This window comes from Uloborus diversus, chromosome 6 (genome assembly GCF_026930045.1).
Source record: "Uloborus diversus isolate 005 chromosome 6, Udiv.v.3.1, whole genome shotgun sequence".
In the NCBI taxonomy this organism is placed as follows: domain Eukaryota; kingdom Metazoa; phylum Arthropoda; class Arachnida; order Araneae; family Uloboridae; genus Uloborus; species Uloborus diversus.
The window spans coordinates 17,144,698-17,216,786 of record NC_072736.1 but is presented as its reverse complement, the minus strand read 5'-3'; the positions used below and the strand labels follow the sequence as shown (position 1 = coordinate 17,216,786).

General features: G+C 32.5%; 1 protein-coding gene across 1 annotated transcript; it reads left to right on the top strand.

Annotated features, from left to right (window-relative positions):
* Positions 1–55,612: 55,612 nt before the first annotated feature.
* On the top strand, positions 55,613–61,405 carry LOC129224244 (uncharacterized). Its single transcript, XM_054858670.1, has 2 exons — positions 55,613–56,315; positions 61,392–61,405. Exons 1-2 carry the CDS (start codon positions 55,613–55,615, stop codon positions 61,403–61,405), a joined length of 717 nt encoding a protein of 238 aa, XP_054714645.1.
* Positions 61,406–72,089: the final 10,684 nt, after the last annotated feature.

Sequence of the window (72,089 nt, the reverse complement as noted above, 5' to 3'; positions counted from 1 at the left end):
TGTGTAGGTGAGTGTGTGTAGGCGTAAGAGTTTGTAGGTGTGTGTGTGTGTGAGTTTGTAGGTGTGTGTATGTATGCGTGTGTGTGTAGGATATGGACGCAACCTAGAGACGGTTTTCGCAAAAGGAGCAGAATCATGAGGCGACCGGGTCGACGGTGATGCTGGCGCAATGTTGATTTGCCCATGCAGAGGGTGCTATTGCGAAAATAAAATCATTGTAACGCCAAAAACAGTCAAATGAGAACAATAAGCAATCGTGATTGCTCAAAAAAAGTTGTGCAGGAAAAAAGGAGTTTTTTTCCATCCCCCCCCACACACACAAAGCAATGTGTAACAACGACAGAGTGTCATCATTTCTATCGGCGAAACATATTTGTGATAAACGGTATCAAGCATCTATACTATTTTCAATGAAACTACAAAATAGTTTTTAAAAACGTGTCAACGTGTCATCATTTTTGTTGATTAACATTATACAAAAATGTGATTTAAATCTTGACTAAAAAAAATATAACACGAGGTTTTTCTCCAAAAATCCCATTTCAATTCAGAAATATAGAAGTCAGCCTTTTTATTCTTTTCAAATCTTATCAAAATCTTCTTTTTTAACTTCAAAATACTGATTTTTTTTTTCTTGTTAAAGTAGAGAAATCAAAGCTTTAAGGAGATTTTGTTTTAAAAAATGATTTCTCTTTCATAATGCGATTTTAATGAATGTCTAAAGGGATTTCTTAACTACAGATGAATAATGCCTTTTACTTGGAAAAGGATAATCTTGGGTTACTTTTGATCAGTCTAAAGAAATAAATGAAAATGCTGCTTTTGCTCATCATAAAGATTACTCATCAGAGTATAAACGTTATATTTTTTTAAAGTTTTTTTTTAACAATAAGTTTTCAGCTAGAAGGTTTGTAGAGCTTTTTTTAGGGAGAGTTAAATGTTTTAAAGCTTTTAAAGTAATTTTTGAAGAGGGAAGCGATAGTATCCCTCTTTCAGATAAAGCAAAACTTTGTAGCCACGTTATAATTTTTATGTAAATACTTGATTTAAATTGAAATTTGAGAAGTATTGTTTATATAAAAACATTTAATATTAGTTTTCACTTGCTCATATTAATAAATCTTCAAACAATCATTGCAGATCTTCACACATTTTTTAAACACGTTTTGAACACTTTTTAAAAGCTGACATTTGCCCCTCTTTTACAGTACTTTGAAGCCCTTTCTGGAATACATAATTGTCCAAACACTTTCAAACATTTTCAAAACACTCATTTTTAAACGCTTTTGTGAACATTATTTGAACCCTGGAACCTTGGGCAGCGGTCCCTTTATTTAGAGCACTTTGCAGCACACTTCAAAAAAAAAAGTTATTTTAAATTCTTTTATTATTTTATTTTTATTTTTATTTTATTTATTGATTGAGTTTTCTCCTCACATTTATGTAAATATCTTATTTTTATGTATATACTTTTTTTTTTCTTATTGAACAACACACTTTTCTTCTGTATATACCAACATTGAGTGCTTACCCAAATGGGTTGTTTGAAAAATTTCTTTTTTTAAAATTTAAATTTCAATACTAATGAGTAATTCAAGCACTCCAGTCCGAATACAATGACATTTTATAAAAGTAATCCTTCGAAGTCGTTAATCATTATTTTAAGCACTGCCATCTCAACGTAATGAATAATAAAAAAAATAATAATGCTTCAAGTTTTTTTGAATCATTACATCAATCATTTCTACCTCTAGCAAATGGATGTTTAATGCATCGAGTCCTGGCCAATAACTAGCCCTGCCAGATTTTACGTTCAGAGGAGGGCGGGTGGGTTGTCCTAACATATTCCTTATCTTTATAAACCTAACCTGTCCTTACTGTCCCACTGAAATTTTTCACAAAAGTGTTTAAATCAAGAACTCTGCCCCGCCATCGTCTTCCTTGAGTGCCTTTACTCTATAACGCCATGGGTAGAAAAGGGGCAGTAAATGCAAATTTTTCATTTTTCTTTTTTCTCGAATTTTTTTTTTTATCTGTTGTACGTTAGCTTTTTCTGAACTATTTTGCTTGTTCGGTTTCCGCTGGAAAAAAAAGACGTGAAAAAAACGTCCAATGGGGTGGTTTCCTTCAGTCAAAAGTACTACTTTTATTCATTGAAATGGATAGAATGAGCAAAAAAATATCATGGGCCTAGAAAATACTTTCATTTTCCCAGCAGTTTTTTTTTAAATAATTTTTTCAAATGTCCGATTTTTCAAACAAGGCGTGATCTTTATGACGTTAAAAATGAAGCTTTTTGGCGCTTCTTTCTACTACGTTAAACGTTATGATAATCAAGCAGCGAATTAAAATTGCACTCTACGCTTGCTATCAACCATATCGTTGCCAATGCACCTGAGTAAAGATGCGAATTAAATATTTAGCTCTGTGAGTGGCAACACAGAATGACATTTCCTCATTTGTGATGTCATCGCCACGAAATGTAAACAATAAAAACTCAGCGATTTAAGTAATTTTTTAAAAATATTAATCTTAAACAAATTATCTAAAAATGGTCAGATCCTATGTTTTTAAGCATGCTCTTTCAGAAAAAATTACTTTTGAAATTTTGGAAACGACCCCATTCCAATATTTCCCTATTGTTAGTAGTGAATCCAAAATGCGTTTTTTCAAATATCTCGAAAACTCATTTCTGTAGATACTGCCTTTTACCTGCACACGGCAGTGTAGCCAATCATTATGTCAGGTTTTTCTACTTTGATGTATGGGATGTTTAAAAGAATACTTCTTTCAGTCCTAAATAATCATAATTTCAAGTACTCCTACCTCAGTTTAACGAATATTTGAAAAAATAATGTTCCGATTACCTATCTAAGTAATATGCCATACGCCATTTTCACTTCAAATAGTTAAAAGTTGGGGCACGTTTTACAAATCCCTTCTTCAAACTTGGCGATTCTGCTTTCTGGCTTTCGCCTTCTTTTTTCTTTTCTAGCTATAACGTTTCGTTGACACAAAGATAAATGTTTGTTTCAAATTGCTCTTCATTCAGTAAATCATGTTTTGAATTATTAAAAGGTGTGTTATATGTTTTCAGTACGTTTTACTGGATGTAAAAATGCCTGGTATTGTACAAGCAAATAAATTGCTTTTCCAATTCTGCGAACTTATTTGCATTATTGCCAAAAAATCTCTCTGAAGAAGTTACATCTTCTATTATGATGAGTGCAAGCCGTGCACCTTAGCTTGATCTTAGAAGCTTGTTTCCTTTCTAAGATTTACGAAATCAATGAGGAAAGATAATTTTGTCCATTGTATCCTTTCACAACTTATAAACGTTGCAACAAGCTGCAGCTGTCGTACTCTTTTTTAAACGAACTCGTACACAGAGGGTGGCCTAATTATGGGGAAATTTCGATAATTGGGTAGGCGATCTTTCTTCATTGGCGTCAATTTTTGGCTTCAGCCCCTGCGCGAGAGGTATTTTTCGTCGCAAATCTAAACAAAGAGAATGGAAACATCTATTCACGTAGGGTTACTATAAATCAGCAGGGTTACCAAAATAAAATTATTTACGCTAAAAATGAGACGACCGTGCTAGATTCCCAATCATCGAAATATTCCCCAAACTAATTTACTCAAACGATCTTTTCTGCATTTTTATTGTTTTTGTTTTATTGTTGTAACATAGTTTTATTATTTGAATACATTTTAAAGTTTATTTAAAATATTAATTAAGCATTTTAAACGTAAAGTACCTTCTGATCGATACTATAAATACTGAGGTAAATCAATAATTATTTAGTATTTAGTAACTCCAGATTTTTCCGCTATCACAGCTTGGACGCGGAGTGGCATGCTTTCAATGCATGATATAGCTACTTGAGTTAATTAGTATTATTTATAAAATCGTTATTTTTTTCCAAAAATCACACTCACAAGAAGACGCTTGCAACTTGAAATTTTAACGGACACTGATTCAGACGTCTATCACACTTAAAATATTTTTTAAAAAAAGTGAAGTGTTGCTAGAATAAAATTTAAACTTTTAAATAAACTGTAAAATGTATTCAAATAACAAAACTATGTAACATCAATAAACGAGCTGATGTGTGCATCACATGACTTCCTTTTACTCCAATTTAATGTCATTTCCCCATTATTGGCAATTTTAATGTGATTCAATTGTTTACTTTCTAAATATCACCAACAGTGGGCAAACTAAAACCAAATTTTAAAAAAAATCGCCAAATTTGTCGCCAAGTTGGCGACAAAACTTGGCGACCAAAACACTGGTGATATATCGCCAAGTGTCCGACAAGTTATAACACAACTTGAGTTTGCATCGAAATTAACAATGATTTCCCCCCAAAAGGGACAAAAGACCCCTTTAGGAACATCAGAATGCAACCAAAATGGAAGGTGCACAACTAGACCCCACTAGGAGTCTACGTACTAAATTTCAACTTTCTAGGACATACCGTTTTTGAGTTATGCGAGATACATACACACATACACACATACGCACATACGCATACATACGTACATACAAACGTCACGAGAAAATTCATTGTAATTAACTCGGGAATCGTTATTATGGATATTTTGCGTGTCTATACTTATCCATGCACTTATCCATGTGTGGTCGAGTCGAAAAAAAAAAAACTCAATATTCATTCGGGGGTGAGAAAAATGGAAATTAAGGCCGTTTTTTGAGTCAAAATTTTTTTCGCGAATACAATACTTCCTTTTTTGTAAAAGGAAGTAAAAACAATGAAAATACAGAAAAATTTGTTTGAGCATAATAATACATAATGTCTATGCTGCGTCTCGCTTTCCATGATACACTTTTGGCGGATTTATTTATTTTTCTGTTTGGGAGGATTAACTTTGGGAGACACGATTCTTTTATATATGAGGCATCCACATGTTTGATTCGCCAACGATTTAGGTCATTACAATGTTACCAGTGACTATGCTAAGATTGCAAATTACGTCACACATACTTTTCAGCTTGCTTTCAAGTCAAAATCAAATCAAAGAGAAAAAAGCTTGAAAAAAGGCTTAACGTATCTTTAAAATATCGCTAAAAGCAAATAAAAAAGTCCAAAAAATAATAAATATAATAAAATAATATTAAAAATATTGACAAATTAAAAGTTAGAAAGTATGGTTTTGAGGTGAGGAAAATTCGTGTTAGTCTTTCTGTCTGAAGGAATGTGTGACCGATTCGAACGAGCTAAAAATCTTTTGTTCGTAAGGTGTCGGCGAGGACCATAAATTTCACCACAAGCTCTAATTTTAAGTTTTTTGAACTGTACAAAATGGAACTAAAAAATGTTCAAATCAAAAAGTGAAACACGGAATAGAGGTGTCTTTGCCGAGATTTTTCGAACAAACTTGTTCCGTTTATGCTATTTACCCATTTTTTTTTTATTTTACTTTTACGGGAAAGTTGGCTAAAAATGGTTAGATCTTTCGCATTCGCTCATTACTTTGAGTAAAACACAAAAATAACATGTTCTATAACTTTTAACAATTCAAAGAATGATGCATAAAATGAAGAACAATTAGAAACAAACATTTACGTGTATAAAACAATATAGCTCTTGTAACTATAGCGTCTAAAATTATACAAGTAAATAGTTTCGACATGCAGATTCACTCTTCTTTCAAGTTTGCCAAATTATTTGTGTTGTCGCCAAAAGATTTCTCTGATGGTTAAAAACGCTTAGATTCGTCATAAACGTTTAGCAAAGTTTAAAACTGATGATGCTATGCCTTGTTTTATTTAACAATCACCATTTGACTCAATTTATTTATTTTTTCTTTCTAATGGGGCTGCGGTAGAGGCATTGCCTTTTGAAGACCTATTGCAATCCCCCTCCCCGACATAGCAACCACTCTTTTACGTGACACCACCAGTGATGTTTCCATCAATTCTTCTCAGTGTATACTCCCAATACACTGCTAAAAATTCAGGAAGATTTTCTGGTAATTGTTACTGTAAAATGGCGGAATTACAGCATTGCTGATTTTTACGGTAATTCATACCGAAGAAATAAGCGATTCCATCAGCTCCAATTGGTTGCTGTGGCCTACCGAGGAAACCGTATAATTTTACAGTAACATTTGATTTTACGGTAATAGTTACTGGCAACATAGACGCCAGTAACAATTACCATAAATTTTCCGGAAAATGTTTAACAGTGTAATACACTTTGCACTATACGTGTGTGCGATCATATACATTATCTGTGCAGAAATTTTTGAGAGTCGATTAAGCCAAGGGTTATAGATGAAATACACCACCAGCTCAGTCATTCCAGCCAAGGACTGCAGTTTCGTGCTTATTAGCACTCATCAGCCTGGCATAGGAAGTAACTAAGCTGGAGATGTGAAACCTCTTAAGGAAGTGCCAAGAAAACTGGTAGCTAATATGGAATCAGTACTGACCAGACGAGTGACCGAAACAATGGTTCGGTTCAACTCGAAGACTGAAGGCAAATCATGGTAATTTCGGTTCGGTGTATTTCATGTATTTCTGCCTTAGCCCTGGCTATAGCGCAGTGATTCACTGAAAACAAGGGTGATAGAGTTCCGGGTTTTCCATCAAGAAGAAAAAAACTGGTAAAATTAAAGTTCCACATTATCTCATTAACTTTCGAAAATTAAGGTTAATTAACTATCACTATAACGATTAATAACTACTCCTTATGTGCAGCTATAAGGGTCTCTTAGTAAAAATTGTAATCGTAAGCTAAAACATTTCATCTGAGAAACGACAGGAAATAAATTCTTACCAGTCATTTAGTTTATACTTCCCACTATCACCAGTGGGAAAACCACTACAGGAAATGTTTCAGGAATAACTAGAAGGTTTCTAGAATTTCTTTATTTTTTCTATCAAAAAAACGAGATGAAAAAACCCGGTTACATACAATATTTAAACATAAATACAAAAATAGCTGCTGATAGTCATTGTCTTCATTTTCTTTTCCTGACCATTTTTGCCACGTAGTGTTGACATTGCCGACCGATAGTTCTGCAGCTAAATAATTACGTAAGGTGGGCGCATTGAAATATGCAACCGAAGGCACCTTTACTGATACAAACATCAAATCTGATGCCTTTTTTACGGTTAAGCGACCCCTCAAATCTATTATGGTGATATTCATGTCCGAAACCACCGTTCACATTCATCTGTTGATGCTGGTAGAATGTTCAACGTTCTGAAAAAAGCAGAAGAAGTATTCCATGTGCGGAAATCAACTATGCTTTCAAATTCAGGCGACCCAAATCGTCTTGCTACTCTTTTACCCTCATCTTCCCCTTTGAAGTCATTGTATTTTTGAAATACTTCGGCCATCACCTGAGAAATAAAATTATAATAAATTGTGTGTGTGTGTGTGTATAAGGGAGAGTGGTTAAACATGAGAGTGTATACTAACAAACAGAATCTTCGTACTGCAGTCGTACTCCCTAATTCCTTTGATTGAGTAAAGGTAAGCAAATGATATTGTACTCCTTGCGTATTTTTAAAAGGCGTTGATTTATTACGTGTTGACAAATATAAAAAATCTTCGTACTGCTGTCGTACTCCCTAATTCTTTTGATTGAGTAAAGGTAAGCAAATGATATTGTATTCCTTGCGTATTTTTAAAAGGCGCTGATTTATTAGGTGTTGACAAATATAAAGAAATATGGTAACTTGTGGCAAAATATGGTTAACGTAAATAAATTATTTTTGCTTAAGGAAAACTTTTCGTCGACACATTTTAAACTTCCTTCCTATTTCAATATATCAAGACTCAAGAGGTATGATTAAAACTGAAAAACAATAGGGCAAAATTAAATGTTGGTGAAACTGGGAAGACACCAAATTTAACAATGGGATAATAAAATCTGAATTATAAATGAAGATTTTTGAAACTTGAGGGTACATGTAATATGTGTAAAAAATGTTTGAAGGTATACGGCGTATATGGAGTATATATACCCTATGGGAACACCCCTGGGCACCATATTCGGTGGGAAGCCATTGCCACGAAAATTTTGATGCTAAGTTTTTCCCTTAGATATAGGCACCAGGGCTGTATATGATTCGAAACAGCACAAGGAATTAAATTTTGCCAAGAGATACTCCTTGCCAAACGAGTACTCGAGGGATCTTTTACATGTCGAATCATCATACGACATAAACACTGTCAATTTTTCTGCTTCTTGAAATTCCGCCGACTAGAGCCAGGACCGAATCTGGCATTTTTTTTTTAAATAAAAAACAATGTTTACATAATTTCTTTTTATTATGTTTTAAAATAAGGAAGCTATATGGCTGGATCTTATCTATCCAAAATCGTATTGCAAATTTGTGACCAATCATTTACAAAATAATTCATTTGACTGATTTTTTTTTTTAAAGCCGAAATATCAAGATTCGACTTTATGCCATAGTCTACATTGTCATTGCGAAATATCGTGCATTAAACGGTCATTTATTCGGAATTGCCTGTGTAAGGCACTAAGTTTGATAGTTGTGAATTCAACACTAGAAATGAGATGCGTTAGGGGTGCCTACAGGGGGGGGCCGAGATTATGGCGTAAGTCTCGTCATAAAAAGAGGGGGGGATTTAATCTATTAAAAATGTATTTAAATTTATTTATTGATTGATTTATTTTTAATTTCAACTGCATTTATTTTATTTTATTTCAACTTCATTTAATTTATTAATTATGTTGGCTGTATGTGTGTATGTTATTGGTGTAGCACAAAACTTTTCTTACAAAATAATAAAAACTATTATTGAAAACACATAATAAAATAATTAATAAAAAATATTTCAAAAAAAAAAAAAAGAAACAATCGAACTAAAAGAAAGAAGGCTAAAACTGAAAAATGAAAAGGGTAAAGAGTGCTAAGATTTTTTTTTTGGGGGGGGGGAGGGATTTGCACCATTGAACTGAACCCCTGCGTTACGTTAATATTTTTAATAGAATATGAATAGTTATAATCGGTTCAGCCGTAAGGTGTAACGTCATCCCGATGGGGGGTGACGGATTTCACTGTTAGCTCCCAAAACATTTACCCATTCTGCAAATTTTGCATACAATTCGGCAAAATTGAAGTCAATAAATTTCAAAACTGAATTAATTTTTGTAATTTTTAAAACTTACTTTTTAATGATATGTAATGCTCCATTTCATTAGATGTTATGCATGTATGATGTGTGTGCCTGTTCGTAGTTGGAAAAATTGGAATATTAGGGAGTAAATTGAAAACTTCCCCCCAGCCCAAAAATTTTACTTCGATGTTCTCTTAGGTACAGCAAATATTACCCTCAAATCTCTTGTTTCTTGGTTGAAATATACTACTAGCAAACCGCTCAATGTTTCAGTGAAGTTACAACACATTTGTACACATTATGTGTGCCTGCAATAATTAGCTCTATATCACTGATAGTAAACGTGGTTTAATCGAATCGGAGTAATAGGCAATGACGTTTATCTCATATGTTCCCCGGATGTTGATGGCTACAATGATTGATGTAAATGCTAATCAAATACAGACGAATAGTTTCTCATTAGTAATGTTATAGTTTGAGAACCATGTCGTATTCCTGAAAAGACATAACCAACAGGCATTTAATTTTCTTTAATTTTCGAATGAAAGTGAATGTAAGTCTATTCAATTATTTCGTATAACTTTGTTTAATGCTGTTTGAGTTGTTATGAAAGTTTTATCCCACACAAACAAAGACTCATAAACTTCTGCTGAAATAATTTAACTGAGAAACTTTTTTATTTAATTCAAATATTCTTTGTTATAAAGGGTGTAATTCAACAAAAAATATTATTAATTCTGTAGCATCTTTCCATTAAATTGTTTACAGTTTTTTATAAGTTTAATGAGACTTCGTTCGATTTGACCTTTTCCAAACCTCATGTGATCTCCGAATATGGGATTCAGTACACATTTTCATGCAAACTGATGTTGTAAAATTCTTGATAGTCTTTACAGATGTGCTATGTACTGTAAAAAAAATTCCGAAACGTTACTGAGTATTTCCGTGTAATGTTTCGGGTTTTAAATGGTTTTTATTCACTTCCTGGAAAAATCAAGTATTATTTTCAAAAAGTTTCCTGAATTCCTACAAAATGTCTGAATGCAGACTACTCTCTGTTGTAAAAAATAGCTTTAGTTCCCAGTTTAAAAATTAACTGAGCGTATTTATAAAGTGTACTCGCTTTAGTATGATTGCGGCCCGTCCAGACTGATAAGGCATCCAAAGGGTGTAAACCAGTCTATGGACAACGTAACTTTACACTTCGATAGTTCTGCAAGAATTGCAGGCGAGTAACATTCTTGATACTTACTTGTGCAATTCTGACTTCGCTTTGGCCATGTTTGCAATACTGCTTTTGAAGCTCTCCTGGAAACGCAGGAAGGTGCCGAACTAGTATAGTATGCCCACCTAAGTTTACTCTAAAATTCCAGTGATACGAATGACTTTAAAAGGGAAGTTTCCTGAATTTTTCAGTAAGCTTCCATGATAATTTCAGGAAGATTACTGAAGTCTAGCGGAAAACGTTCCTGCTTTTTGTAAAATATGTTACTGGAAGAAATTGGGCATATCAGCTGCCCATTATTTTCCTGGAACTTTTCTGAATCGTTTTTACAGTGTGTAGTCAGGTACAAAATGACGCCAGAGGCGTTTACTTGCCTTGCTTAAGCTCATAGGATCCGTTTCTTCTTTAATCTTTTAAACCTCTTAGAGTTTAATGTGACCCTGTGTTCCAATGTAATTATTGAAAGCCTGGGTGGGTACTATCACCCCCTATTATAAAGCTCAGCGGATATGATTACTGGCTAAAAACATGTGACGCATTAAAATAGAAATAGATAGATGGATAGATAGATAGATATCCTTACAAAAAATTGCAGAATAAATTTTTGAAACAATTCATATTTTGCCATGTTCCCATGAGGGAACATTATTGTGTTGCATGAAGGTTTTACACGAAAGCAATAATTGTGTTACACTTAATGCTTTTGGCTATAGTTTTGTACTTATACAAATATAGTTGATATCATGGATATTATTCGTCACATTCACTTGAATTTCAAATGGTAGAACGTTTAATGCAAACAAAAAAAGGAAAAATGACATTATTTATTTACTTATTCAAAACAAGCAATATGAAATCACAAATAACTAAATGAAAAAAACATTTCTAAACTAACAGTTTGTAACTAAACAATAAATAGCATTTTTTTTTAGTTTATCTCAATTACTGCGATAAGAAAGGAAACTATTTATGTCTACATTTTGATCTTTAAAAGACTTTTTTTTGTGTGTGGGTTTTTTCATGCGACAAGGAGAGAAGTTTATTTCTAACAGGTTTCATCCTAAGCGAGGTACTTGAGAAGATTAAAATCAATTTAGTACCAAAACTCGATACTTGGAGGGGGGAGGGGGCGATAATACAGTAGATTTGAATAAGATGAATATTGAAATGTTATCGACAGGTTTTTATGTACACCAATAGTGGTTTAAACAAGTTACGGGACTCTTACTTTGCACATTAAAGAACTAATAAAGCAACAAAAATTACCCAATTTGGTACCTTAAAATGGTCCAACTATGGGCCATTTTTCGATGATTTCAATGAAAATTCCGGTTTTCTAAACCAAAAACATCTTTGGTTTAGAAATTTGTAGGACTTAAGCAATGGTAGCTATATATTTGGTCTTTCAAATGAAATGTTTAAAAAAAAAATAATTTGTAAAGAAGAGGAAGGGGATTTTTTCCGCGTGGCCCATAGTTGTACCACCACGGGGTACAAGAATGGTCCATCTCATTTTAACCTAGGAAACGCATTGAAAACTTGATCTGGCCTATTGTTGTCTGAGGCTACAAGTTGCCTTCTGCTTGAAACTGTCTAAAGAATTTTTTTAGTCCATTATCTACCTTTTTTTCTTCAATTTTTTAAGGTTTAATCATCACTTGTCATCTTGAGTGATTAATAAAAATCAACATGGTAAATGAAGATAACGTTCTTTATCTTCTGCCTAGGTTTTGACACAGAAGCATATGAACACTATGAAAATCTCACCAACTAAAAACTAGGTACCAACTTTAGGTCTCAGAAAATACGTAGGTGTGAGAAGTTTTAAACGATATCAACAAAAATTTTGAAAACTGAAATGGAAAATCACATTTCACATTCCAAATCTCATCAAAACAAATATTATTTTCAAATTATCTCTGTTTGTATTTGGTCCGGAATTCAGTCAACACATTTTGCCAAAACTCCTATGAATACGGACTTTCTCCGAAGGGTGACCCCCAAGCATAATATTATCTTTTTTTTTGTTTGTTTGCCATTAGTTACAAAAAATAACACAAAATATGACGAAAGCATCCATACAGAGACTACTATGAAGCTCCAAGCCACTAAAAACCGTGAAAAATAAGTGGCCCATTGTTATACCCCAACGTTCCCCATTTTCGATAAATGCTGAGAGCTTGTGAAAACTATGAAACATTTTAAGTCAACGTGTGAATTAATTTATTGACAAATTAGTAAAGCAAATCTGAACTTACCAGATCTTGGAAAACAGTATAAGTGGTCAGCGCAATCTTCCTAGAGTGAGTCGAATCACGTGCTAAGAACGAATAAGTTATCAAAGGTATACAAAAACAATGGCAATATCTGATAAAGCGTTTTTAACTACCTAACTGGTTACACTACCTGCTGATTTTTTTTTTTTTTTTTGGAGATCGTAAGTTCGAAAAAGAGACCACTAGAGAGTAAAATCGTTACCATGGCAACAGTAGCCCATTGTTGCCCAATTGGCATAAAGTTGTACCTTTTTTACAGTACTCGATTGGGAGCACAAAAGCTTGATAGCGAAGAAAAAACACATTTTTATGCATATTTTTTCAATCATGTTTTTTTTATCAACGTGTTCCTTATTTTTTATTACTCAGAAATTTCTTTAGCATTAGTCCTTTTTATTAAAAGTTATATTAATCTTCTTAAAAATCGACAAAAATGGATGTTTTTGTCATTTTTTGTTGGCTGCAGTTACAGTAAAACCTCTGAAGTTGGCCACCCTCGTAAGTTGCCCACCTGTCTAAGTTGACCACTAAAGTAGTGCACCGCAAGTGGTCAACTTACACTGGTTTCACTGTACTATAAAGGTTAAATAATATTCCTTTCAAAAATTTAAGTTTACTTTCACTAATGAAAAGAATTGTTTTTTTAAATCCTCAAAAGCGAAACCTCTTTTGTTTATATATATTTTTTTAATTTGATAATTTTTTAAATTTGAACATTGGTGCTTTTTTTAGCTAGAGCACGTATTAACTGAGATATATTTAAAAATATGGCTATTCCTTTGTTAAACTTGTCGAATCATTTGGAATGAATGTTCATAGACTTCAGTTTCAAATCACGGAACATGTCAGTGTAACATGCATAGCCAAATGCTATTCCATTTAGTACACAATCACCTTGAGAGGAAGCTTTCACGAATACATGCATATGTGATAGCATTCTGAGCACAATCTGTGTTCGCATTGCATTAAGATCGTCTGTATGGTCTTCTAAACTATTCCGCGAACTAGGAGCTCTCTTGCAGATGCCATGTTAAAATATCGCTTGTACTCCTTTGCTTATTTTTAAGGCTACAGTGAACACAAACTTTTTTTTTTAATAATTGATCTCGATGACTAAAATGAATACTTTTTAAGAAATTTAAAATTAAAAAAAAAATTTAACGAAAAATTCACAAGTTTCAAGTTGCTCCCCCCATGCTCTCCAACCTTTTTTCAAACTTTGAATTTCCACTTGGTTTTCAATCATTAGGCATAATTTCATTAATGTACGCATTACATGCAAGGTTTTATGACACAATTTATAAAAAATGGCTGCAAATGAAAATTTATGAGAAATTTTCAACAAATATGGTAATTTAACAACAAAAAAGTTGAATTTCTAATATTACATAACCGTCATTACTGAAACTCATGTGTAAATCTATAACTAGATATTATTCGAATGTATTTCGAAAGTTTAATTACAATCGGATAAATATTGAGGTGTATGGAGCATTTTAAAGTTATGGTTTTATGTAAATAGTGACAGCAGTGTATACGTGGTGCAAAATGTAAAACTAAGGGGCGTGATCACAGATGCACAAAATATAACTAACCCATAATTCATCAAGTACTCGTAATGCATGGGATGAAAAACATCTTTTTGCTTTGAATACAGTAGCTGATATACAGTGAAACCTGTCTATAACAATAGTGTTTATTACAATAAACCTGTTAATAAAAATATTTTCCTTGGTCCCAGCAAAATGTCAGCATAAAAAATCAAACTGTCTATAACAATACTGTCTATTACAATAAATCTGTTAATAAAAATATTTTCCTTGGCCCCAGCAAAATGTCCACCTAAAGAAAAATTCGATTTTTTGCTCAATTTTCAGCATTTTTAGTGTCCACTGTAGCCTTAAACCAACTCCTCACAATAGTTTTATTTGACGCACTTGAGTAAGTCAGTATTGAGAATAAGAAAAATTCTTGTAATTTTAATGATACGTTGCATTCTATTGCAAAATAATAATGATATCTAAATTGCATGCATGTAAAAATAGCTAATAAGCTTTCTTCTCTCTTACTTTAGTTCACTAACACACTTGATACAGTTTAAACAATTTCATTAATTCAAAGATTATTTGATATTTAGTAACCAGTATTAACTGCTATTTTTTTTAAATGTTGTCAGTTTATATTTTTCATATCTCCAATGGTGAGGCATATAAACGATCAGAAAAATAGACAAAGAAGAATTCAAAACACAAAAGAAAGAGGCAGACTGAAAATACTAATATTTTTATATATAGAAACTTACAGAAACATAGGCCAGGCCAGAGCATTTCCGTTAGAACAGCTTGGTATTCTTACGAGCCAGATAATTGGCCTTCTCAGAGCCGTAAATATCGTAGCGGCTTGGTTTCAACTGGAGAACTACATTTTGTTCTTAACACACTTTTATTAGCTTCACTTGTATGTTTGTGAGTAACTCTCCTCTGGACTAAAATCTAGCGGCTTATTAGTGTTAGTATATTCCACCACTTTATGAGTGTTCGTGGCCGAGTGGTCTAAGGCACGTCCACCTCCGAGAATCATTGGGTGCGCGTTCTAATCCCGTCTACACCGAAATTAAGTTTATAATCTTGCAACTCAATTTTCGCCCCCTTTTTGTGATCGGATTCTTTTAAAATTTGGAATGCAACCTCAGACCCGATGACAGTGCAATATTTAATAGCCAAATTAATTTATTAACGATAAGTTATTAGTTTATTCTAATTAACACGCTTTTATTAGCTTAACTTGTATGTTTGCGGGTAAAACTTTAATTTGGACAAATAGCCAGTGGCTTTTTAGAAGTACTTGCAACGTACAAATCAGAGCTGCGAAGTGTTACACTATTTGCACATGAATTTACCAAAAAGCATCCAAATTTTCTGATGCAAATAATGCAATAGAATACTAAGATGCATTCCATTATAAAAATCGAGCACACGCACAAAGATTTCATTTAAGAGTTACAAATGTTAGCAATATCTAGTATCTAAATTTTATTTGAAAACAAAAAAATACAGTAATAAGGACTTTATATTTTTCAGAAATAAAAAATGCAAACAATTAATTTTTGATTATTTGAGTACAAAAACTAGAATTGTAAATCCACAATCTTGGAGGTGTCCATCCCTCTAAGAGTCTCTCCCCCTCCGAATCAGAATCATCCAAAAAAGACCACTTTAAAATACTCTCTCTCCTAAAAATGTCTAAGGCGTAGTCCGCGTAACCCCCCCCCCCCCCCTCGTGAATCATTAATGATAATTCGTACAAATAAAATAATAGTTTAAAAAACTTAAAAAAAAAACGCTTTAATAGCAAAATGAACTAAAAAGTTAAAAATATTCTTTGTAATTTTAAAATTGAATTTTTTAACTTACGAACCTCAAAAAATTTTAAGTGTTTAAGTATGAACATTTTTAATTTAATTAAAATTGCTTCAAATAATGATATTGTTATCTCTCTTTTTTATTAATACGACATTCGACAGTAGGGAATTACCCTTAAGAGCGAAGCGTAAAGATTTTAAAATTACAGAAGGGCCACTCCATCTGATAAAGATTAAGATCTCTAATGAAAATATCTAATATTGCTTTTGGTTTTAATTTATTTTTCCCTCCTGTAAATTGGTTAATTTTTTCCTGGAGTCTCCTGGTATCATCTTGCCTTGCCTCTCGTGACTTTTTTAATCGTAGTCTCAACTTGCCCCTATTTATTTGCTGCCATCTATAGAATGTTCTACTTATATATTTGGAGCCATCTGTAGAATCTTGCTTACTTATTTATTTGCAGTCATATGTAGAATCTTGTTTATTTATTTATTTACAGCTATCTGTAGAATCTTGCTTACTTATTTATTTGCAGTCATATATAGACTCTTGCTTACTTATTTATTTGCAGCCATATGTCGAAGCTTGCTTACATATATATTTGCAGTCATATGTAGAATCAAGTTGATTTAATATGGTTTGACATGTTAGTTTTTTGATCGTATTTTTAGGTTCTTGTAGATATGTTGCAAATATTAAGGACTTTCCCATTTGCAACCTAGAAAGAGCCTTGTGGAGTCTGGTTTTCTCCTTGAAGATGCACTAGTAACTTGTTCGCGTGTATTCTTTTTTCCTAGTTCGTATTTTTTTTATTTGCTTCAATATTGATAGTTTTTTATTTTCACATTAGTTCATTATTTTGATATTTGTTTGTTTTTACTAAATATTTTGGTGTAGTTTTTGTTTCTAGCAGTTTTCCCATTGAGTACCTTTTAGATAATGTTTTTATTTAGTTAATGTTTTAAAACCGGTATTTGCTTTTGAGAAAGTTTTTAAATTGTATTTTTTTAAATACTATTTGCATATTTTATATAATCAAATAGCTGCGTGCTCGGCGTTGCACGGGCTACTTAAAAAAATAAAAGAGATGTCCAATTGATGTTTTTGTAATACTTTGACATCAGTTTCTAAAGCGCTAAGGAGTAAATAAATACGCGTAATTGCAAGGTTTGCAAAACACCAATAGAGCGTATTTTTGGCAAAAATATCTTTAACGTTAATCATAGTTATCAATGATACAAGTTATGAGTTTTTTTCAATTAGCACAAAAGATGAAAATATATGCATTATTAACTATAATCTGTGCTCACGTTAAAATGAATTACATCTGATAGACTATATCTGAACTATTTATGTACAATTACAATCAGCTTTTTACATAGAATGACAAATACTTTTTGGTTGATTACGTGAAACTAAAGCACCAAGACTAAATAACTACCAATAAACATTAATTTAATACCAAGTCATCAGATTCCAATTTAGCTTTAGTTAAAATCCTTAAAAGCAATATTTTTTGTTCAACTCTGTTTCACAAAGAAATTCAAACAATCTTAATTTAACATGTTCTTTTAACGATATAAACTGTATTTAAAAAATAGAAACAGGAAGGAAAAGGAGAGTTATTACAATTCGAAAACTCACCCATGTGACGGGAAAAAGTCCAACAAAATAAACATAATTAGTCGCACATCCTAAGTGTACCAAAATATGAGGCCGGTGAATGATAAACTTACACTACAATCAATAAACAAAGCTAAAGAAGCAACTTTCATATGCTGAAAAGAGTCAAGAACGTTGAATGTAAAAATTAAAAAAAGGACAGTCGATAAAATAAAGGCTATGTCCGAATAGGGCAACCAATCTTAAACTAATTTAAAATGAAATTCTAGATGGAAACGTTGTTTTAAGATTTGGACAGCAGCCAAGAAAATCTCTTTTAAAACAATTTTTAGAATGTACTTGCTCACGCATATGCAAAATCCCGAAAGAAAAGAAATAAAAATTAATGAATAACGTTATGTTAATTAACGTTTTAATTGATATCTCCGCTAATTAAAGTCGCACAACTACGAGATCGGTCCTATTGTTTTCTTTGGAAAATTTCGAATTGATCGGTATCTCGTTTGACTTTCGATTCACAGTGGTTCTCGAGAAGATGGATCTTCAGACAGACAGACAGACAGACGCAAACAGATTTTAATATTATAGTGGATGGATGGTGACACATTTTTTATTTTTCGTTTTAATAAGCACTAAACTAAATGTTATGAGCTCTAGCTAAAAACAGTTTGAACGTACTGAAACAAGGATATTTTACTTTTTAAATCATCGAATACGGAAGTTGTATAATTTTGAATCCATAGCCACATTCAATGGCCTTTTATTGAAACGTTAAACTTAGTCTTCTCTTAACCTTTAGTTTACCATTGCCTCAATTTATAACGTATTTGTTAAGTTTTGTATAAATAATTTTTGCAGAGAAAATGCCTAACCAGAATTTTATACAGAAGACAAACAATGACAAACACGAAATTGAACAAGTTTTTTCTGCTTATTTCACATGCAACATTTATTCCGAATAGTATTGAAAAGCACATAAGCAGTTTTGTTTCCCAAAAGAAAAACTTAACTTTTCACACTTAAAATACCTGACTAAAGTGAAACATTCTTGAAAGCACAGCTAAAAGCATTAACATTATTGTCACCTTTTGTGTTTAGGACTCCCGGTTTTGTTATTCGGCGAACATAATGGAACCTCTTGAAAAATGTTCTTTTATCGAATCTAATTGCTTTCGGAACAATCAAATTAGAAAAGTTACCTCACAAAAGAATCAGCTTAAATTCCATTAAAATCCCTTTTAAGAACAAGACTTTCTTGATAGGAGTGGAAACGATGTTCTCAAGTGCCTAAAAATACCCACTTTGCACCGAAACTATGCATTAAACTTTAGAACCATCACTGGCGAAAATTTTTCTTCTAAACCCCTGTTAGTGTTCTTGATTTCACATCCTTACGTTTTTCATGTCACAAAAATCTGTAAAGGTTTTGTACTTGTTTCAAAACTTTATTGTGGTAAAAAGAAAAAAAAAACTGTCACGTTAACAACATTTTACTACATCAATCAGATATCATCAAATATATCGCGCCATCTGAAGTTGCGTTACATCTGTAGGTCACACGGCGTTACATCACTGAGCGCGTGTATTAAGTTAAATTCAACAAGCTTTTAACAGTTCTTGGGGAAATGTAAAAAAAAAAAAAAACCACTATATATATATATATATATATATATATATATATATATATATATATATATATATATATATATATATATATATATATATATATATATATATATATATATATATATATATATATATATATATATATATATATATATATATATATATATATATATTAGGGTGGTCCTTATTTATATGGGAAATTTTTTTTTCGGAATTAAACAAGTGACGCCCCCTAGTTCTGTGACACTTTAATAAAAAGTAATCGGTGCAAAATTTGAACTCGATCGGTCAATAATAACACGTGCCCCTAGGACGTTAAACTTTAACACTTTTGATAATTTTTAAAAAATCTTTAAGTTTTACTTCAGACCCCGTACAACGTTTTTCCTATGTTTGCAAAAAATTTTTACAGCGAGGTAGCACTAAAATAAATCTTTTTAATTACTTCATATCGTCTTAAGTTGTTACATTGAATAAGAATGAAATATTGCTTTAGAAATTTTACCTTAATCGTACGCTTTTCTCAATGTATCCCAATCGTGTGCATTTTTTTCCCGATAGTCTTGGAGTGTCTGTAAAATACTAAATTGCTTTTGTGACTCATATTTGGTAAATTGATTGTGAAATTCTTCGATTAATTGTGCTCCTCTGTCAGTTGTATCATTCACAACTTTCAGTATTTTAGAGATATCTCTTCCCTTTAAATAGCTTCCTTCATTTTGCCATGAATCAGGATCAAATAGGAAAACATCTTTTGGTGTTTGTAACTTATCAAACAGTTTTATTGACTTGTAATTGGTTCTATAAAGAGGAAGATCTGCACTAAGAAAGTATTCCAAATCATCTACTGTTATTTTAAATTTTTTATACAGTCATCAGACACGTCTTCCTATTCAGCAAGCATTTTTTTGAAGTAGTCTTTTCCTATCTTCAAAGTTAATTCCTTCATCCAATACGGACAAAATTACTAGTTCATCCCCTAAGTACCATAAGTGATTTATGAATTTTACAATCACTGTTTCTGCTGCATGTTTGTCATCATTTTGTACGCTGCAGGTTTTTTAGACACAAGACTTTATATTAATTTAAAAGGCCTAGAATGGGTTGCTGCGAAAAACTTATATCTTAAAATACAACATTTAACTGTAAAACAGCATTTACGGGCAATCTCTTCATGTAAGGTCAATTTAAATTGCTTCTCAATATATAAATATTCAAACAATAAATTTCTTTTGCCACCCATCTGGCTGACAGATAAGCTCCAGGTTGCCGAAAACATATCCCTGTAGGAGGGAGGACTTCGCCAAGAAATATTATTACACGTTATGAGAATTCTCTGTAATATTCCTCATTCCGCTTTCTATGAACAATAATATGTCATCAAATTCTTCTTTTAGAATTTAAGTGGTATGCGTAATTTTTGAATTTTGAAGCGCTTAAACAATGGAATATTAAATCTAGAACTAAGAAAGGCAAGAACTTCTTTAAAGACACTCTACAGTACGATTTCAAGTGCATGATGATAGCAATACAAATGCAATATATCACCGTTGAACTTTTGCTCTAAAAGCCGCTGTATAAAACACTGTAAGCCGCTGTATAAAACACTACAGCTTGAACAGTTAGCGATAAAGAGCAACCATCTAAGATATCATATACAACTGAAGAAATATCTCAGAAATTCTGAGTAGCTGTTCAACATTGGAACCTGAAGCTATCATGGTAAGCCTACCGGCGTTTTTTTCCATTTACATCTGGATGTAGCTTTGTATCTCAGGAAATAACTTAAAAATCTAAATTTAAATTTATGAAATCTGATTTTATTTCTCGAAGATTTTCTCCTGCTCTCTTAAGGTATGTACGATTTTATCATAAGGTTATTTGGATTTAAATTTACTGCATCTACATAGGCTGCTAATAAATGAGCAGCATCTTTGTCCCTAATATGGCATTTGTCTAACATTGATGAAATGCGAGCAAATCTCAATAGTTGTCAAGTTTTTTGCGTTGTGGTAGACTAGATATAGAAAAAAGGTTCAGCAGGTTAGGATAGATACTTATTTTGGTTTCTAAATCTTGTGAATTGCAAGAGGAATTTAATGATAATAAAGGACTATGTACTGAAATAGAAGACAGTTTAAAGTATAGATTTTTACATTATTCCGATCTGGATTTTTTTTAAATTTATATTTTAGATATGGAAAATAGAGTTTATTTTTATGGTAGGGTAATCGAGGATTTTTCAAAATTCAAATTATAATAATGCACAAACATTTAAGTATATAACTAAGGAACAGTAAATTAAAACTAAATTGTCATTACTTATATTTATAGCATGAAAACCTGGTGACCCTATTTGCCACACCTATTACATACACAGAAAATTTTCTAAATCAACATCCCCAAAGCCTGGAGGAGGCAATTTGTTGTTGTCAAAAATCATTCATCAATGACCTAGGCCATTCGTTAATGGCCTTTAAAATCCCTTGTGTCCTTCTTGGTGGAAAGAAATGTTCCCCTGCCGCTTGGTTTGAAACAAGCGCGAATAGCGGTATGCCTGTCCCAAGGCCATTGGTGTACATGTACCCTTTGTAATATGTAAAATTTTACAGAATGAATGTGAGATAATGGTTAGTCTTGAAGTAGCCACATCTATTGAGGTTCAAAATGACTTTAAATATGAAACCTAGGAATATTTTTACATAAAAATGAGAAAATCCGCAATTTTTTCTTCAAAACTCAAAAAAAGGGGGCCCTAGGGGCCCGTGTTAATATTCATGGATTGACTTAAAATTTTGCATGGATCATTTATTTGTATAATGGAGTAAATTGAGGGGGCGTCGTGTAAAATATCTACAACTTCGAAAATAAGGACCACCCTTAAATATATATATATATATATATATATATATATATATATATATATATATAAATGAATGTTTGTCTGTATGTCATCCATGAACTCAGAAAAAACTACCCGGCAGATTTGGCTGAAACTTTCACCGTTTGTTATTTTTGGTACTGGGAATGTTTTTAGACCAGTTCGAAAAAAATCCGATCGATAGTTCCTTTTTTATTCCAATTTAAGTCACAATCCATTGGATAAATACGAATAAAATTATCAGCTGCAGAAATTAATTCGCGTGAAAGATCTCATTGGTAAGAAGTTAGCTGTTGCCATTTTTCTTGAGTTTGAACAAATAAATTCTTTCTTTATTGTTTTATGGCTTTTCATGCATCGGGGGGATTTAAAACTTTTTCTATTTGATATTTTTAGCGATTAATTGATCTTGCAAACTGCATGAGTACAAAATTTGAGTATAGTCACGGCTTCACTTGATACCTGGACCGATTATTATGAAAATTGCTATATATATGTATTTTTCTACGGAGAAGGTGCATAATATGCTCATTGAAGCCACTCACCACCAGGTGGCACTGCAGAGTAGCAACTTCTGCCCCGTTCAACCGATTGTCATGAAAATCAGTATAATGATGTATTTTTTTGTTGGCGTAGCAACGCGCGTCGGGTACAGCTAGTATATATATATATATATATATATATATATATATATATATATATATATATATATATATATATATATATATATATATATATATATATATATATATATATATATATATATATATATATATATATATATATATATATATATATATATATATATATATATATATCGTATACGTTATGATAATTTACTCGGTAAAATGTTCTTAAAATTGGAATAGAAGAAGAGCAAAACCGAATTTTCGAAAAATCGCTTTTAGGAGCTCACCCCTACGATACGAACAAATTTTGTGCCTAATTTCACGAAAACTGGCCGAACGGTTTAGGCGCTATGCGCGTAACAGCTATCCAGAGATCCAGACAGACAGACTTTCAGTTTTATTATTAGTAAAGATAAAGATAAAGATAAAGCGTTCGATGACTGCTTTTTCAACCAACACGTGTTTGAACCAGAACATAGTGAACCGATGCTATAAGAAGAATTGCTGTACAAAAGTGTTTTGATATTTTTTAATGCCTCGCAGACAACTCCATGAAATAAGAACTAAATAACTACCTCCGTGCAGAGAAGTGATAAGAAATCAACAACGTTTTGGGAATACATTTTAGGAGATTACTGCATACACATGTTTCGGGGTTTCAGGGAACCTCTCTTTCAATGCAAAATACAGTCGAAACTCGATATAAGGTCACTCCACGGGACTTCACAAAACTAACCTTATAAGCAGGGTGACCTTATAACCGATTCATATATATATATTTATCGATAATTGAGGATGTATTTACAAGGATGTATGCATTAATTCTTTTCAAAATTTAATACGTTCAAAAACATCAGTTATCTAAATTATAATAGCTGAATCGGTTTGAACCAGTTGAAATTTTTGGAATTAATAAGAAATTTTGAAATGCTTTTTTAAAACTTCCATTTATAATAAAACTGCATTCAAATATGCCCAAGCAAAGAACTGATATGCAACTTACCTTACTTAAAATTACTTTAATACAGGACTGACGCGTTTTTTCTTTAGTTTAAGCACAATGGTTTCTAAGTATCTTCTGAAAATTTTCTTCGATTGCTAATGTCTGGTAAAAAAATTGCGATATGTACATACTGAGTTCCCATGTTACTGCTTCATATTTTCGTATCACTGTCGTAACACTCACTTTCTACTGTTAATTTACTACGTTAATAGGAAAAATGACTTTTCACTTTTTAAGGATCGTATATCGCGGAATATTCTTGGAAGTGAATCTATTATGCAATGAAATCATTTAAGGAAATCAGACAAAAGTGACCTTATAAGCGATTAATGTATTATGAACTGAATATATATCCGATAACACATAACATAGAATTCCTATTCAGCGAGCCGGGACTTCAGAAAATTGACCTTATGTGCGGGGTGACCTTCTAAGCGGGTGACCATATATCGAGGTCTGACTGTAGTTAATTTTTGGATGCAAAGGCATCTGATATGTTTCTACAGGTTAAAAACAAAGCCATCCAAAATCACTGTTTTGCATTGAAAAAAGGGGGTTCCCTAAAACCACGAAACACGTGTATGCAGTAATCTGCTAAGTTGTGTGAAAAAACGTTGTGGATTTCTTTTCACTTCTATGTTTTTGTCACAAAATGTGGTGCTTTGTCGTAATGAACGGTATGTGCACTTATTTAAAGATTTGCTTTGCTTATTACCTATACTACCTTTAATTTCTGGAATTTCGATTATCTGCATGGTGATTTTTCCTAGATAGATCGGATAAATGTGTGTTAGCAGATTACTGCATACACGAAACACGTGTATGCAGTAATCTGCTAAGTTGTGCGAAAAAACGTTGTGGATTTTTTTTCTATGTTTTTGTCACAAAATGTGGTTTTTTGTCGTAATGAACGGTAAGTCCACTTATTTAAAGATTTGCTTTGCTTATTACCCATATTATCTCTAATTTCCGGAATATCGATTATCTGCAAGGTGATTTTTCCTAGTTAGCTCGGATACACGTGGTTGTACTGTAGTTGAATCAAAAAAAAAATAAGAAGAAGAAGAAGAAAAGAATAATATCGCATTGATTTGAATCCTCAGAGAGCTAGTAGCTAAAATATGCATACGATTGTTTTGTTCATCATAAAACTAAGTGTACGTAAAAATTCTTTAAGCGTAAGTATATTCAATACAAATCCTCGTTTTTAGTCGCTTAGACACTATTTCAGAACTGCTTCTTTTCAATGGAAGACGTCTTCAGCTTATATCGGAAAACAATATCATGTCACACTAAATGATTTGTAAAGCAAAACGTATATTTATTTTAGAGCGGGTTCATTGAACAAAATGTAATATTGAATATTTTATGTGTTTAAGCATACGTAAAGAAATTCTAAACTGTTCACACAACATTGATTTTAAATTTAAATGCAAACATGGTATACATTTAGGAGCAGAGCAAGAAATGTACGAATTGTAAAAATTCTTCCGCTCTGTTTAGTTTGCAAATTCAAGCATTGCAAACTTGGAGTATTTCGTGCAGAGGAGATGTCATGCATTTAATAGACTGTAGTTGATGGGTAAGAGGTAGTTAAATGCTTCGTCGAGTAAAGAGTATTCAGTGGAGAAAATATTTAGAATTGTTTTTGGAGAAAGATCATTTTTTTTTTCGTATTGAAGAACACGTCTTTTGATTTGATCAGAAACAACATGTTTGAAATTTATGAAGAAAATTGGAAATGCCATATGTGGGCTCTTCATTTTAATGTTTGAGTGTTTGATTTTAATTCATGTTTGACTTACTTCATGCTATAAATAATTAGGATAAAATTAAAAGTTTGTTTAATAAGGCAACTTGTAGGACTCTTCATTTTCATTTTTGACTGCCCGTTGATTTTGACCTGCCGATTTTGAAGCCCGTTTTCATCTGTTGATGAAACAGTAAAAAAAATTGCTGGATTAAGATTAGTTAAAGAAAATAAAGAAATGTGCGAATGTATGTCGCATAACTCCAGAACGGTATGTCCTAGAATATTGAAATTTGGTACGTAGACACCTAGCGGGGCCTAGTTGTGCACCTCCCCTTTTGGTTGCATTCGGGTGTTTCTAAAGGGGGGTTTTGCCCCTTTTGGGGGGAAATCATTGTTAATTTCGATGTAAACTCAAGTGGTGTTCTAATTTGGCGGACACTTGGCGATATATCGCCAGTCTTTAGGTCACCAAGTTTTGTCACCAACTTGGCGACAAATTTGGCGGATTTTTTTATTTTTGTTTTTTCAAATTTGGTTTCAATTTATCCATTGTTGGTGATGTTTAGAGAGTAAACTTATGAATCACATTAAAATTGCCAATAATGGGGAAATGACATTAAATTGGAGTAAAAGGAAGTCATGTGATGCACACATCAGCTCGTTTTTAGAGAGAGATGGGAAGTATTTTTTTCTGTTCCTACCTTGTCTAAGCTTTACAAAGTATTAACCAAATGAAAGGTGGTCAAATTATTTGCTATGGATTTTAAACTTAGCTTGATTTTGCGTGTCTATTTTAACCCACTGCCTTATCAAGGGTTAAAAATATAAAAGCAGAAAGCAATCTCACCAACAAATTGAATGAACAAAAGTTTTGTTTTTTTATTTGAGAAAATAACATACCATGAAATTGAACTGCATTTAACTAAAATAAATAAAAATCTGTCCTTTATCTGTGTTTCCTTCCTATTACCGGTGTCCCCCCAGTTTCACAGACGCGAAACTTCCTCCCCCTTGTTTTCATCTACAATCATGCTTTTTAATATATGTAAGGGGGGGGGGGTAAATGTCAGTTAAACTGGGGGTAAACTTTACTACTATTTTTTATTTGATTTACGTAAGTACTCATTAGATATTTAAAAATAAATTAGTAAGAAACTAGTAAGTCAGCTTGAGTTAACCACTAATTTAAATTATGGAAACCTGATCTAGTAACATTGCGCTACATAAGTAATTTATAAGTGCGTGCAAGAGAAACATTACAGTTAGAACTACTGCAAGAGCACAGAAAAAAGGAAAAATATATGTCAAATTTTGATGTAGACTACAGTAAATTTACACAATTGCTTAACGATTTTATGTATTAAACAAAAATTAAAATAAAAAGCAAGGTAAAACGGAAATTTAAGAAGATTTATTTAATGGGCTAATTTAACACAGAACAGAAAACGCTGATGCTTTTTCGATTCGTAAACGAATTTCATTTTCTCGTTTCTGTCACATTTACGATTGTTCCCAGAACTTCGGTGCTGTGCTTGATTAAGAGCATAAATTTCCACTAAAAATACTGCAACTTGATTAAATTTAGGTTGAACGTTAATTAAACATTTATCTTTTTTTTTGCTGAAAGCATTCGGAAGGAGGCTAAAATCAATATTCATTTCCGCTGTTTCGCGACTTTAATTAGAATTTTTCCGGTGGCAACGCTGCCGAACGAAAACGGCAAAACTTTTCGCAGATAATCAAATCGCCATCCTTTGAAAATAGTTCTTGTTTTTGTAAGCTTTCACTTCTTAGAAGAATGTGAGGAATTTCCATAAATATTTTATTACTTCTTGTTGATTGGTTGGGAGTTCTGCAGTAATTTATCAGAAGTTTTGAAACTTTTATGAATGTTTATTAGGATTCTAGGTGAAGAATATGAAAAGATTGTATGTAACTATTCAAAAATAAACATAAGAGATATCGTTTAACATTTATCAGCGATTAGAGAATGTTTGAAGCCAAAGATATGCAAGAATGAAAAATAAGTTAATAAAATGATAAAAAGACTTGAAAGTAATGTAAGCAATAAGTTCAGTGAATATATTATAAAATTGAATTATAAGTACAGAAACTCATTATTGATTAAACTTATTATTATTTTATTTTTTTTAATCGCATAAGAAATTGATTAGAATTTTTGTTTTTGTAACTGTCGTTTTAAAAAAAGTGTATTTTATTTATTTCTTTTTTTCTTCACACTGCAGAAAATCCTTTCAAATCGTGTCTCTTATTTGAACTTGATTGTTAAAAAAATCAATATTAATAGCATTCCAAAACCCTCCGTGCAATAATATAAACTTTTACACCGTCAGATATATTCACTGTAAAAAAAAATTCCGAAACGTTACTGAGTATTTCAGCGTAACGTGTCGGGATTTCAATGGTTTTTACCCACTTCCTGGAAAAATCAAGTATCATTGCTAAAAAGTTTCCTGAATAGCTACAAGTTGCACGAATGCACACTTCTCACTGGTGTAAAAAACATTTTTAGCTCACAGTTTAAAGATTAAATTTGCGTATTTATAAAGGCTTTAGGTTACTTACGGCTCGTCCTTGCTGATTAGAAGCTTACGGAGGGAGTGAATAAGTATGGACTACGCTGCTTTGCAAGAATTGCAGGCGGGTAAAATTCTCGTTACCTGCTTGCAATTCTGGCTTAGCTGTGGTCATGTTTGCAGTACTGCTTATGGAACTTCCTTAATAAATCAGGAAGGAACCAAGCTATTACATTATACCTACCAAAATTTGTTCTAAAGTTCCAGAGACACGACTGGCTTCAAACGGGAAGATTTCTGAATTTTTAAGGAAGGTTCCGAGATAATTTCAGGAAGGTTACTGAATATTTGCGGAAAAAGTTCCTGGTTTTTGGAAGATACGTTGCTGGCAGAAATTGGTCGCATCAGCTGCCCGTTATTTTCCAGGAACGTTTCTGAATCGTTTTTACAGTGTTTTTAATTTGCACCGTGACCATTTCCATACATTCTACTTTTATCCGATGACTAGAAAATTGCCCGTCAAGGTATAATGGGTGAATATTGCTTCTACTTTTCAACGAAGCAATTGCCAGTTTGATCATATTCTGATAGTTGAAATTTCAACCCTTAACTGCAGTAGATAGCGTTCATTGTTGACCACATTTTTCGTTTCTTCATTCTTTTCAAATGACAGTTTTACCAGTAAGATAGTTAAGTTAACAGGTCCAGTTCAGGCTTGTTAAAATAAAGCATTTCCCTGCATGCCAAACATTATCAAAAAATATTATCAAATTATCGTGCCGTAGTGCGAGTTTCATTGTTGGTGACGTCAGGAGCGTTACACGATCAGTGAATTCGCTATTATATAAATGAAGATTTCCGAATATCTTGGAGAAACTTGACCATCTGATTTACTCTGTTTTGAAACGTTCGAGTTTAAACATTACACTGCTTCACTAATTTTAAAATCCGCCTTTGGTGGGGAATCTACAAGAAACGAGCTGATGTGTGCATCACATGACTTCCTTTTACACCAATTTAATGTTATTTCCCTATTATTGCGATTTTAATGTGATTCTCTCTCTAACTCTCTAAATATCACCAACAATGGTCACATTGAAAGTAGATTTAAAATAAATAAATAAATAAATCGCCAAATTTGTCGCCAAGTTGGCGACCAAAAGAGTGGCGATATATCGCCAATTGTCCGCCAAATTATAACACCACCTGATTTTGCATCGCCATTAGCAATGAATTCCCCCCAAAAGACCCCTTAGAAACACCTGAACGCATCCAAAAAAAAGAGGTGCACAACTACACCCCACTAGGAGTCTACGTATCAAATTTCAACTTTCTAGGACATACCGTTCTTGAGTTATGCGACATACATAGTCGAACATACGCATACTGTAAAAACGATTCCGAAACGTTCCCGGAAAATAACAGGCAGCTGATGTGCCAAATTTCAACCAGTAATATATCTTACAAAAACCAGGAACGTTTTCCGATAAAAGTTAGTAACCTTCCTGAAACATTGGGAAATCTCTCCTGTTAAAGCCAGTCGTGAACCCTTCTAGAAAAATTTAATATATTTAATATATTTGATTATAACTTTCCTGGTTTACTAAGAAAGCTCCAGAAGCATTAGAGCAACCATGGCCAAAGCTACACGAACATTGCAAGCAAGAACCAAGCACATTCCATGCCTCGCAAAACTGCAGCTATCCACTGATATATTAGCTACCATTGAAATCTTGGTCATTCTGGACGGGCCGTAATCTAGCTAAAGCCGATACACTTAATAAACACGCTCAGTCAATCTTTAAACTGGTAGCAAAAAATATCTTTCACACCAGGGGAAAGTCTGCATTCGTGCATCTTTTAGCAATTCAGGAAACTTTTTTGCGATGATAAATGATTTTACAGGGAAATAGGTAAAAACCTCTGGAATCCCGAAACGTTCCACGGAAATTTGGGGGTAAACAAAATGGAAATGAAGGCCGATTTTGGAGTGAAATTTTTTTCGCGAACAGAATACTTCCTTTTTTGTAAAAGGAAGTAAAAACAAAATATGCAAAGGATCCATCGAGCTAAACAAATTTGTGAACATCAAATCTGGTCTTTCTCATATACAAAACTCCTATTTTCTGCGGAATGTCTCTTAAATTTTCTAAGGAATTTATTTAGTTTTTATGTAAAAAAAAAAAATTGTTTTTTTACTGTTTTTGGTATAGTTTTTGTTAACATTCTCAGAGTGGAACTTCGATTTCTTCTCTAAGGTTTTCTTTTCTCCTCTTTCTCTATCCTCTAGAGTTTTCTTTCGTCACAATTTCTTGCCCTATTTTGATAAATGATATATTTTATGGAAAAGCCATCAGACACTGTCCCAGTTTTGACTAATGGTGTACTGTTAAAATATTCCGTTTAGGTATAAAAAGGCATTTTCACCATAAGATTTTTTCGTTCATAGGAAAATGGAGGAGGACCATTTTTACCCAAAGTACGATTCCAAATTTCCAGAAACTTTTTCCTTCTCTTTTTTTGTTCCACGTGTTTAATATTAGAAAACTAACTTTTGAGTGGAATATAGTCTAATTTTTTTTTGCTGCCGGATTCACTAATGAAGATTTTCCGTTACATTCAAAATGTTGCCAGATTTCTGTTTTCCAGTTGTAAAGATTGCACACCATTTTCTTCCAAAACTGGTTGCTAGAACTAAGGGGACCGTAGACATTCCAAATAGCTCATATCGGTCAAAAATATGATTTTTTTATTCCGTGAGTGTAACAATATATGAAGTGTACTGAATCGTATGAAAAAAAACCTCTTGTTGATCTGATGTTTTTTGCGAAGTTATATGCGTTAAAAAGAAAAAGTAAACAGAGTGTGTTTTCGATTAAAATGACTGTAAAGCATATAAACAAAGTCGGAAAACTAAGTAAAACTAAGTGTCAAGCATGTAAGCTAAGTTTCAATAAATTCTTACAATGGTATTAATATCAAATATTTAGTAATCGTGAAAATATCTTTCGGGAGGTATTAAAATGCGAAGATCATGAAATGTTGGGTGAAATCAGATTTTAACGTCATTTATCGCGAACTGGAATCTTCAATGCTGACATAAATTGAAAAAAGTTCCATGCGACTTAATTTTTTTTCGATATGCTTCAAATTTCAGAATATGCTACTTTGGTAGTAGTTTGATAACACTGAGTATGCATTAAGGTTTAAGAGAATTTTTTGTTGCTAAAAAATATTAAAGTTGTGATTTTTATGTAATATTCGCAATAAAAACTATTGCTTTACGCGAAAAAAAAAACCACTGTGCAGTTAATAATGGACCAATCCTTAAATGGATACCCAAAGTTCTTGGCAATGTCTTGTTCTCTGATAAAATGCAAATTGTTTGAGAAAAAAGCAAAAATTGAGACACATGGAGCATTTTAAAATTTTTATTTTTGATTTTAATTACATTTTTATTTTGTTGCATTCTTTTGCTTGATTTTTTGCTTAATATTTTGCATGCTAAAAAACTTACTAACTTTTATGCCCAGTTTCATATTTCAAAATTAATAAATAAAAGAAAAAGCTTTCAAGGTCTACCGTCCCCTTAACTTGACAACTGTTAATAGAAAGAGTACCTGGCTAAAAATTACGCAAACTAAGCTTAATCACATTTTTAAACATTTAAAAAACATTTTAGTTCAAAAGAGAAGTGTAAAACGATTTTTTTTTTCTCAGAGTGAGCGTTCCAATCTGAGACACATACATTTACATTACTGAGACATTATACATTTCATTTTATAACTTAACACAAAATAGCACTATGAATGTAACATTTAAAGAAAAATTTTTGTTAAAAAATATATATAAAAACAAATTTTTAATTTTCCAACGGGTGTGCGTATTTAAAAGATACAACATAATTATGCTTTATATGTTTACACCACATAGCATTACAAACGCAAGAATTTAGGAATATTTCAAAACTTTTCTTAAAAAAATAATATATTATCTAAAATTAATGTATATATATGCATATATATATATATATATATATATATATAAATTCAAAAAAGAAAGAGAAAAACTATTTTTTTATCTTCTAGCAGGAGTGCATATCTGGAAAATTCAATATATTATCGTTTTATAGCTTTACACTAAATAGCACTACGGACGTCTGAATTTAGCTATTCTTTACTCTCCTCTTGACGTACGTTTGGTCATTGTTTGATATTTTTCTAGTCTCAGTAGCAGTCTGAAGATCTCATGTTTGTATCTGAGGGATACAAGCGACTGTTTACTTTAATTTAGTTTCATGCAATTTTAACTAGCTTTTAAAAAAAAACTTTTCATATTACCTTCAGTTATTTATATGCCATATGAGGCAGTGAGAAGCAAGGTATGTAAGTGACAAAATAACAATTTGAAGATAGCCAGTACAAATGATATTAGAACCTCTCCTCCGCTATGGCGAAATAACTAGTACTTGTAGTCCAAGCAGGTGATGCTGTACAGCATGATTTAGATTTTTTTAAACGAAAGCCTGCGTAGGATCTGAACTTTTAAACACGAAATATTCGAAACTCTAAATAGTCCAATTGCATCCCTTTGCTTCTCACTACCTCACATGAAAACAGTTGAATCAAAATATTCTTTTTTTTTTTTTTTGAGCAATCACGATTGCTTATTGCTTTTATTTGCATGTTTTCATGTGCTATCATTTCATTCTCCCGCCAACACCCTCTGCAGCATCACCGTCGACCGGCTCCTCACGATGCTGCTCCTCTAGCGAAAACCGCCTCCAGGTTGCATCCATATTCTACACACACTCGCATACATACACAACTACAGAAACACACGCACAAACACACACACAGACACATACACACACAAACACATACACACACAAACACACACGCGTACATACAGACATCATCTACACATACACACGCACCACATACACACAACTACCCACACATTCATGCCAGCACACAGACACAAACACATATGCCTAAACGCACATACACATACCCGCCCCCACGCACACAAACACTCATACACACAACTACCAACACTCATGCCTGCACACAGACACAAACACACCTGCCTACACACACATACCCCTACACACAAACACACATACCCCCCACATTTACAAGCACACACGCCTACATACACACACACACACTCTCATGATTGCGAAAAATATAATTTGAATTCAAGATGACAAAATTCAAATTATTATTTTTTAAATTTTATTTTAATGTAGATTTTAATTACTCTTCGGTCATTTACCATTGTTTTTTTAGCAAATTACCGTCCTCAAGCCAGAGCTAAGTCAGAACTGCATGCAATAAACTGTCGGTATATTGTGGTTACTTACTGCTTAATACTCGAGATGAACCTTCAACTGATGAATTGACTCATGCCATTGCTTGGAATTCCTTCTGGTGTGCTACACTTACTTAATCAATCAGGTTGTCGGCGCTCTCAGCTTCAATGAGTTGACATCTGCCTCCAGTTTACTTATTGTTTATTCCAGTTTGAAGGGTCTATAACAAAGACGAAATTACAGTATCTGGATCGAATAACTATGTTGTCCGTGTATTGTATGTACATTATTTTTCTGTTTTAAGACTGGTTGTTTCTATGATTTAGAATGGAAATTTAAAAAATAAATTACTTATTAAAACTTAGCCAACAACTACATACTTTTAATGTTTAATCTCTTGAAAATATATATTTTACATTTGTGTATGTGATAAATACGCGCGACCATTCATCTTGGCATAAAGTCTGCACCCACTGGAAGGTTAATATAATTTAAGAAACTTTCAGTTTTTCGTGTCTTGACATTGATGTTGATGTTTGTCATTTTCTCCCAATGTATTTCTGAATTTATTTGTATTTAAATCAAATGTAGCTTCAGTATATTGCTTTATTTCGGAAATTTTTATTGCCAGTGTATGAAATCCATGACACTGTTCATTTCCCAAAATGACATTCTCAGTGCAGAACATTGTAATTTAAGCCCACTATTCGTCACCATTAAATCATATGCAACGTTAAACGGGACCATAAATGTTTCATATGAAATATGCGGAGATTTAAAAGATATATAGTGCATATAGTTGCATAAACACTGCTTACTTGTATCACTTATAAAAAGAAAGGCAATATTTTTAATCGAGACAGTGATCCTGATTCTATCCTGAAATGAATGTGAATTTTCTACAGATAGAGTAAGTCCGGCGATCTTGCCCCACCTAAGCAGAAACTTAAAAAAAAAAAAAAATGTTAACCAAAATTAAAAGATAATACCTCCAGCCTCTCTTAATGTAGGTCCAGATGCTGTGTAAAATTTATCGCAGCCAAAAACTGCGAATAAAAGTTTTTATTGCAAAAAACAAAACTGCAGCTTTGGGGCATATTGCCTTGACAGTCAGATAATTCGCCCCACTACACCAGGTAAAATGCCCCACTTGACCAGCATTGCAAAACGTGCTGCTATTAGTAAGAAAGTGTATCAATTGACTAAATTAGTTGAATTAAACACAAATTATAATGTGGGCAACTAAATGAAAAATCAAAATCAGTTTAATTCTAAACTGCAAATATAGGTTAAAATATTTTACATAATAAGCACATTACTTGTAGTTTTTAATAACTTTTGCTTTTCAATCTTGCCACAGCCATTACATCTCTGATTATACGTTGTGCACGTTTCATGCAACCATCCTAAGCAGTCTATTTATTTTATCCAATCTACAGTTGACGTCATTCAGGTCTTTATTTAGGTGGGGCATATTACCATTTTGGCAAGGTTAATTGCCCCTACACCTCTTGTTCAAACAGCAAGCCAATATGGCTGCAATTAATAGTAACAGCCTTCTTTATGATACTCTTTTACTGTATTAACCGATGATTGAACATAATATTTGAAAACTAGTTAATTAAACAAAAGTTCTTAAAAGTAAAATTTTAGATCAAGCGTTAAAAAATGTCACTCTTACCTTTCACTTTGCTCTGAAGCTGTAATGACCTTTGAAAAATCGCTGAAAATGGCTCAAGTATATGGTGTAGCTTCTTTATACACAAATCCCCTTGAAAAAGTTGACACAGGAACACTCTGTTGTTACAATCGTGAAATACAGTTACTGGGGCAATTCATCAGACGGGGCAAGATCGCCGCACTTACTCTATATTATTTACTGACTCAGAGCAATAGTTCAATATTTGTTTTTAATCAACAAATTAAATCAAAGATTTGAATTTATTTGAACTTTTCTTAGCCATGAGAGAAAATATATTTATGACGATGTACAATGAACGAATGCATAAGAGTATAAATAAAAACATGAGGCACATGAAAATATTTTTTTTTTAAATAATTTTCAGTTATGCTTATGGTCGAATTTCGACAACAGGGTGAACACTAGTGTATACTATTTTTCCAGGATGTTTTTCTTGTGGGTACACCACAACTTCCATAATCTTTGCAAGTCAGGCACTACTTTATTGATTTTTTTCACTGCTATTAGCGAAAACTGTACAAACAGGTCATATTTTATCTAATATTAGAAATACTACACATAACCCGGAACTACGAGTACAAACCTATTTTTTTACCTGTAAACTACAAACCAGAGTAAATATTTAACCCGTGGAATTTTTGCTCGTCAAATGGTTCTGAAAGCTGTAATCTGACTCATAAGTATATGAGTTCTCTTGTTCTTTCATTCTGAAGAGAATGACGAAGAGGAAATTCAACTTTATCAATATTTCTTTGGTGAAAATATGGTTTAAATAGCTTAAAGTGCTGAAAACCTATTTAAAAGGGTTGAAGTTCCAGTTTTCCTGAAGTAGATATATAAACCGGTTTGTAATTCTAGAGTTAAGAAAGCGGGGTTTTGAGTTTTAGCTGCAGAACGCAAATGCTTCGCACGAGTCAGTTAGTTGATTCAAATTTAAAGTTTACTTTTTCTAGCCACAAATACAATACAATATTTAAAAAGCATGTCTAACAATTTATAGCTTAAAAAATTTCAGTAATATACCCATTGTGTCATTCACATGTCCATTTTGTCATTCATATGCCTCCAAAAAAAAAAAAAAAAATGCAAATATACAATAAAATACAAACAATTAAGCTCTGCTGATATTTTATTTTAATTATGCAACCTATAAAGTACTTTCCTGATTTTTTTTCAGATTTCTTTGTTAAATTATTTTTTTTTTGAAATCTGCATATCAGAAAATTTTCCGCATTTGTTGAATCACACATAAATGACCTAATCCATACTGACATATCATTAACATTTCATAATTTAGAGTAAAATAGAGCAAATGTACGTATACGCTAATGATTTAAACTATAAAAGACAAACAGTTAATAAAACAACCTATATGTTTAGCTCCTGAAGTAGTATTAGATTAGTTAAAAGTAGTATTAGTTATAGTAGATTAGTTAAAAGTAGTATTTCATAAAACTGTAATTTTTGCTAATGTTTTTTTATTGAATTGTGTCGTTTTTGTTGTCGGGGTATGTAGCATTAAAATCCAAACAAAACACATAACACATAAGAGTTGAAAGGCTATAAATCAGAAATCGATAACCAACAGTTTTTAATGTACGAAAAAATAATGCGAATCTAAATTGCTTTTCTTCGACTTTCATACTCAAGAGTTATGTTTAACTGCTAGAGTTTCAAAAACTGCTTAATAATTTATGTAATGGTTTTCCAGTTCAGATATGTTAGAAAATAGGCATTGAAATTTTACTTTCATATCCTATTTCAATACCGAAACGAAAATGCTGAATTTAAATTGAATTGTTTTTCCATCCTCTTAAACAATTCTTCTGAATAATACAACATCTTTTCGAATTTGATACGCTGAAAGTGTATTACTAGTTTTTCCATTACTTGTACGTAATTCGATATTCTATCAAGAGACCTTCAGAACAGTGGAAAAGAACTGCTAGGATTTCGGAAGCATGCTTTGGTGGAAGGTATTTGAGATATCGTTTCAGTAGACAATATCTTAAGCGTGCTTCCAGAAATACTTTTGGAAATTGATTTTTTGGCTGAATGTTTCTTATACATTCAGTTGCTCATTGTTAAAGGAAACATTGTGACGCTTTCAACTTCTGGTTTCCTCGAACATCTTATGCATTAAAGCAAGAAAATGTTACATTAATGTGGAATTTAAACGAGGAACTTTCAACAATACGGGGAAAAGATGTATACTCTGCAAGAGAAAACTTTATTTAAAGCAATAAAAAAATATCCCTTATGTTGCAGTGTGCTCAAAAAAAAAAAGAGCTGATGTGTGCATCACATGACTTCCTTTTACTCCAATTTAATGTCATTTCTCCATTATTGGAAATTTTAATGTGATTCAATTGTTTATTCTCAAAATATCACCTACAATGACCAAATTGCAACCAGATTTAAAAAAATAAATAAATAAAATAAATCGCCAAATTTGCCGCCAAGTTGGCGACAAAACTTGACGACCAAAAAATTGGCGATATATCGCCAATTGTCTGCCAAATTGTAACACAACTTGAGTTTGCATCGAAATTAACAATGATTCCCCCCACCCTAAAAGGGGCAAAAGACCCCTTTAGAAATACCCGAATGGGGGAACCAAAAGGGGAGGTGCACAACTAGACCCCACTAGGAGTCTACGTGCCAAATTTCACCTTTCTAGGACATAACGTTCTTGATTTATGTGACATACATACGCAATACGCAAACCCGCACATACATACATACATACGTATATTCGGACGTCACGAGAAACGTCTTTGTAATTAACTCGGGGAATACCAAAATGGATATTTCGGGGGTTTATACGTTCTTAGGCACTTATCCGCGTGTGATCGGGTTGAAAAAAAAAACTCAACATTAATTCGGGGTGAGCAAAATGGAATTTAAGGCCAAATTTTGAGTGAAAATTTTTTTGCGAATACAATACTTCCTTTTTCGGAAAAGGAAGTAAAAAAGGAAAAAAACCCAGCCATTTTCCTCTACGAAAGCACAACACAAACTTACAAATGCATAAATACATAATTTGATATAAAAACATTTTATGCATGTAATATACGTCCATTAAAAGCTATTGATAAAGTTAAAAAAAAAAAAAACTACATTGTATAGAACAAGAAGATCCATCCAGTATAAAACGATCTTGTTTTTCCGTAAACCAACATCGACTTTATATTATCTAATCAATATTCTCTTAGTTAGCTAAGACTGCAAATTATGTCAAACACATCTTTTTAACATTTTAAGCTGATTTCTAGAAACAAAGTATGTCTCGGATATCTTATGAAATAGATACATTGAAAATAATTAAACGAACAGATAAAAAAGCAGTAGCTTTGAAACAATGCAACTTATATTTTTTTATCAAAAAAAAATCCTAAATCAATTTAAAGAAATCAATATTTAAAAATAAAAAAACTCATCAGAGTATATTAATTTAACAAAAAAAAAAAGAAAAGAAAAAAAGAATAACTCTTTCTCATTCAGGTAAGAAGGCAGGGCTTCGGATATTTTTTTTTTTCCTGTTACTAAAAAAAAGAAGATCATTAATAAATTTACTTTTGAACATGAATAGAAAATAATAAATTGTCCACTAAAATAAATAATTTTCATCATTAAAAAAATATGAAATTTAAAAAACGAAAAAAAAAAGAAAAAAAAAGAGCTCTTTTGTTAAAACATAAAGGACTCTAAATTTCCTTTTGTTTCCCGTTGTATAGAATAGAATAAATTAGTTTAAACCTTAGATTGAAAATAAAAACAAATAATTATTTCACAGTAAAAACCAGGGCTGCGGAATCGGTATCGGAGTCGTGGAGTCAGAATCTGACTGATTTTTGGATAAAAGAGTGGGAGTCGAAACCCGGAACCGTATTCGAAGGGTCTAAAAGGCATAGAAGTCGGTTACTTTCCCTCTTACACCAACTTCAAATATATCTTTAATAGTTAGGATATACTTAATTTGTTTTTATCACACTTGGGTAATACGGGTACAACCGTGATACAGTAAATACTGTATATTATACCTCTTACATACTGTATATTTCCTTGTTGGTGACATTCCACAACTGCCTAATAATTGCCCCCATGGGGGCAAAAAGTGTTTTTGCTAAAGTTATATGGAAATTACTTATTTGGAATATCACGCATTATTTTTAAAGTTAAAATTACTTTAAAATAAAATAAGACATTAAGCAAGATTAAAAGTTCCATTAAAGTCTGAAAAAACGTCAATGAAATAAGATGACTGTTAAATAACATTAAAAACTCCATTAAGATTAAAAAAAAAAGGTAACTTAATTAAACAACATTAAATGATCCATGAAAATTTAAAATAATCTGACAAACAAAGACAACATGCTATTCAAAACGGTAAAAGTTCTAGTAAAATGCAAATTGAAGAGCAAACATGGCGGAAAAGTGAGCACCATTTTCCTATTCATCCAAAAATATTTCTATTTCGCCAAATAAATCGCCAAACGTCAATACAGTCCTATTTTGCACTTTAATCATTGCACTTTTTTTTAAAACCAAAACTGAAGAAAATAATTAGATTATAATTTTGCATTTCACTAACTGATAAATAGAAAATTGACTAACTAGTAATGCGAACAGAATTCACACGAATCAAAGATAAACAATCTGAATGCATAAAAAACACAGAAAAAGCAAGGAAACAAAACTACGCATCAGATACCATTTACGTAAATAAAAAATATAATTAAAAGACCGCCAAGTTATAAGTCAGGCCATTAAATAGTTCGCTTCAAATGCAAAATAATCAGCTTTTAAATTTGAACATCATTAAAACGTTAAATTATCCGCCAAAAAATATATATCAAGCTGCTAAAAAGCATTATAAGTTTTATTAGAACGAAAATCAAATGCTAACATAGCAAGAAAGAGCCACCCCACCTCTACACTTTACTTTTTCCACCCCACATCACATCTTTCAGTACCGCAAACCACAAATTAAGGAAAAAGATTTATTATTTTCCATAGTTCATAAAATTAATAAGTAAAAAAAAATAGTGAACTATTTAGCAAAAAACATTTCATACGAATCAAAGACAAACTTTTTAGATGCATAAACAATATAGAAACACAAGGAAACTAAACAGCGCATCAGACGTCATTTCCGTAACGAAGCTAATCAGAACATCTGATTTTGCTCAGGACGTCGCTCTGAGAACTCCGGTAATGATCCGGACTTTTCTTGTCACAATATTTTTTGAAAGCAGTCGACAGACTTCTGGAATATATTCGACGCTGCCTTTCGTGATGTTGCACCTAATTATCGTTAGCTGTGGTTGATTGAGCTGCTGATGCAACTTCCCCGGAAAAGAAAGAAAATTTTTCTTTGCGGATATTTCTTTGTTAAGTGATTCTAGTGCACATCGATTTAGATAGCGGATATGATCTCAGACGAAGAAATACTATTATTGTTTTATATGTTAATAAATATTGATTTTTAAATAAGTTATTTATTTTAATGAATAAAAAAAACAAATAAATAAATAAATAAATGAAATTGAAAAAAACTTCCCCGGAGAAGAAAGAAAAGTTTTCTTTGCAGATATATCTTTGTTAAGTGATTCAAGTGCTCAACTTTTGTAGTGCACATCGATATAGATAGCGGATATGATCTCAGAAAAAGAGATACTATTTGTGTTTTATAAGTTAATAAATATTGATTTTTAAATAAGTTATTTATTTTAATAAATAAATTTAAAAAAAACAAATAAATAAATGAAAATTAAAAAAAACTTCCCCGGAAAAGAAAGAAAAGTTTTCTTTGCGGATATTTTTTTGTTAACTGATTCTAGTGCACAACTTTGGTAGTGCACATCGATAGAGATAGCGGATATGATCTCAGAGAAAGAGATACTATTAGTGTTTTATAAGTAAATAAGTATTGATTTTTAAATAAGTTATTTATTTTAATGAATAAAAAAAGCAAATAAATAAATAACTGAACATTTAAAAAAACTTCCCCGGAAAAAGAAAGAAAAGTTTTCTTTGCGGATATTTTTTTGTTAACTGATTCTAGTGCACAACTTTGGTAGCGTACATCGATATCGATAGCGGATATGATCTCACAGGAAGAGATAGTATTAGTGCTTTATAAGCAAATAAATATTGATTATAGAAAGTTACTTATTTTAATGACTCAAAAAAAGTAAATTAAAAAAAAAAAAAAACTCATAATTAACTGTTAGTGCAGTTTAAGTTAATAAATATTGATTTTATAATGCTACTTTTTTAATGAGTCACAATAAATAAATAAATAAATAAAAACAAAAATAAAATAACTGCATCTAATGTTTAAGTGTAAAAATATTAAACGCATAAAAGTTTGATAATGTATTTGAAACCATATGATCACTAAACACATTTAATTATTGATTTACATAGTAATAAAAACTAATGTTTTTGAAATCTTTTATTAATTATTAACTAACTAGAAAATCGCTCGTCAAGGTATGACGAGTGAAAATAGCTTCTACAGTGGATTAACCCTAAACGTTAGTAGATAGCATTCATTGTTGACCACTTTTTAATTTCTTCATTCCCCTGAAATAACAGTTTTACCACCAGTAAAACAGTTAAGATACAGGATCCAGCTCAGCCTCGTTAAAATAAAGCATTTTCCTACAGGTCAAACATTACCAAAAAATATTTTCAAAGTATCATGCCGTGGAGATCGTTTCATTGTTGATGATGTCGTGAGCGTTACTCGATCATTCGCTATTATATATATGAGGATGTTTTAACTAAAGATAATTTATTTAAAATTTAATATTTTATTTATTTGTTTCATATTTGACTACAAAAAAACTTTAGGCCCAATGCTTCACTTTGAGGGCAAGATTATAGTATCCGCTTTTACTCATAAATTTCAAAATGAGTTGAAAAAACTGTACACGGCTAGTTAAAAAAAAATGCAACAATTTTCTAATGATTGTTTGGAAGCTATCCACGAATGATTCTGTGAAGTTGTTGAAATATATCCTCTCACATTGTATACACAATAAAATAAATTATAGATCTTTACTAATAATAAAGCTGAAAGGCCCTCTGTCTGGATGTCCGGATCTCTTTCTGTCTGGATCATAGGGCCTATACCGTTCGGCTGCTTTTCATGAACTTTGGCAAAATATAGTTTGAAGCATGGGGGTGTGCACCTCGAAGCGATTTTTCGAAAATTCAATTTTGTTCTTTTTCTACTCCATTTTTAAGAACATTTTACCCAGCAAATTATCATAACGTGGACAATTAAATTACTAAATTATCATAAAGTTCTAAGACGGGCAAAGCCGTACGGGTACCTCTAGTATTTTATAAACTTAAGAAATAACAAAAAGTTCATCCTGTATTCAACGAACCTTTTCCGTATGTCAACTGCCTAAAAGTATCCGTATTTTTCTCTATCTTTCAATTGCCTTACGTTCCACATTACTTAGAGTCTGTATTTTTAGATGTGTGCTACAGTTTAAAATTTATGATACAATATCCATTCCATAAAATTGTTAGATACTCATCAAGTTTCAGAAATTTAATACCGTCTTTTTTTAAACATTTCAAGACGAAAAATTTAAACTGAAGCACTTTTCCCCCTGTACGTAAGTGAACCTAAAAAGAAAAAAAAACAGAAAAAGCAAACTACGCAAAAGAATTACAACAAAATAACCCTAAATGGTATAATTTCCGTTTGAACAAGTCATACAAATCAAATCCAGAACGATTTCTGTAGAATTATATACAATAGACACTAATTGTTTTCAGATTCCTGAAAAAAGATAATACTTTTTTTTTTTTTTTGTAAAAAATGTTAATTGTTTTCATTGAATTTTAAAACAACAATTAGTTTTAATGCGATTTTGGCTTTTAGTTTTTGCTTGTTTCTGCTAAAGCAAATATTAACTAATGCAATTTGAAATGTTATTGTGTGGTGCTAATGCTGTTAATATTGAAACAAAAATAGTTTCCGGCTGTCTGCGCTCCTTCACAAAGAATATTTTGCTTGCGTAAGAATAAACATTCTTCAAAACGTTCTTCAAAAGGTTTCTTCTATACTAGCGATACCCACACTGCTTTGCCCGTAGTAGAAAATTTAAAGGTCATTTGTTTACCTGTATGTTTACAAAATAATGGATGATGAATTTCTCGCCAATTTGTTATGTTAATATCCTCGCCCATGTCATGTTAATTTGCTAGTCCACGTTATGTTAATTTACTCGTCCACGTTGTGGTAATTTGCTCTATAAAATGTTCTTAGAATTGGAATAGAAAAAGAACAAAATTGAATTTTCGAAAAATAACTTTGAGGTGCACATCTCCATGCTACAAACTAATTTTGTGCCAAATTTCATAAAAATCGGCCGTACGGTCTAGGGCACTATGCGCGTCACAGAGATTCAGAGATCCATATATCTAGTTATCCAAACATATCCAGAGATCCAGACTTTCAGCTTAATTGTTAATAAAGATAAAGATAAAGTTAGCAGAAATGTTTAAGCCTTTGTTTTTTCCGCCGCAGGATGTTCATTCAATCTTAATTTGTTTACATCACCCTGATCATATATTTGTTTTGCCCTTTCCCGAGTAAAACAAACTTTTAGCAATTAGTTCATACATTTAGATTAGGAAAATATTACTTAGTTTTTGCCTTATATGAAGTAAGTTAGGCTTAATTCATTATTAATATTGATCGTTACATTATTATTTTCCTCAATATTAGTTTGCCTTCCTAGTAAAGGGTGTTTTTCTCAGAGGTATTTAACTTTAAAGTGGCAACACTGTCTGACATGTGTGCCATTTTGATAGCTGTCACTCATTTTGTGTTCAGTTCGGTATGCCATTTCATCATGAATAGACAACAAGGCGGTGCAACATGCCACACAGTGCGTGTCACAATTGATTTATTTAAAGAAACGTTTGATGAACGAATAATTTCGCGTAATGAACCCGTGAATTGGCCTGCAAGATCGTGCGATTTAACACCGCTGGACTAGTTTTTGTGGGGCTATATGGAGTCTCTGGTCTGCACCGATAAGCCACAGAAGGTTGACGTCTTAGAAGAGAACATTGGCCACCTTGTTACTGACATACAGCCTCTATTGCTGCAAAAAGTGAGAAAATTGGACTTTCCGACTAGACTTTCTCCGAGCCAGCCGAGGTGGCCATATGGCAGAAATCATATATAAATAAAAATGGCGAAAAATCATCTTTCGAATAAAGCAAAATTCATGGCAATTAACAACATTTAACTGTGTTTTATTTAAACCTAAAGTTCTCTACCTCGAAAAAAAAAACCCTTTATTTCAACGTAACCTAAACATTACAAATCAGAGAAATGTATTTGGAAGGAAAGAAATTACAAGACGAAAGAAAGTGGGTAAAGAAACATCTTTTTCCGTGATCAATTACTATCTAACCTGCGACGGAGTCTGGGAAAAAGACCAAATCTCAGAAGATAGCGTTTCAGAATAAAGCAGCAGATCGTGACAGCCGAAGTCAGGCGAGCACACGTGAATTGATGGGCAATGGATCGAAGAAATGGATCCTTCCAGTGTCAACAAAAGATGGGGGAAATCATCTTAAGCAATATTTTTATTTATTCAGATGTATGCTAGAGCAGTTTTATTGTGGCATGAGGGAATTAGCTATGCCGTTAAAAGAAATAAGTGTTTGCAGACTGAATTTGAACAGATGTGTTTAATTCTTGTATATAAAATAGCCAATGATCGAGTAACGCTTCTGACGTCATCAACAATGAAACTCGCGTCACGTGACGACAACATGGTATGTTTTGGTAATGTTTAACATGCAGGGAAAGGCTTTTTTGTGACAAGGCTGAACTGGATCCGGTAACTTATTGTTTGACTATTGATTGTATGTAATTTGGCAATGTGCCAAGTAAGGCGATTCTATCTGAATGAATCTAGGCGGGAAGAAGGGAAAATGATGATAGGATTTTGATGCACGCGTTTTATAATTTCACTAGTGCCCTATTCATTTATTGCATTCTCAAAAATAAAATAAGGGGAAACAAAAATGGTTACCATGGAGAAAATACCATATTTTCATTTTGTTCAGAAGCTTAAAAGTAAAATAAAGCTGAAAACTTTGTTGTGAAGGAATAAATCAGTTAATTTTTGCCGTGAGAATATAGATCGTATACGCTTTAGATTTAAAAAACGTTGCTGCGAGCAAATTTTCATTTTTACAAAACTAAGGCTAAATAATAGTGAGGCAAAAGTGCACATCTGAAACAAACCAACACCCCTATAAACTAATAGATACGTCCATTTCCGCCTATAAACCGGATATTAGCCTTTCCATGTAATCGATAGTCAAACAGTAACTGTTTTACTGGTGAGACTGTGTCATTTCAGGGAAATGATGAAATGAAAAGCGGTCAACAATGAACGTTATCTACTGGAGTTTAAAGGTTCATCCACTGGAACTATCAAAATGTCACGGAACAGGCAATGGCTTCATTCAAATGTGGAAGCAATTTTCAACCGTCATATTTTCTCACTTAGACTATGATTCCAGGCTTTACAGTCTTGAGCAAAGAAGAGACTGGGGGGACATGATTCAGTTCTTTAAATTTATTAAAATGAAAGATGTTACGGGGCTGAAGTTAGCACTGAAAACAGGACAAGGGGTCATTGTTTTACGCTATTTAAATATCAGGCTAACATGGATGTTAGAAAAAATTATTATTTTAGCAGGGTAGTGGAACCTTGGAATAGTTTACCGGAAGAGGTGGTAATGAGCAAGGGAGTAGATAGTTTTAAGAGGGCCATTGATCTTCACTGGAGACTTTAGATTAACTAGAACCAGTCTAGCTGGGCCCAGAGCCTGTTGCTGGTCGTCACTTTTGTATTTGTATTTGTATTTCGACGGGCGATTTTCTTTTCTTAGAATAATTTCAATTTAAAAGATATCCTTCTTATCTTGAAATTAGATGGTTCTAGAAGCATACAGATTAGATGGAAAACAAACCATTACAGCGAGTATGGGACAGTATTTCAACATTCTACGACGACGTACGTAAACAATGTTAATTTTAAAACACAAATTCTAATATCTGTACCTCATAGTCAGAAGGACGTAAGTCACATTATGATGATTTTACAGGAGAGAGGAAAGACTTTTTTCTTTCGCATGCAAAAGATGGGACGCGGGGTTAACTCTGTTAAAAAATTGAAAAGGATTTTTTTTTTTTTTTGAGCAATCACGGTTATTTATTGTTCTCACTTGACTGTCCCTGATGATGTGGTTCCTTTTTCAGCTTGGACCAGGGGCCTCTGCAGCACCACCGCCCACCGGCGCTACTCCTCTGGTCCTGATCACTGTCCCCCAGCATCTTCGAATCCACTTATACTGGGCATGGCGTCCATGTCCTACACACACATGCTCATATAGACATACACACTCACACACGCGTGCGCCTTTACACGAATACACACACACACTCAACTATATACACGTAACCACCCAGGAGAAGGGATATGCTTGGGGGGAGGGGAGCTGTGTCAAGAAACAATAACTCCAATGAGTAGGGTATTGTCGCAACTCGTGATTGCGAAGAACATAATTTGAATTCAAAGTTTCAGAATTCAAATTAGAGTTGATTGGGAGAAGCGGCTCACATGTGTTTATTTATTTATATATATATTTTTAAGAATTACGTTCACATGGCTCGATGCGGAATAGGCTTCTACATGTAATGCACTTATAATCCAAAAATCACAATTCTTGGACTGAAGTCAATCTGATTCTGAGGTACAGATATTATATACGCTATATAAAATGTAATCTGTGAAAAGAATTTGCAATGTTATGCACCTGAACTATGCATACGAAAATGTCCCTGTATTGTGAATTAAAAAAAAAATCAAATGGTTTAATAATATACGCAATGTAAATCCTAAACTTGTATCCCTGCTAAATAACTTCTATGTGGAAGCCTTAGATTTCTCTGAAGTATGAATACTCCTTACAACATATTTTTCTTTTGCGATCATCTTTAAAAATGCTGTGTAGTTTTTATAAATTTTTCCATTGATGATTAACATACAATTCAAGTTGCCCACTTTAATATGCATCTAATTACCAGTTCAAAAAAAAATTCATAATGCTGAATACTCGCCCAGTTGCAGCATTCGTATCACTTGTTAGTAGCATTAATGTTTTTTCGGGACAGTTCTGGATACATGCCTAAAATAAGGGACATTCAGAAATTAGTTAGGAATGTTTCGGAAATTCAAGACAGCGTTGGTTATCTTAACTGTGACTGATACCATTAGTATGAATATTGGTCATTCTTCCTTGCATAATTGACATTTTGAGGAATAAAATTACTCTTTGACCATGGATTGTAGGTAATTTGGCAATCTGCCAAGTGAAGACGATTCCATGTGAATAAATCTAGCAGGAGAGAAGGGAAAATAACGATGGAATTACGTTGCTCGCGTTTTATAATGTCACTAGTGCGTTATTCATTTATAGCATTTTCAAAAATAAAATAAGGGGAAACAAAAATAATTACCAAGGAAACAACAAAAAGAAAATAAAATGTTTTCATTTCGTTCAAGAACGTAAAAGTAAAATGGTAAGCTCAAAACTGTGTTGTGAATAAGTAAATCAATTAATTTTTGCCATGAAAATATAGATCGAATATACTTTAGGTTTAAAAAATGTTGCTGTGAGCAAATTTTTATTTTTATTAAACTAATGCTAAATAAGGGTAAAAGTGCACATCTGTAACAAACCAACTAACATCCCTATAAACTAATAGATACGTCCATATCCGCCTATAAACGGGGTATTAACCTTTGCAGGTAATCGAAGGTTACACAGTTTAATTATAACCGAAATGCAGCTGCTTAAAGTATCACTAATGTCTATTTACTTCTTGAATATTTGTTAAAATACTAAATTATAGTTCTATTAAATGTAAGAAAAATTTCTTTCTGTCAGCAGTCAGAAAAAAAATTCTGTTACAAATGATGCAAATGTGAGACCGCAAGTAGAATTTTTACACTCACAGAAATGTTTAAAATGTTGTGAATCCGAAAACTTTTGTTGAAAATCAGAACAGTACAAATTGAATCCCCCAAAGTATATTCAATTTTGTTTCCAGGACATGTTTGGAGAACTTTGATTTAGTTTCGATCATTCTGATAAAATAAATCTGTAACCTGAGTAAAAACAAATCGATCAGCAGACGAATAAAGACAACCATAATGGCATAACAGAAACGGAGTCAGCAAATATTGACTACATTTTCTTCATCAGATCAATCTATGTATGTACGGCAGAAAAATGGAAGAAAATGCATCCTGTGTGACTGATATTGTGCAGTAATACTTTTTCATGCTGCTGTATGCTGTAGGATGCCCGAAGAAAACAAATTACTTCCCGCACTTGCACTACAGCTTTTTTGTATTTGGCTTGTTCTGATAATCTTTTTTTGAGACGGAACGTTGAAAACATATACAAACTAGAAAATCGGTCGACAAGATATGACGGGTGAAAACAGATTCTATATTTGAACAAAGACATTATCTGTTTGGTGATATTTTGATAGTTGAAAAGTTCTCCAGTGGATTAGCCCTAAATTCCAGTAGATCTCGTTTATTCTTGGCCACTTTTTTGTTTCTTCATTCCCCTTAAATAAAAAATTCTTACCAGTAAAACAATTAAGTTACCGGGTCCAGTTCAGCCTTGTCTCAATAAAGCTTTTCCCTGCAGGTCAAACATTACCAAAACCAGTGGTTGGAAATAGCGCGTTACAAGTAGCGACGCTACTGTAGTAGCTACATTTTTGCGTAATTTGTAGTGTAGCGCACTACTTTTTAAAAAAAAAGTAGTGTAGTGAGTAGTTAACTACAAAAAAAATAGTTTGTAGCGAATTCTGGAAACTACTTTCAAATAAATTGAAAAAAAAAATCAAGGTTCAAACGAATTTGACTGGCGCAAATCATCATACCATCTATTACATCAGCGGATGCAATGAGAAATAAGACTCATAAAAATACGAGCTGACCTCAGGCATTTCATTTTGACGCCATACGTTCTATCTGTTTGACGCCATTAGTTTTTTTGCCCTCGTAATTTTCATATTTCTCCAATATTTATATTGTAAAATGCACTTATTTTCGCGAAAATAAAGATATCGGTGATTTCGCGAGTTGAAAATTTGGTGAATTTTATATGAACAGAGCGAAGATTGAAAAACAAAAATATTTTAGCAAGGCTTAAATTTTCGACAGTATTCACCAAATAAAAAGAAGCTGCTGAAAGTGTTAGAGAAAAGGATGAAATTGAGCTGTTCTGGAGAACTTACAATAAATACGAGCATTACAGTGTGTGAGAGTATGATAACGGACATTTTTCTTAGCGTCTTCTGATGAGCTAATTTATCAATCTTTTTTGTTCAATTCTTTTACGGTGTGTGTATGTATAAAGGTGCCCTCTCCCTCCCCATAAAAAATCGAAAGTTGATTTTTCAAGTCGCACACTCTCTTATATTTTACGTCAAAAAAAAAAAAAATCATATAATTTGAACAACGGCGGCAAGTGCCGATTATGTCTGAAAGGTGAAAGAGAAAAAGCACTTGTGTAATGCTAGGCCAAATTAAAATAAAATGTTTTTTGAGAAACTCAAAATTTCAGCTGATAAAACGTTACTCCTATACTCCACACATACACCACAAAAACATTTATTCAAATTAAAAACCATTTAAATGCCTAACTTGCTAACCACACTTGCCTAACATTTATAATTTTCATCAAAAAATTAAGTTTTTGATACATATTTTCAGAAATGTAAGATTTTACGAAATTATTAAGCTGGAAAATATAAACAGTAAGGTATAAAAGTAGGTAATCAGCATTAAATAGAAATTTTTGTTTTCCTGCAATTTTAAAGTCTCCACATAGTACTCAAAGATCTGTTTTTTTTTTCCAGGTTGAGTTAAATTTTTCATTTAATATATATATATATATATATATATATATATATATATATTTTTTTTATTATTATTTTTTTTTTTTTATTTTTTTTTTATTCGTTTGTAATTGTTGATCTGTAAATGTGGTCGCCAGTAATTTTTGAAAACTTAATATTCTATTTAAATTTATATGTAATTTTTTAAAAGATAACTGAAAAAAAAAATCAATTTTTTAAATAAAATTATAAATTTTAGGTCAAGTGTGGCATATCTAAATGTTTTTTAATTTGAATGAATGTTCTTGTGGTACATGTGAGGTGTTCGGTACAGGGGCAACGTTTTATCAACAGAAATTTCGAGTTTCTATTTTTTTTTTTTTTTTTTTTTTTCGATTTGGTCTAGCATGCAAGTACTGTTTAACACTTTCAGGTGCAAGTCGGCACCGGTTGCCGTTTTGTAAATTATATGAAACTTTTTCTCACGATTGTTTTGACGCAAGAGGAAAAATACAAGAGTGTATGCGATTTGAAAAATTGACTTTCATTTTTTGAGGGACAACCTATTGTGTATGCTTTTCATTTACTTATTTTTTGGAAAGTAGCGAAGTAGCGACTACATTTCAAAAGTAGTTTGTAGTTGCTACATTTTGAAAAAAGTAGTTGTAGTTGTAGTTAACTGCATTTGTAACAAAGTAGTTGTAGTTGTAGTTCGCTACAAAAAAAATGTAGTTTTTCCAACCACTGACCAAAACACATTATCATGTTATCGTGCCGTGGCGCGAGTTTCACTGTGGATGACGTCAGGAGCGTTACTCGTCCATTGGCTACTATATATATATATATATAAATACTTAACTGGTACAATTATCCTTCAAAGTCTACCTGTCATTAATTTTGTGGTTGTAAGTGATCCCTTGATAGTTTTCGTTCATTATGTAAAAGCAAAAGAAGACTTTAAAGTCAGCTTTGAGACATATTAAATGCTATTGCTATAGAAAGAAATAATAACTCAGAACTAGCACAGTACATCAGTTACTTATTTAACCACTTCATTTAAAGATGATTGACATTAGTAAACAGTTATCTCTGTTGAACGACGCTCTATTTAACAAATATCTGTATTTAAAGACAACTTTTCACGCTCCCGAAAACTCCACTAAAGTTTTAGAAGCATTCTATTCAAAGACGCATTCTACTTCAGGACGATTTTTTGTGGTCCCTTGAAAGTTGTTCAGCAGAGAACCAACTGTACCTCTCCTTCACTGTATTTGCCAATCTAGGTATTGTCACAAAATTACAAATGTAGCTGGTTAGGTATTTTTACTTACTCTTACCTCAAATTGCATATGTATCCATCACAGAATAATTTGACAAGTAACACCCAGCTAATGAATAAGAAACAAAAAATAACTAAGACTGACATTGTTTTAGTTAAACCCGTATTTTATACATTTACATTCCTGGGAGATCTTAATGTCATTTTAAAATGCAAATCCTGACCTTTACTAACTTACAAAGTTTTATCCCCGAAATTTGCCTCTAAGTACTCTCAATAACTAAAGATTTATTCTAACCAGAAAACTACACGATAGGATAAAAAATGAAAAAAAAAAAAAATAAGTAGCAACCGAAACAACATTGGAGAACATGTTTCTGGACGCATAACTCTTTAGCCCTCATTACCCCGTTGTCAAAATATAAGGTCTTCAAGTCTGCTCAAATTTTAAGAAAAGTCGTCAAACTTAACGTGCTACAGTGATTACAAGCTATAGCGAAAAGAATCGCAGTATTCTGCTTTTTATTAATTCTCATTTTTTCTCCACTTAGGTTCGTGGTCCGATGGAGAATTCAACACCTGTACTCAACAGACTTTTCAACTCTCGAACAGACACCTGAACCGCAGATTAAATATCCTTACAGCCTAATTTCCGCATTCACCAAATTATTTGACTGTCATTTCGACAACTTAACCTTCTTATTGGATGAAGATGGCTTTCACCATCTGTTGGGCAATCTGACCACGGTCAAACTGTCTGGTGAATAAGGCGTTATTTTCCAGCAAAGTTAAACCTCAGTCAGACATCCGATCCATCGATCAACCTTCTTACTGGATGAAGATAGCTTTCACCGTCTGTTGGGCTATGTGACCACGGGTAAAATCGTCTGGTGAATAAGGCGTTATTTACCAGCAAGGTTAAACCTTAGTCAGACATCCGATCCACCGATCAACCTTCTTATTGGATGAAGATGGCTTTCACCGTCTGTTGGGCTATCTGACCACGGGTCAAATCGTCTGGTGAATAAGGCGTTATTTACCAGCAAGGTTTAACCTTAGTCAGACATCCGATCCACCGATCAACCTTCTTATTGGATGAAGATAGCTTTCACCGTCTGTTGGGCTATCTGACCACGGGTCAAATTGTCTGGTGAATAAGGCATTATTTACCAGCAAAGTCAAACCTCAGTCAGACATCCGATCCACCGATCAAAGCTTTTTAGTTGATTGAAAAAGCCTTCCCCCGTTGGTTTGACAATCTGAACGCCTGGACTGGAGAATGCAGGTATAAGATGCAAACCTGATAGGAAATGCAAACCAATTGTAAATCAATTTAGGAAATGATTATGATTACTTTGCACTTAAATAAACAAGTGAAGACAATTTGATAGAATTTATTACCTGTTGTAAAAGAAAACAAATATGAACCAGTCCATATAAAAGTTACAGAAAGGTATTGACCTTAAAGTTCTACGATACTTACTAATAAGAGAACATTTTAAAGAAAAAAACATAATGGCGAATGGAGCCTTTATTTTTTAAAGTGGTTTAAAATCTGAAATAAAACCACAGATTAGTGTTGACAAAATCAGATAAAATTTCAAAAGAAAAAAAACAGTTGATTGCAAAATGTAAGGTGATCCAAAAGCCAGTAGACATTAAAAATCCATTTAATTATTGAACTATTTACAATAACACGATCCGGTTTGCACGAGGATGCTCTGAAACACAGGGTTGTTTGTGTATGATGAAGTTTTATTAATAATACCGACTCATTTTTGACAAAAGGTAGCCCTGAAGAGGAATTAATGGAATAATACATGTATTATAATACAGTATATTTTGATTATAACAGACAGTAAACAACATCGATATTACAACTGTTTAATGTTTTTCCAATGCGTGAAAATAACAACCATCAGATGATGGAAAATACCATGCAGAGAATGTAAGCGCAATTTAAAGGGTATAACTAACAAATGGGACGTTTTAGCTTCTTTGAACAACGTCAAATAAGTAGACTGAGCCTTATACACACGTGACTTTAAATAGTAACGTTTGACGGAGCCATTATTGCTGATTCCTTATGTTTGTAAACGTTTTATTCATAAAGATGTATCACGAAAATCATAGATAACCTATGACAAAAATGTAACATGCCTAAAAACAGAAGTAAGAAACAGAATTTTACTAAAATTACTTTTAAATTCAGTTTCCAAAATTTTCGAAAATTGTTTGTACAAAATATTTTTAAATGCGACATTAAAACGACATTCTGAGAGATTAGATAATATGCAATTAATTCGTTTTGCTTTTTTCACGTTTGACCAGATTGGTTTTTACATAAAGCACTTGCACAACCGTTTATTCAAGTTTGTAACTAATATCTATATTTTTTCATTTATAGGCCAGTGGTTGGGGAGTGAAAAAAGGTCGAATACGGAAGTAATTGGTGGAAAGCTGGAAATTGTTTTAATTTATGCCGTATGGGTCTGTAATGACCATACTAAGTTTTCCCCCTTCTACTAAGTGAGCTTTCGCCACAGCGTCCAAATTAGTGCCAAAAAACACCTGTTTTTTCATTAGTGTTAAAATATCTCAAAAATGGCTCTTAAAACGACCAAAAATACAGGCAGGTTTCTTGTAGAGCACAAAATACTGAACAAAATGAGTACCTACAACCTGCATTTTTGTTAAATATTAAGCTCACAACTCTATTTCAAAAATTGGCTTAAATTACTAATTAAGCGCTTAAAGCCAGAACGCACCTCGTTCCTACGCTCCCTAACGTAAAAAAATGGCAGGAAAACTTTATTATGTTCATTATTGTAATAGAAATATATCGTAGGTGGAATAAAGGTACGAATGAGAAGGAAGGAAGTTGAAAGTAAGGAGGGAGGGGGGGAAACGCGTATCCAGGTTAATTATGCTAACCCCTTCCCACTCCCACCGGCTCTCCCTTTCTCCACTGAAATACCTTCGTTCCCTCCCTTCCGTCCACTCACCCCTTTCTTAGAGGCCGAATAAACCTTTTTATGCTGATATTTCTCCCATTTGCTAAAAATTCCGGATGGTGGTTTCTTAAAATCGAAGTTTTAATGCATTTACAATGGGAAACTATTATACAATATATTTAAAAAAAACAGCTTTTATGGCTAAGAAGTTGTTTAATTATGTCACCCTCTCAATAATTAACGATTCGTTTTGACACAATAACCATTTTAAAAAAACTAAAAAAGCGGGGGACGACATATTTACCGTTAAGTTTGTTATAATCTTGTATAAATTCTTCGTGGATTTTCCTCGAAATCATTTAAAACCTATCATTCAGATACAGTAATGTTCTTTTTTTTTTTTTTTTTAAATGTACATAATAGCCAGAATATTTAACTCAGAATATTTAACTGTTCTTGCGAAATAATTTAGCAAGAAGGAATTCAAAATTCTTAATATTGAAAATGAAAGTTCATTGTTGCCTGCTTACATGCTATATCATTTTGAAAAATCCCCATAAGTTTGCTGTGTGATACAATAACTGAAATAAATTTAATCAAATTTCATGCATCTGAAATCAAAAACTGAAGATACGATCTAGTTTATTCTTAAAACGATGTTTGCAATGTGCAATTATGAAATAAAACTCTGGTAAACTTTCCAGCTGCAATATGCAATCGAAAATCTTATCCTGAATAATTGGTAACAGATCCTAAATTATCGACGAACTTGACTGCAAGCGTCGAGATAACAGAAAATTTGGTGTGCCAGGCTTGTAGAGTGAATTAAGATTTTTTCTTAGAAATGGTAACATTGAGGGGAATTAGCGACTTCCGGTTATACATTTATTTTTTAGTTTGACGTATTCAACATCATATATGCAGCTGGGTCTACTGACAAAATGCTGTCAGGGCACGCCTATTCAAGAGCTGTTAGGGCTCATATATTGGTTCATCTGGCAATGACCAAATTAATTCTCTCTCAAATGATTATAACTACAGACGAGCATGCATCAATTGAGAAAGTTCTCTGCAATATTGATACGATTCACACATCAGACCCAACTATCGCAAGTTTGATTGGAAAGTGCACACAAAAACTGAGTGAACTTGAGAAAAATGGACCTACATCTAAACTATGGGTTCAGTACCTCCGCATGGTTACCATAATGAAACAATTTATATTTGCAGAAAGAAGTGGAAACTAGGATATGCATCTAAAATCCATACAGATGATGCTACCCTATTTCCATTCAAGTGGACATTTGTTATATGCAAAATCCTGCCACCTTTATTTGCAAGATATGATTGATCTAAAAGTCAGACTTGATCAGAATGACTACAATAAGTTTGTTACTGAAGGGTTTTTCACAATTAGACGCTCGGATAAATTTTGGTGCGGTCTTTGGACAGATATGACGATAGAGCAAACTCTAATGAGATCTATGAAGTCTACCGGAGGGTTGACTCGAGGACGAGGCATTTCTGACAGTACAATGGCCAAATGGATTCTCTCCATGCCAATTCTTGTAGAAGTTTCTCAGAAAGTTGAGGAGTTTTGTAACTTATCATTCGTCTCGACTGAACAGCATGCGGATGCTAAGGATTCAAGAATCACAAGAGACGAGGCAGATGTACAGAAACTGGTTAACTGGTTCTCATCCCATGATCCATTTCCAAACAGTGAACATCTCATGTCAATATCAAACGGTATTGTGGCAGATGAAAGCATTAATTGCCACAATGCTTACGAAATTGGAACTGATTCACTGTCAAAAATTGTTGGTAATAACTTTGCCGATGTTAAACTTAAACGGAAAAACCGAGTAATGCCTATTCGTGGTTCCAGCTGTAAGGTAAAAGTTCACGATGAATTTATTCCTGTAAATCCTGACACAATTTTTAGAAGAATCTCCCTCCTGAAAAAGTCAGATGAAGAGTTGCAAAACTATTTTGCATTTGAATTGGCACCTTTCCCATTGTCACTATTTGATGAAGAAGGACTACGTAAGACACGCAAATCAGTATTTTATGATTTGTTTTCTGCTACTACTGATGTTGTTCCACTGAATTCAGCACGTCATGTGGTCGATGGTGGGTTTCTTTTACATAAGTTAGTGTGGCAAAAAGGGGATTCATTTTCCTCCATTCTGCAAAAATATGTTGATTACATCAAAAGGCATTTCAGTGCAAGGTCCACTATAGTTTTTGATGGTTATCCTGATGATTGTGTAGCAAAAAGTACCAAGTCGGCTGAACGCAACAGACAAACAAAGAAACACAAAGCTGGTTACGTTATATTTGATGAATCGATGTTAGTAACTATGTCTCAAGAAAAATTTCTATCAAATGATAAAAACAAACAACAGCTTATTAATATGTTGTGTGTGAAATTTCAAAAAGAAGGTTTTGTTGTGAAGCAAGCGGATGAAGATGCAGACTACCTTATAATTGAAACTGCTAAAGAAATCGAAAATGAGTCTGAATGTGTCATAGTTTTGGGTGAAGACATCGACCTTTTAGTAATAATGGTAGCAACCACTACTTCGAGAAATATTTTTTTCTTGAAGCCTGGCAGAGGCAACGTAAAAGACACTTTATACTGTGCAGCAACTCTGAACATAGCTCCATACATCAGAGAAAATATTTTATTTCTCCACGCTTTCAGTGGTTGCGATACAATATCTGCTCTTTTTAGACAAGGGAAAAAGAAATTTGTCAAGATCTTGAACTGTACAGTGTTACAACAAACTGTAAAAGTTTTCCGTAATGAAAATGCATCCCCTGATAGCATTGATGAAGCAGGGCAAAAAACTTTGATAGCATTATATGGGGGAAAGGACAGTGAAGAAACATTAAATTCCTTGAGGTTTAAGCTTTTTAAAAAATCACTAATAAAAAGTACTTTTAATTTTCCGCTCTTCCTCCCACTGCAGCAGCAGCACGTGAGCACTCTTTCCGTACAATTTTGCAAATTCAATATTGGAGTGGATTCACGAAAAGCCCCTTAGATTGGGGCTGGAAAAAAAATAAGCATGGACTATTCCCAGTCGCAACCCGCAAAGAACCAGCTCCTTTAGAATTGCTCTCCACGATTTCGTGTAAGTGCAAAAAAGGCTGTACTCTGGCGTGTAGCTGTAGAAAAGCGGGCATCAACTGCTCTGCAATATGCTACAGCTGCAGAGGGCACGCATGCACCAACTCTCCGGAGGATGATGACGGCACTTCAAACTCAACTAACTTAGAAGCGGAAATTGATATACTGGAGGACAATTTAGAAGAAGTTGACTCATTGGAGGAGCGATATGATCATTTGCAAAATAATGAAAGTGGCAATGACCAAACTGACACTGACATTTGCAACACACTTTCAGCGTCAAGAAAAAAAAATTAAGTTCATTTAACTGTTTATTTTATGTGTAACAAAATTGTTTATGTTAAATTTCATTAAGCTAGAAAATTATTGTAGTTTTTATCACAATTCCACACAATGTGAAACTTTCACATGTTGTCATATGTTTTAGCGATGCTCAACGTATCATTTTAGGTGACCCATATGTATATATTGCATTTTACTTTTAATATCTAATGTCTTTCTTTATTTAACATAAGAAAATAAGAGCTGTTTTGAAATCTGGAATGTTGCCCTTTGTACCTCACGTATTCGTAATTAAATATATTTTCTACAATTACGTGTCTAGTACCTTTTTAATTACTCTTATCTGTGTGTTAATTTGATCAATATTTCATTTTGCACTACTAGAATGCAAAAATTGAGTGTTCATTGAAATAAGTCTGACTGTTTATTTATCGTCAATAGTTAGATAAAAAGAAGATTACTTTTTATGAGTGATATATGAATACTGTTTCGAGTATAATTTCATCATACATACTCTGAGAAGCGAATTTTGCATTTCTGAACTTATTTTCTTTTATACTATTTTTAATTTCTTAGAAGAATTACTTTTAAGAATTACTTAGATATAAAAGCTGTGTTGTTAAATATATTGTATAATAGTTTCCCATTGGAAATGAAATAAAATTTCGATTGTAAGAAACCACCCTCCGGAATTTTTAGCGAATGGGAGAAATTTCAGCATAAAAAGGTTTATTCGGCCTCTAAGAAAGGGGTGAGTGGACGGAAGGGAGGGAACGAAGGTATTTCAGTGGAGAAAGGGAGAGCCGGTGGGAGTGGGAAGGGGTTAGCATAATTAACCTGGATACGCGTTTCCCCCCCTCCCTCCTTACTTTCAACTTCCTTCCTTCTCATTCATACTTTTATTCCACCTACGATATATTTCTATTACAATAATGAACATAATAAAGTTTTCCTGCCATTTTTTTACGTTAGGGAGCGTAGGAACGAGGTGCGTTCTGGCTTTAAGCGCTTAATTAGTAATTTAAGCCAATTTTTGAAATAGAGTTGTGAGCTTAATATTTAACAAAAAAGTAGGTTGTAGGTACTCATTTTGTTCAGTATTTTGTGCTCTACAAGAAACCTTCATGTATTTTTGGTCGTTTTAAGAGCCATTTTTGAGATATTGTAACACTAATGAAAAAACAGGTGTTTTTTGGCACTAATTTGGACGCTGTGGCGAAAGCTCACTTAGTAGAAGGGGGAAAACTTAGTATGGTCATTACAGACCCATACGGCATAAATTAAAACAATTTCCAGCTTTCCACCAATTACTTCCGTATTCAACTACCCAACCACTGGGCTATTAAAACAGAAATCCCTATTATTTCTATGCATTCAATACAACCAGATCGTTTTAATACAAGCAGTTGAATAATTGTGAGGTTTTTAAAAGTTGTACATGTTCGCTTTGCTTAAAACATAATTATAGCTCTAAACAAAAAATGACGGATTTTTTTTTCGAAAGAAAATGCATACTAATAAACATGTAGGCATTAATTATTCATTGGAGAAAAAGAAGAGTTTCCAAAATATTGTGACAAAGATTAAACATGTTTAACTGCAAAGAGAAATATAGCCCATAATGTCGGCAGAATCCAAACAAAGAAATGACGTCAACAAATATTGACTGAACCTTCTCTTAGATTAATCTATTCTGAGACAGAATAATGGCAAAATAAGGAATCATGTTGGAGGTTGGTTTGAGGAATAATGCAGTTGAAGGTGGCAGTAAAAGAATCGCAAAAAACAAACGTACTTTGAGAGTAGTAGACGAAAAATGGTTTTCCACCAATCTGGAGATAGGAAAATCAGAATGTTTTTGTTGTTTGAGATTTGATGTAGAAAGCAGTGATTTATTTCCGTACTTGATATGGTAGGAGCTTGTAGAGTATGTTATAACTCTTGTTAGCAGGTTAGGGAAACATATGTCTTAAATTATGAGTTTTTTAATTGTACAAGGTTGGTTTTCTCGACAATAAAATAGATGTTTAATAGGGTCGTTTTCGAAATTTTAAAAGTATTTTTTTTCATTAAGAGCATGCTTAAAAACACAGGATTTGACCAGCTTTTAAATAATTTTTCAAAATTAACTATATTTAAAAACATAATTTTAATCGGTGCGCAGACTCAATTTCATTGTTTACGCCTCTGCGCATGACATCACAAATGATGAACTGTCATTCACGTTGTTGCAATTAGCGCAGAGCGTAATATTTAATTCGCATCTTTACTTATATGTACTGGCAACGTTATGGTTCATAGCAACCGTCGAACGCAATATTTAATTCGCTTCTGAATTATCATATCGGGGAAACGCGGTACCCATCAAGCGTAAGCATTCAGGCGCCAGTTATTAACGCGCCAAAGTGCATCACTTGTGACGTCATAAGGACCACGCCTAGTTTGAAAAATCGGATTGAAAATTTTAATTAAAAATTAAATATTGCGAAAAGGAAAATATTTTCTGGGTCCTTGTTATTTTTTTTGTTCATTCTATCAACTTCAGTGACTAAAGGTAGTACTTTTGACTGAAGTAAACATACCAATTGTGAAACAATCGAAATTGGGTTATGAGTTTCACTTTACCATTGCTGACGTCGGCTCCTTTTATTCCTTTGTTATTAATAGACAACTAATCATATGATCTCTTGAGATTGCGTGAAAAACCGCTTTTCTGGTAATAAATACTTCTCTGTATTGTCCGCATGTAAAATTAATTACTATTATTTTTCTTAATTTTTATTATTTTTTTGTTTATTTTTTACAGTTTTATTTGAAATAGATAATCTTCGTTTTGGTTATTACCTCTATTTTATTTTTTTGTAGTATTAAACGTTAAACGCTTAGATACGGTAATTCTGAGTAATTAGTATTTAAACCATATCCAACTTACAAATTTTTGCGTTATAGATACTTAAATAAATAAGGGTTAAAGATGTTTTCTCATTCACTTTCATACGTCGTAAAAAGTTAACACCAAGTTGGATATTAAAATATGAAATATTTATCCAATTTTAAATCATTTTTATTTTAAGAAGTGTTTTTAAATTTACATGTGTTGCTTCGGAGAATATACAGTGCCACATTTTAAAGAGATCGTTTGTACACTTTTTTTTTAAACACGATTTTTTTATGCGGTCCCTATCTACCGCATAAAAACGGGTTTGGATGTCTTGTATATAAAGATATAGCAAGGCAGTTTCTTAATCACTATGCGAAATCAAAATAAATACCATTTAAATTACAAAAACTATAAATGATTTTTTTCTCAACTTCAAATGTTTTAAACGTTACATAAAATTAGTTCTATGCTAGCTAGAAATATTAGTTCAGAAACAAAAATACAATTGAGCTCGCTTATTGGAATAGCCACGAAAAAGTATTCTAATGAGCGGGATATTCCATTGAATAATATGCATCAACGGTTTGGTTCCTTGAAAATATATTGCATTAAGCGGGATATTCTTTTAACCGATATTCCAATAAGTGAGCTTGACTTGATTTGGCATTTTCACTACTAATGAAATATATAAACAGTTTTAAACGTTTGATAATTAAAACTAGTTACTACTTCAGCTATTGTCCGTCGTGCTTTTTTTAAATACATGTGGTCTTCACCATTAGTGAAATATTTTTTTCTCTTTTGTTAAAACTTTATTCTGCAGATAATGTTACCTAATGTCAATATCTGCATTTGAAATATTATTTGTCTCAATGTGTATTTGTAAGTTTAATGTTGAATGTCGAATTTTGCAGGAAGTGAAATGAAGTAGAAAGAAGATTTTGTTAACATTAAACGAGCTTTTTTTAGTTTTACCTTATACAGTGCTGTAGCGAAACACATTGTAAAATATTTTAAGTAACACTCTCAGACTATCAACGATGAAGAAGTTTTTTTTAAGTAGAAAAAACCTTTACTCTTAAAATGATCAAAAAAATGTGTTTAAAACTTTTCCCCTGCTGTTAATGGTGAACAATCACGAAATAAAATCGTTAAACCAAAGAAATTATAAAGTCATTAAATCTAGCGTGTGAGCTGCATATACTTTATTTTTTCTTTAAAATTTTGTAAGAAAAATATTGAAAGAAATATTATAATTCAGTGAACAAAAAACAGTTAAGAAAATAAATTCTTGGTTTCGTAATGAGAAACGTTTCGTTACTCTCGACACAAGTTATGTTTACAATTAAAAATTACAATTACTTTTCCCTCTTTTCTAAGACATATTGTCATTTCTAAAAATGGAGAACCATTATTTAATAAATTTAATTTGTTTTTCAAGCAGTTTTGTTTTTTAAAGCAAAATTCGAAGTAAATCAATTGAAAAAATATTTCTGAATTATGGAATAAAAATTAGAAATCAGAAATCGGAAAAAGGGTTCGCTTTTATTCAGTGGATTTTTTCCTATACAAAAAACAATTAAAGAAGAATTAATTTTACTAAAACTGTTTCTCGCAGACACTTCAAGTGTGATAAGGGGCCATTCATTAATAACGTAAGGATGATTTGGGAAATTTTTGATACCTCCCTTCCGATATGTAAGGGTACGTTAGAATTTTTCAAACTTCTCGCCCTATACTTATGTAAGACTCTGTTTTCGTTTTTTAAAATAATAAAATTACGAATCCTACACAACTGGAATCGTTATTAAATAGGGGAGCGGGGGGCTTGTTGCAACAGTTTTTTGAGAATGGTGTCATATCTTGAGATGTATTGATTAAATTATCACTAACTAAATTTTGACTGGTACTCTGACTATTCTTCTATGAAGTCTAATTGAAAAAAACATCACATCTATAGGTCTCTGTTTCTGGGGTAAATAAATTCTAAAAAAAGGGAAGTGTTACAACTTACCCCGTACTTGGGGTTTGTTGTAACATCTATTGGGGCATATAGTATTAACAATAAAAAACAAATTTTACACCATTAATCATTTATTCTCTTCGCATTTTGCTTTGTTTTCAACAAATAATTAAGTATTTAACGAAAATAATAAGATACTTCTTTTAAATGCATCTACTATCAAATAATTAACTGAAATACACTTTTTTTAGGTACTCAACAATTTAAATATTTTAGTTTTAAACTATTAATCCTTTTTTGTATTAAAAATCTATCATAGGTACTTATATACAAACTAGGCATTTCGAAATCACAGTAAGTTAAATTATAGACATCCAAATTAACTATTTTAATTATCTCTTAGTTCTTACATCTTATAATAATCAGTCTGTTCATAAGTCTCTTTATCAATGAATTTAGTCTTCATCTGAGTTACAGTTAATACAAACAAAAGAAATAGTATCCCCTCCGACACATCCTACATGTGCTCACATCTTACATACAATACATTCAACCCAGTCACCTTTTGAATGACGGTACCCTTCGCTGCAAACTAGACAATACCACTCTTCAGATTCAGATTCCGAATTTAAAACCGTTTTCTTTACTCTTTCTATTCCACCTTTATTGTTTGCAGATTTTTTACCTTTGCTTTTTCCCTTTACTTTTTCTTTATCTTTATCATCTTTTTTCTACTTTCTTTTCATTTTTTCTTCATATTCTATTTTCAAAGCTTCTTTTTCAGATGTGTCTGTCAAAACAGTGGAATTCTTTTTCGGCAATTATTTATACTTGTTTTCCGTGGTGGTGCTTTTGGTAATGGTCTAATTTTCGATGAGGAAAATGTGTTTAGAAGCAACTCGAGGTTGATTCGTTTGCAGTTTCGAGATTCAACACGATAAATTTTCAACCACATTTAGAGAATTTTCTGATTGTTCAGTGGGATCTAGACAATCAGTGACAAAAGAGGGCGCTAAGTCACTTACTTGGAAAATACCTACATTTAAAGGCCAAACACCGGAAGCTTTAAATCCCTTATTAAATAACAAATAACATACAGCAATATGGGGCAAGTTGTAACATGTTACAACATACCCCGAGATTTTGTTACAATTAACCCCAAATCAGTTTTTTCATATTTAGCGTGTTAACTATTCAAACAACTTTGTAATCCTGAAAACTATGATAATACATCATACATAGATAAATGTTAATACGAAAAAAAATATTAAAAGCTCTATTTAGTCAAAAATAATAAAACTAACCAAAAATTTACGAAGGTCAAAAAATACGTTACCTGTCAATAAGAGGGCTCGCACACATCCACTCACTGCCTCGCCTAACATTATAACAGTAAGAAAGATTGGGTCAAAAAATAGGTTTATAAAGTTCAAATTCTTAGTGAAAAAGCACTGTTACTACTTACCCCTGTTACATTAAGCCCCTAGCTCCCCTACACTATTATCAAATGATTTTTTAAATCCTTTTGTGTAAAGAAATATTTACTAAAAAGTTGGAATCTGTACTGAATTTTTTTGAAATTTTTTGGATATGATGCGATACTAATTAAAAATAAAACATGCTATACATAGTGCGATTCGTTTATTATAGTTTACACTACTCATTCTCTGTAAAACAAGTAAAAAACAGCTCATCCTAATATTTTTTTAATCTTCCAGACGCATATGAAATATGATCCATGCCAAACCACTTGCCCGCGCGATTTCTAATATAAAATATCGACTAAGAAAATATTACGCAAGAAGGGGTTTGACCCCATCCCCCAAAGTAAGGGTATGTAGAGATTTTTCCAATCCCCCTCCCTGTCGAGACACTTATGTAATTAATGAATAGCCCCTAATACCATCGTGACACTTTATTGTATGCTACAAAAATTACCCTTACGTCTTCCACTTCAACTAAATAATTCCAACCTAAATTAAAAGCTTTACACTAGCATGTTTTGTTCTAATTTTCCAAAGCCTGACGCAAAGTAATCATTTGTCCTTGGAGGGGAGGGCAAATGTTTTAAATGCATTTTTCTCGAGCATCCTTTTTGTATACGCTCTCAAGTTCGCTTTCAGAAATAACATTGAATGTGTTTAAGCTTCTCTAGACAAATAAATATTTTACTTATTTATTAAAACTAACTTGTTAATACTGCCGTGGTGCAGGTAAAGGGCAGTTTGCAAATTTTTCAATTTTTTTTTTTTTTTTGCATTTTTGTCTTCTATTGTACGTTATCTTTATTTTACAAGCTCGCTTATTGGTTTCCGCTGAAAAAAAGGCGCGAAAAAGGCGTCTAATGGGATTGTTTCCTTCAGTCAAAAGTGGTACTTTTTGTCACTGAAATTGACAGAATGAGCAAAAAAAAAATAACATGGACTCAGAAAATACTTTTATTTTCCCAACAGTTACTTTTTAATTAATTTTTTAAAGTGTCTGATTCTTCAAACAAGGCGTGGTCTTTATGAAGTCACAAATGATGCACTATGGCGCATCTTTCTACCGCATTTCCACGTTATAATAATCAAGAAGCGAATCAAAATTGCTCTCTACGCTTGCTATCAACCATATCGTTGCCAATACACGTGATTAAAGACGCGAATTAAATATATTGGACCGTGAATGGCAACACTGAATAGCATTTCATCATTTATGATGTCTTCCACAGAAACGTTTAAACGATAAAACAGCGTCGATTTAAGTAATTTTTTAAAAAAATATTAAACTTAAAGAAATTATTTGAAAAATGGTCAGATTCTATGTTTTTAAGCATGCTCTTTCAGAAAAATTACTTTTAAAACTTTGAAAGCGACCTCATTTCGGCATTTCCCAATTGTTAGTATTGAATCCAAAATGCGTTTCTTCAAATATCTCAGAAATTCATTTCTGCAGATGCTGCCGTTTACCTGCCCACGGCAGATATGATATTTTCCAATGTAAACGAGAACGAATACTTTTTCACACTACTGAGCAAGTTGCATAATGTAGCATGTTGAAAAAGTCAGACAGGCTGTGATTGTATTTTAGTTAATGTAGTGTGATAAGTAAGATGTGCAGAATTCGACCACTTTCCCCTACTACTTGAAATGCTACACCTCCTTTTAGAAATTAAAAAAAAAAAAAAAAACTGCAAAGCAGACTAAACATTCAAAACATAGATACTTATTAGCCAACCAATTTTAACGCGTCAATAATAAAACTACTCACAACATCAGTTTAAAAAAATCACTGTTTAAAAAATGTTTTTTCTTTCAAAAGCGTTTTTAAATAAGAAGAAGACGGTATTGTTATCCGTTAGAAATTTGTAAAGTTTTATTTTTCCTTTTTCTTGTTTAATACCATAAAGAAACATACCGTGATCTTAAAAACCACTCACTTCATTACATTTGAAATCCACCAACAATTTTAGATATCTTACAGCACTTTATCACTGTATTTTAAAATTGATCACAAGAAATATATTTCTTAGCTTAAAGCTTTAAGTGTATGTAAAATACAGCTAAGACATAATTGCGACGCAATGTAATTAACGAAAAATGGATGAGGTACCGTCCCCCGTGGTTTAAGATTTATTAATTTCGTCCTGATAGTGTCTTCACAAGATGGATTGAAGCACTAACAAATGATAGCAATGGTTCTCGTGCAGGCAATGATAAATTAGTGTGTCAGTCAAATTATCAACAGTAGATAGTTTGCAAAGTCCGGTTAATGAAATGTGTAGGACGATATTAATTTCTCGTAAAACTTTATTTTCATACAGGTGGTGTGTGCTCAAGCCGAATAACAATCCTATTTACTGAAAATTATACATTGCATGAAGAATTTAGTATCAAGACCTCCTAATTAAAAACATTACGGAAGAGGAAAAAAAATGTCCTTGCTCTGGCCAATTAATTTTCTAAACAAATTAATTTCCGTTTGATTAACCATTGGCGTACGAATTCAACTATGCTTTATTTATTTTATATTTTTAAGCGAGCAATTCCTGTAGGTATGTATATATATTTATATTTCTTATCTCGGAAACGTCTTTAACGATTTGGATGAAATTTCGGATTTAATTGTAGTTTTGCATTCCAAGTTCATCTACATCAGTGTTTTTTTTTTTTTTTTTTTTTTTTTGTAAAAACTCGATTTTTTTGCAAAAAACAGTTTTTTAATATAAAGTCTAATTAAAGAAAAAAAAACTGAATTGACACATCAGGCAGACGATTTGCAAAAATATTAATAAAAATTTGTCTCTCCTCGCTTTAAAATTTTAAACTTGCTCAGGGTTGCTAGGCTTGGCTGGTATTAGCCACTGGCTAATTTCAATCATACTTGGCTAAAAACAAATTAAAAGGCATTATGTAAGTCGATGTAAGGCTTTTTTTTCAGCAAAACTATTGCTTGACCGTCTTATTTTATTTTATTTACTTATTTTCTGCTTTACACTTCAAATAGTTTATATAGTATATACTTTTTTTTAAAATCATGCATCTAAATTTTATTTTGGAAAAACATGTCCTGAAACTTTATATTTTGTTGTTATAATTTGTTGGAGTAGTTTGTGGATCATCGGTTTTTATGGATAGCATGCTGTATGTAGCGTTTTCTGGCGTAAAGTGACCAACTACTCTAAATGTACTTATTCCAAATAAAAATCTCGATATGGATAAAATCGTGAATCGCAACTCTTTTGATAAATGACAGGAAAATTGTATAGTGGATACAAAAATGTAACAGATAGTTTAAAGCAAAATGTTGATTTAATTGCATTCAGAATCTTCTTTGTTTGGTACTTTAATGTTATAAGAAGGTGCATTTCAATCCAATTTTTCATATTTATTGTCGCCATGTTTGGTCTTAGAAACTACTTTTTTGTCAATACCGTGCGTTAAATATTTATACGCAACCAGCTCAGAGATCCCCTTGATGGATGTCTGTGGGAGAGAGGAGGCCTATATTTAGTGGTAGGTTTCTTATTACTGAAATGATTATAATGCTGATGAAGTGTTTACATGTATATCTCTCGTTTCTTGGAAGCATATTCAACGACTGGCGAGATCCTTAATATATCGTTAACGTGGTGCTTTTCAAGTATATTTGAAAAAGTATCGAACCTGAGAAAAAAAAAACAAGCTGACAAAAAATAATTCTTTTAAAGCCGAGCGAGGCTTGGTCAACCAGGTACTTTAAATTTTAAATGAGCAGTATCGACTAATTTTATTTACAGATAGAAATAATTTGGATTGGGTTGACTTTGAAGTAAATTGGCCTTTAAAAAAGAGTTTTCCATTAAAATTCTGACTGAATTAATGTAGTATTGGCCATGTACCAGCCTGTACAACCAAAAGTGCGTTAATAAAGCAATTTATTATGATAATGGTGTATCAAAGTAGAAATTAGGTTTGAATTTCTGATTAAAATTTAATTCTTTCAAAATAAATCAAGAGAGATTTAAAGTATTATTTCATTAAGCAAGATTTAATACGGCTTATATAAGTTTGAAGATCAGTGAGACTTAGTGGGGACGCTTTGCACTTTCACCTCGCAGATCCAAAATCGATTGCAAGGCTGTACACAGTTTACTCAGCCTTTCAACCTTTCAGTGGGTAGATAAAAGGAGTATCAAATTTACTTAGGAACTAAACATTGGGGGTTCCACGTTTGGCTGATTATCTATCCGGGGCATCAGCATCTGAACCTCAGAATTCTTGGTCACGAAAGCTGAAATGGGCAGCAGGTCTTGGCTCTCCTATGGGCTGTTGTGTCACTAAGTTTTAGCGCATGCATGTCACTATAGTATCTACAGGAAATGAGGAGTTTACTTTCAAAACGGATTATATCCACTTTTGGAAAAACATTTTTTTTTTTTTTCGTTTTCAGAATCTCTAATCTAAACCCTATCGACCCATGAATTTATTTCTTCTCGAAGTGGTTTATACAGTAAAACCTGTCTACAATGATACTACAACGATAAATTGTGATTAACTAATAATTAAATTGCGATTTGGTGTGATAAAAATTGTGATCGATTAATACCTACAACGTTGTTATTAGAATCGGCTCGTGTGGTTTATTGTTCATACTTAATTAGATCGAAGGTCCTTTTTTTTTAATTGTTCAACTAAAAGATTAACTTTAGTTGGAAGGAATAAAGTAGAGTAAAAAAAATACCTATTAACAAGAAGTTCTGTCTAGAACTAGACGAGCCTACTTTCCCGTATACCCATACTACTTTCTAGTACCTGATCAATAATCTCAAAAATAGCTAAAATCGCAAATTTTTTTCAAACATATTTTTAAAATACTTTAAGCTGATTTCTAGGAATAAAATATTCCTCACTCATCTAAAAAAATTAGATGCGTAAAAAAAAAAGAACAAATAAAATAGCAGCAACTTTTAAACAAAGCAGCTAATACACTTTTTCCCATTAAAAAAATCTTTAACAGCTTTCAAAACGAAAGAATAATAATTAAAATTAATAATCTCATTAAAATGAATACATGATATCAAAAAAAAATCGTTTCTTTTCCCCTGTTGCCATTAACATTATTTTAAATGAATTAATGCACTTACCAAAACAAAAACAAAAAAAAAAAAAAAAAAAAAAAAAACAATAAAATGTAAACTTAAAGAAATAATTTTCTTTGTCAAAAAAAAAAATCGTCTGCGCATATCTTAATGTAGAAACATAAATGACTTCAAGTTTATTCGCCAAAAACTGAGTACCTAAATTGTAACTTTAGCGTAAAAATAAAAACAAGTCATATCAACAATAATTATTTCGCAGTTAAAACCATAGCTGCGGAGTCGGAGTCAATCTCATTTTGAGATAAAGGAGTCGGAGTCGAATATTTAAGAATCGGAGTCTGTCATTTGTCCTCCGTGTATAAATTTTTGCCAAAACTACGAAGTCAGAGTCGAAGTCGGGGAGTCGGAGTTCGATTAATTGTCGGGCACAGGAGTCGGAGTCGGAGTCAAGTGCCCCTAAATTCTCGGAGTCGAAGTCTGGAGCTTGGTGTCAGGAGTTATTTAGAATAAAATTTGTTTGAAGTAAATCCGCCTTCAAGTGCGGAGTCTACATTGACTTTCAGTTTCCCCGTTGGCGCTATTGTTAAGCGATTTGAACTGTTCAAAATTGAACGGAAAATTGTTCAAATCAAAAAGATATTTTATATACAAGTTTTTCATCAAAATCTTTTTTCTACAAAGCTTGCTTGAAGCAAATTCGCCTCACAGTTCGGGATTGCCTTGAATTTCCCCGTAGGCGCTAATGTTAAGTTTTTTTGAACTGTTCAAAATTGAACAAAAAATAGTTCAAATCAAAAAGTGAAATATGGGAATGAGGTGTCCTCGCCGAGATCTTTCGAACAAAAAAAAGTTTGTTCGAATCGGACTATTCATTCAAAAGTTATTAGGGGGGGACAGACAGACAGACCGACAGACAGACCGACAGACCGACAGACAGACCGACAGACATTTTTCCCCATCTCAATACCCTACTTTCCAATTTTTAATTTTTCAATATTTATCTAATTATTTTATTTATTTTTGACTTTTCTTTGTTTTTCGGGATATTTTTAAGATGCATTAAGCCTTCTTTCATGCTTTTTTCTTCTTTCTCTGACTTTTACTGGGAAAGTAGGCTAAAAATTGATGAATATTTTGTTTGTATCTAATAAAGTTTATTTTTGATGAAAATGCGTATATTTTGGAAAAAGAGATGATAACCCCTGTTTCACACCAAAAAGGGATATATCCAAAATAAAATTTTCAATTTAAGTCTGGTAAAATTGAGGACCAATGCCAATACTCACTTGTTATTCTGTCACATCGTGAGAAATTCTAAATTCTATTGGTGCTTGCAAGTAAAACGTTTTTTTTTTTTTTTTCCTTTTTTCGTTTGCCAAAAAATAGAAAACTGGATATAATCCGTTTTGAAAGTAGACTCCTCAAATACACGCTACTTTTCCTGTTGGTATAGAGAGCGTCTGTTGGAGGCAATCTCCATGGAATATTTTCCTAATGCCAATACTCACTTGTTATTGTACCAAAACATCGTGAGAAATTATAAATTCTATTGATGCTTCCGAGTAAAACTTTTTTTTTCTTTTTTTCTTTTTCGTTTGCCAAAAAATAGAAAACTGGAAATAATCCGTTTTGAATGTAAACTCCTCAAATACACGCGACTTTTCCTGTTGGTATAGAGAGCGTCTGTCGGAGGCAATCTAAATGGAATATCTTCCTAATGCCAATACTCACTTGTTATTCTACCAAAACATCGTGAGAAATTCTAAATTCTATTGATGCTTGCGTGTAATTTTTTTTTTTTTCGTTTGCCAAAAAATAGAAAACTGGATATAATCCGTTTTGAAAGTAAACATATCAAATACACGCGACTTTTCCTGTTGGTATAGAGAGCACCTGTTGGAGGGAATCTCCATGGAATATCTTCCTAATAGAATATTTCTAGTGACAGTTTTCAAGAAGTGGGGACATTTGATTACATGAACATAATTATTGCAAAGCATACATGGCTAAGTATTCATAACAAATTAACTGAACAAAAGCATACATTCTCATATTTATAATAGCCAGTGATTTAGTAACGCTGGCGTCACCAACAATAAAACTCGTGCCAGAGCATACGGGACGGCATTATTTCATTGTTGAAGCACCAAAAATTCTGTAACTTATTTATAATTTGATAATATTTTTCGGCAATGTTTGACATGTATGGAAACGCTCTATTTTGACAAGACTGATCTGGATCCGGTAACTTAACTGCTTTACTGGTAAGACTCATTTTAGGAAAATGAAGAAACGAAAAAGTGGTCAACAATGAACGCTGTCTCCTGGAGTTTAGAGTTTATACACTGGAGTTAGGGTTTAAAGTTCAACTATCAAAATATTACTAAACAGACTATTGCTTTGCTCAAATGTAAAAGCAATTTTCATCCCTCACTCATTGACGGGCGATTTTCTAGTGTTGAAATAATATTTCAGATACCTGTTTCATGATTACAAGGAGCCATTTTTTAATAGAAAGTTTTTACGCTAAACGCAGCAGTTACTAAAGAACCAAATAATCTTCTTTTGTGACAGCTGCTGAGACTGCACTTAAAACAAGTGTCCGGAATACTTAGCAATATTTGTGGCTTTATTACTTTGATTGATCTTAAATTTTTTATAAAATAGCAGTGTTTACTTCTCATAGACTATTACACTTATACAGTAGACTTTTAAGTTGAATAACCTTAGTGTTTTTTCGAAATCCGCTTTTATGAAAAGAAAATTGGAAATCAAACAAACAACGGTTTAAATTTCACCTATGAAATACAGCTTGAGGTATAACTTTGATATACACCCCTCCCCCCCCCCCAAAAAAAAAAAAAAAATTACGCGCCAAATCTGGCACTCCCTACGGACATTTTAGGGTTGCAGTTTCTTATTTTTGTGTTGCCAATTTAGTTTTTTTCAGCTGTTAGGTTTTTGCTGTTGCCAAATTTAGTATTTTCTTGTATTTT

Bases quoted from the DNA above. Each gene is read 5' to 3' on its own strand.
- LOC129224244 (XM_054858670.1), top strand. From the start codon at position 55,613: ATGATTGATCTAAAAGTCAGACTTGATCAGAATGACTACAATAAGTTT.